This window comes from Hemiscyllium ocellatum, chromosome 2 (assembly GCF_020745735.1).
Source record: "Hemiscyllium ocellatum isolate sHemOce1 chromosome 2, sHemOce1.pat.X.cur, whole genome shotgun sequence".
Classification (NCBI taxonomy): domain Eukaryota; kingdom Metazoa; phylum Chordata; class Chondrichthyes; order Orectolobiformes; family Hemiscylliidae; genus Hemiscyllium; species Hemiscyllium ocellatum.
Genome location: NC_083402.1, coordinates 18,909,478 through 18,970,425, shown reverse-complemented (window position 1 = coordinate 18,970,425; position 60,948 = coordinate 18,909,478). Strand labels below are relative to the sequence as shown.

At 39.7% G+C, this 60,948-nt stretch overlaps 1 protein-coding gene across 2 annotated transcripts; it reads left to right on the top strand.

The window, feature by feature from the left end:
• The first annotated feature begins 217 nt into the window (after window positions 1-217).
• fbxo8 (F-box protein 8) lies at window positions 218-54,819 on the top strand. Of its 2 annotated transcripts, none has more exons than XM_060835036.1 (6): window positions 218-554; window positions 29,483-29,790; window positions 32,051-32,177; window positions 35,130-35,248; window positions 42,414-42,610; window positions 47,737-54,819. In XM_060835036.1, the coding sequence occupies exons 2-6, from the start codon at window positions 29,483-29,485 to the stop codon at window positions 47,922-47,924; spliced, it is 939 nt and encodes a 312-aa protein (XP_060691019.1). In that variant the 5' UTR covers window positions 218-554; the 3' UTR covers window positions 47,925-54,819. The 2 variants fall into 2 exon arrangements, with proteins under 2 accessions (XP_060691019.1, XP_060691020.1); XM_060835037.1 differs by lacking the exon at window positions 218-554 and adding an exon at window positions 655-713.
• The last annotated feature ends 6,129 nt before the right edge of the window (window positions 54,820-60,948 follow it).

Below are 60,948 nucleotides of genomic sequence, written 5' to 3'. Positions count from 1 at the left end.
AGGACCTGATGTGGACTGGGGTGGATGAATTCAGAAGTCACAAGACACCAAGTTATATTTCAACAGGTTTATTTGAAATCACAAGGACCTGAAGTTCAGGTTACTTCCCAGAGACCCTCCAGAGGGAGAACCACGCCGCCACCAGAACCACGTGACACTCCGCGGCCCCGCCCCAATAGCTGGCGAGTTATTACGTCACTTCCACCAGCAACAAACATCCGGCGTCATTGCGTCACTGGATCATGTCCACTCATGCAAGTGGCTTACGAGAGAGGGAAAACAAAGTTAATTAGACGGAGGAGGGGTTCAAAGTAGAAGCGTCGTGGCGCGTTTATTTTTTTCAAGTGATTTATTATGTTCCTTCCATCTCAATGCACCGCTCGAGGAAAACTCTGAGCGCAGACCTTCGTGAGCCGAATTAATTTTTGGTTGAACCAGTGCAAGCATCATCTGTTCGTTGCCTCCTCTCTCTCTCTCTCTCGATTTTTTTTCGCGTGAGGAGGACTGGGGCGCCTGCCGTGGACATTGGTTGGACCAAGTGTGGGCTCCGACAGGTAGGTGTGATGGGGCTCCCCCAAGCGGCACCGGCTGTGAGGCTCAACCAAAGCTGTGACTGCTGCCTGGACCCGCTGCTTTAGGGCCGATTGACAGCACACCTCAGCCAATCATCGTCCACGCCCAGTCAATGGGCGACCAATGGCCGACGCCAAAAGGTGGGGCATTGTTTCTGACCAATAGGTTTGCTTGCAGCGGGTGGCCTGTTGGGGAGAGGGTCTGTTTGGGTGAATGGGAGAAAGTGTTCAGTGAGGAGCAGTGCAGGGTACCCTTCCAAACTTCTTTCAAGGAGAATGCTGCTTGACATCAGCCCAGAATCACATTTGTGTGTGCATTTCTTTCTTAAAAACTCACAAAATGCACCCTTCTCTGCAACTATTCAGTTACAAGCTATGTTTGAAGTATTAGGAATCTGGAGGCTGCTTAACCAGTTTCTGCCCTGGGGCAATTCACCTGTAGGAGCAAAGGGTATATGTCCAGTGTATGAGGTAAAAACAATGACTGCAGATGCTGGAAACCAGATTCTGGATCATTGGTGCTGGAAGAGCACAGCAGTTCAGGCAGCATCCAATGAGCAGCGAAATCGACGTTTCGGGCAAAAGCCCTTCATCAGGAATAAATGGTACGCCACAGTGATGGGCAAATGTACATTGCTAGCATGGATTACTTTTTCTCCACCCCCTCCCTCCCATAATACTTTTCTAATACTTTTAGTAATTTAGTTTTTTTTCAGTTTAGATGCAGGTAAAATTCAAAAATGTAAATTCTTCTCTTTTTACACAGTTGATGGTATGAATTGTATTCATGATCCAAAATGGCATCCAATACACGTACATTGCTGTGAATTGCCATCTTAGTGAGGGTTTTGGAGCACATGAACAGTGTGGAAAGCAGCATGCTCAAGATATTGATCAATGTGCAATATCATTTTGAAGCCAGCAATAGCATTTTTGGAGCTCAAAGCTAGAATGAATTAATCAGTGAGGCATACCCTAGTGGTGCTATTTAAATTATTATCACTGATTTGTTGGGGCTGGTTGATTTATTTTGGATATTGGAATATATGTGCAAGTTTTTGGTTGTTTCTCTCCAGTTGTAAAGGTCTAGAGGGATTGAGTAAGGTGGTACTTTTTTGTGTTGAGACCTTTTCTGCACAAATTTCATGCTCTCAAAACGATTGCAATATTTGATCTTTCTCTTGGAATACAGCATGAATAAGTGTGCTTTGCAATTCAATGAAATGTTGAGATCGAATATGTACGTATAAGAAAGGCCAAATCGTTCGATGTCGTTCAGGAAATGATAAGTCCCTGTTTAAGGATGGTCTTGCTGCATGTACAAAACAGGGCAAGGACATTCTTTGGATGTGAAGTTGACCATGGGGATGTTTTTGTATGGATCCTTCATTAAACTAAAATTATGCTATGGAGGTGCCGATGTTGGACTGGGTTGGACAAAGTTACAAGTCACACAACGCTAGGTTATTGTCCAGCAAGTTTATTTTAAAGTACAAGCTTTCAGAGCGTGATTCCTTTGTCAGGTAGCTAGTTGGGCAGGATCATCGGACTCAGAATTTATAGTAAAAGATCAAAGTGCCATACAACTGATGTGATGTATTGAACAAACCTGGATTTTAATCTTTAATCACGTAGAATGAGGATGCAAGTTTTGATTGATTTTAATGTGTAAATCCCAGAACTTCTCTCAAGTCACAGCACCGAGATAACTTAATGTTTTATCAGTTTTTTTAAAAAAAGGACCACTCAGCTCAGACAATGCATTCAAGGTGTGAGATTAGAGTCTGTCTGTATCTCAACCTTGAGTCAGACTATTTCTATTACCAAAGTAAGAATTTATAAAATGTCAAATGGACTGACTGCTACAGATTGCAGATACATTTCACTTTGTTCAAAAATACACAAATAAAAATGTGCAAATGCAAATTCACCCATAGACTTGTGTATGCATGTGTGTGAGTGTGTATGTGAGAGAGACAGAGAGAGAGAGAGAGAGAGAGAAAAAAACCATGCAACAATTGCCAGACAGGGATGTTCCTTTCCAGCAGGGGAGCACTTATCTTCTGGATGACTGTCTTCCAAGGTGGACTTCAGGATATGCAACAATGCAGATTTGCTGAGCAGAGGCTGATAGTCAAATTAGGTACCCATGAGGACAGTCTCAACCGAGATCTTGGTGACTACAAATAACTCCACCACACTATGCACTCTCTTGCATACATACATGGTATCTAATGCAAAGTGGCACGTTGGATCCACAATTGGCTGTGGTCCAGGAAGCAGACTATGATGGTAGAGGGATATTTCTGTGTCTGAAAGTCTGTTTCCAGTGGGTTCCATAGCTTCACCATTAAGAACCTTGCTGTTTTGTGCTGTACGTGAATGATTTGGACTTAAGTGTTGGGGTATCATGAATGACCTGAAAATTGATAGCTTCCTCACTAATTTACCACACTATCTGGAAACTGCAGGAGGATATCATTGGTTTGATCAGGTGGTAGAGCAGTGGAAGATTACATTCAACACAGAAAAGTTTGAGATAAATGCATTTTCTCAGTGCTAACAAAGCAAGGGAACATGCTGTGAATGGTAGGACCCAGGAACGATTGATAGTCAAAGGGACTTTAGTCTGTAAATGCCCAGATCCCTGAAGGTAGCAGGGCAGGTTGATAAACAAGTTAAGGCAAATGAGATGCTTGCCTTCATGAGCCATGATGTTGAATACAAGAGCCTGGAAATTATGCTGGAACTGTAGATAATGCTCATTTGGAAACAACCATAGTATATGGCAATTCTGTTTACCACATCATAAGAAGGATGTGAATGCAATATAAATCTCCCCTGGACTGTATATCAAGATGCTGATTGGAGGGCCTAACTTAGGAGGAAGGATTTGGATAAGCTTTTCATGGAGCATCAAAGATTGAGAGTGAACCTGATAGAAATCTATACGTTAGGGGATAGATAAGGTGAATAAGAAAGCACTTTTTTCATTAGTAGAGCAGTCAGTAACCATGGGCATAGTTTTAAGATTGGAGATAGAAGGCTAAGAAGCAAGTTAAGCGGTTTTCACTCAGATGGGAGTCTGAAATTCCCTGCCTGAAAGAGTGCTTGAGTCAGAAAGTCTCATAACATTGAGCAGTATTTAGATATTCACTTGTGTCACTGTGGCTACCACGGCCTATGGGCAAAAAACTGAAAAATGGGATTAGTATAGTCTGATGTTTTGGGCCAGTGTGATTACAATGGTTTGAATTTACTCCTTCTGTCCTGTAAATGTCTGTGAGCCGATGAGATTGAGTCCCTACTTAGTCAAGAATCTAAGATTATCAGGGTACTCAGATGTGGGTTTGTTTTCACCATCAGATCAACAATGACCTTATTAAATTGCAAAGCAGAATAGAAGGTACTAAATGATTCTTCATATAGTTATATGCTATTGCCAGTGTCATTTTCAATGAATACAGTGATCAATGTGTTGTACCAGAGTGTAAAGACAGTAAATTTGATTGGTTGTAAGATGCATTCATTGTGGTTAAAAGTATCTTTGTATAATTAATTATTCACTAATCCTTGCCACGTAAATTTCATATAGATTGCTGATGTTACATTTTCATTTACGTTTCAAAATCATGGCCACCCATACCAATGCTTCACATTTTACATTTCACAAATAAGTCCACCCTCTTTGGAGGGCTCAATAGTTGACTTATCTACCACTATATGCTGTACTTTGTGCATTACCTCCTGGGCTAATCAAATATGTGGTTGTGACTGTTTCAGTTACAGAATCTCCTTTCCATAATCACTCGCTCCCATCAGCATTACTTCTTCTGTCTCAATTTACAGTAAATTTGGATTGAATCATTGATAGCAACCTGCTCTGGGATGACAGTGATTCCTTAGTTTATAGTTTTCACACCCCTTTTGCTCCCACTTTGGCAAATCCCTTCTGGTGCTATAACATAAAAAATCTTCACTTTGAAACATAAGCTAACACCTGTCTTATGTAATAATATGGTGGTTATGTGTTTCGCCACTCAATAAAATGTTAATAAAGACAATTAGCAAAAAAAAATTGAGGACTTTTATTTGTAAAGTGCATTGCCCTGATCTTTAATGCACAGTATGAAAGAGTGGGGAATTTTAATTCAATAGATGTTTTCAATGCAGAGGCAAATAAATGTGCTTGAAATCAAAAATGAAAATTCAGGGCATTTGGGGGCGGACAGGGGAATTGACTGCAAAATGAAATTGCTGACAGATACAATGGACTAACTGGAATACTGTGCCAGTTTTTTCCTTTTATATGTGACAGCTCCTTGGAAAATAATTTGCTAAAATGCTTCTCCTAACTCACATTTCTGCTGCCTTAGTAGCATGTTTGATGTGTATGCCTTGTAGGCTGAGGCAAGACTGGAATTTTGCTCCTGCAAGTTTTGTAATTCACTTGTACTTTTTGTGTCTCTGTCTCCTGTGAAGAACTCTGACAGATGTAATGCGTTTGCTGTACTAGAAAGTTGAAAATCGCACAACACCAGGTTATAGTCCAACAGGTTTAATTGGAAGCACTAGCTTTCAGAGCAACGCTCCTTCTTTAGGTGGTTGTGGAGGATACAATTGTAAGGCACAGAATTTATAGCAAACATTTACTGTGTGATGCAGCTGAAATTATATATTGGAAAATACCTTGATTGTCTGTCAAGTCTTTCATCTGTTCAAATACCATGATAGTTTCACTTCTTTCATGTGTAAATGACAAAACCTTTTTTAAAAGTTGCATTCTCAGGTTAACTGTAACAATTGGTGTTAGCGAGACAATATGTTGAATGTGTTAGCCCCCTGTGTTCTCTGTCTGTGCCATGATGTTTAGATTGTTATCTCACTTTTTAGATTAGAATCATAGTTTTACATGAATTCATAGTTTTTGAGCAAAGTACAATATATATGTATATGTGTGCATGTGGATCTGTGTGTCTGTCTGTCTGTCTGGTTTGGGGGATTGTGAGTATCAGAGTGTAGAACGTCTTAAGTCTGTGAGGGTGTCTATCTCTCTGTGTCTCTATTTCTATTTCTTTCTCTCTCTTTTTTTTCTCTCTCTGTCTCTCTCTCTCTCACTGTGTGAGAGAGAGTGTAAATGTATATGTGAGTGTAGAGTGGTCTAAGTCTCTGACAGCAATTTCCATAAAGTGCTGTGTTGTGAAACAGGAATAGATTCAGTGTTTGAATTGCCCTCAAAATTGTACCTCACCTTTAGGACAGAGGCTTGAATTCATTACTGATAGATAGGATTAAAGTTTTTGTTGCTGGCTGTAGTGATCTGCAGTGACTAGAACTCAGGCAGTATCAAGCCACTTCGTGGTAAAACTGGATTTGATTTGAGATAGATTGCTATTCACTGTGAATGACCACATGGTATTTGGTACACTAAGTAGAAGGTGCCACTCTGGCACATTAGGAATTATCCATCTGCAATCAGATCAGAATAAGTGAAGTTCCAATGTTCAATTGGACTTGACTTTGGTCATGTATTGTCAAAATAAAACAATTGTGTTTCATTTTTAGTTCCCCAACACATAAAGATAAGGAATGTTGAATTGAAGGGAATTGTTGTCTCATGGAGTTAACTTGGAAAGGCCACTTTAATTATTGACTGTTTTAAGTCCTCAGTAAGGTAGTGGCATTTTCCAAACTGTCAGTACAAAGAGGAAAACCAGCAATTTTATTTTTGCACAAATGTGCACAGAGTAAATTAGCCATCGGGGATTTGGAGGTTGGATAAGCAAAGCTGGTAGGTTAGATGAAAGTTGAATGTTGTAGTTTAGGTAGTGAATACATAAGGTGAACAACAGATGGAGAGGATTACAGAGCTTTAATCTGATTAAGGTGTTCAAATAATATTCCAAGATACAACACATTCTTTGCTTTGAGATTTGAATTACTGTACTGTTTACTATTTCTACCGATTTTAATATTTTTATAATTTGATTTTGTTAAAGCAATTCATAGTAATGAATGGATTTATACAGCACCTTGTATAAAAGCAGGAAAATATCTCTGTGCTCCTTTGAAGCACAATCAGAGAAAATCTGACATCAAGCCACTTAAGGAAATATTGCGGCAAGTGACCTAAGGCTTGGTCAAAGAGGTGAGTTTCAGGGTTACCTGAAAGGGGTGAAGGATGGAAAGCACAACGAGGTTTACAGAAAGAAATTCAGCTGAGAATCCACAGATAAAGCATGACTGCAAATGATATTGTGAAAAAATTGGAAATCTGTAAGAGACCATAGTTGGATGAATTAGGGAGTTTTGGAGAGTTGTGTGGATTGAGGTCTTTCAGAACTGGGGATGGGTTTGAAAATAAAAATTAGAATTTTAAAGTAGAAACATTGTCAGATGAAAGTTAATGTCATTTAGCAAGCACAATGGTGAAGGAGAGTGGATGTCATTGGGATAAGGTCAGCAGACATGCTGAAACATGCACAGGTTGCAAGGTGGGAGGTTAGTTCAAATTGTGTTAAAACAGTTGAGTCTAGAGGTAACAGATATGTGGATTAGGGTCTTTTTGATACAATGGGGATAAGTATTTCCTATCAACATCTCAATTTCTCTACTGTACCTTGCAATATATTTACAGAATGCCAAAATGCAAACAAAGGTTAACTTGGCAATATCAGAACATTTCATCGCTACTTAGACTGTGACTGTCAAAGAAGATTTGTTTTTCTTATTAGTTCAGGCTTGATTGTTTACCTTAGTGAAACTATGCACAGAAAAATGCAGATGTTTAATTGTACCACCAGAGAATTTATTTAATGAAGTAACTGAAATTAATGCGTGTAAGTTGAAAAAAAACTGAATTACTATCTTATAATAAATTGTAGATTATCACCTGTTAAACTTGCATTGATCATGTCACAATTTTTTGTAACTGAATAAACATTATCTCTTTTGAATTGTATTAAGGTCACTGATGATTTGAAGTGTAAGTTTATGATCGAATCTCACTGATCATCCTTATGGTCCTGCTGTATCACTGTGGTTGTTCTATTCAGATCTCAAATGACATCTTGCTTAACTACATCCATGATGCATTGCTCCTCTTTATTGTTCTAAATGTTTGACATCATCCTTTACCTCTATTCTCCATTGAAATGTGACTACTTTGCAATAGCACCCCTTTTGGCTATCCATTTGTAACCAGAGAATCTCGTTTGGCTTTTCTTCCAGCTCTTGTGCTGTTCCCTTCAGAAACCCCACCAAGATTGATCCTTGCCCTCTTCCTGTTTCTCGTTTACATGTTTCCTCTCAGTGACATTATCCAAAAACATGAGACTGAATCGTAATTCCCAAAAAATAAACAAAGAGAACTGGGTTCAGTCGAAATATATTTTTCAAACAAAACGTACCCCCCAGCTGCTGGCTTCTGGATTTTTCAGAGATGGATCAAGAAAGGTCACCCACACTCACCCAGGAGATAGCTTGCTCAGATCAATATTCTTGCAAGGCTGGTAGCCCTGATTTTCATTCACTGTCTGGGTCTAAATGACTGGTCAGGTTTCACAGACCTCGAGTGGTTAGCAAGTGTGGGAAGTCCAGATGAGCTTAGTATCAGATTTACGGTAAGCAGTCTCCCTCTCATCTCTTCATCCATCTACATCAACTGCAGTCTGTGGACCCCTCAATCCCTGAAATGCTCCACCCACCTTCTCAGGCTCTCCCAAGTGACAGCAAGCATCTTGCTCGACTGAATGTGGGGTGTTTGGTGTTTTTTGGATAGAAATGCCAACACGCCCCCAACCCCACACCCTTCAAAGGAATTGGGACTCAGTTGTGTCTTCAAGGGTGGTTCGCCATTAGCTTCTTGAGGGCAAAATGTGCTAGTTTTGCCAGCACTGCCAAAAGCCCATAAATGAATCAGAAGAAAGCCATTTCTCTGACATTCCACTGTCAAGCCACTGTTTTCTAAACTTGCAGTCCCCATTCTTCCACCAGTACCAAATCCAACCCCACCTGGCCACTATCTCACACTGAGATTGTGATTTGTGCTTTTCAATGTCCTATTTGATCCTGACCTGAGCTTCTGACCCCATGTTCTCTTAATCACAAAAAATGTTTAATTCCACTTCCAAAGTATCACTTGTCTCTACCTCAGCCCATTTGCTATTGAAACTCCCATCATGTTTTGGTCCTTTCGGATTTGACTACTCCTGGTGGCCTTCCATCTCCCATCCTCGTTTAAATATGAACTTAATTAAAATTCAGTTACTTAGATTAATTAGTGCAGGTTAGCATATATCACACCTTTTCTCACTGAGTTATCTTGGCTACCTGTCTATCAAAATTCTGATTTTAAAATCCTTATTCTCACAGCCTGGTCCCATCTACCTTTTAACCACCTATTGCCCTAATTCCTGTTTATACAGCCCATTTAATGTAATTAACTGTCCCAAAGTAATTCATAAGAGCATCATAACGCCAAGTCTGACACTAAGACTTTAGGTCATTGAAATTTTGTTAAATTCTAAATTTTCACGGGATCCAGGTGTTACTGGAAATGTCAATATTTATCGCCCATTCCGAATTACCCTTGAAGTTTGCAACAAATCATGTTTTTGAATGACCACAGATCTTTAAGGGTGTGTGAACTATCTATTGTGGATTTTGACCCAACGACAGTGAAGGAATGATCAGATAATTCCAAGTCAGGGTGGTGTATAGCTTGGAGCGGAACTTGCAGTATTTGAGGAGCAGGAGAATCGACGTTTTTAGCATAAGCTCTTCATCAGGAATGAGGCTGTATTTAACACTACAACTTGCATTTTACAACATTTTCCATAACAACAACACAAAGCCTCACTGTTGATGAAGGGCTTATGCTCGAAACACCGATTTTCCTGCTTCTCGGATGCTGCCTGACTGGCTGTGCTTTTCCAGCACCATACTCTTTGACTCTGATCTCCAACATCTGCCGTCATCAGTTTCACCTTGGAGCGGAACTTGTAGCTGATAATAATCCCGTGCATCTGTGACTTTAGTCCTTTTTAGGTGTAATCGTTATGGGTTTGGAAGATGCTGTCTAATGAGCCTTTAAGTTGTTGTAGTGCATCTTGTAGATGGTACAAACTGGGGTCACTATATATAAACGATGGCATTAATGTTTAGGTGGTTGAAGGGATGCTAGATAAGTGGTCTTTTTTTCTTCTGGTGGTATTGAGCTACTTGAATGTTCAAGCTGCAGTCAACCAGGCAGATGGAAAGCATTCCAACACACTCCTGACTTAAGCATTATAGGTGAGGGACAAGGCTTGCTCAAAGGAAGGTTTTAAAGGAAGACTGTGAGATAAAGATATGTAAAGAAGGAATGCCAAAGTTTGGGACGAGGTGACTTCAATCCATCGATAAGTCAGCCAGGAGGTGATGCTAACCACTTCTGTACGGAGCATCCAAGTCATGTTAAGATAATGCATGTTTGTACCTTTGTGAATGTTAGCACGCCCTCCCTGAGTTCATCATTAGACTCTTAGTGCCAGATTTTTTTTTTTGTTTATTAAATTCAAATTTCATGGTGGCATTTGAACCCAGGTCCCCAGAATATTAACAAAAACAGAAATCACTGGAAAATCTCAGCAGGTTTGACGACATCTGTGGAGAGAAATCAGAGATAGCTTTCCAGGTTCAGTGACCTTTCTTCAGAAACTCTAAAATGTTTCCTGGGTCTCTGGATTGATAGGTAAATTGGATGTGGATTCTGGAATGTAGAATGTCGACAAAGGACCATCTTGTGAATTGATTAAATGAATTATGTGCTCATCTTACTTAGTTTGTACGAAGTGGAATCTAAATTTTGATTCAGCTTTTATTTGCCTCTGTAAACAGCAGGAAGAACGTAAGATTGAGCTGCTTTTGGTGCTTTGTCGTTGCAAATTTTCAAAAGTGCTTCCTTGTACAGATGAACTTGTTCTGTCTGCATCCCATGATGTGACTTGTCACAGTATATCTTATTCACTTGACGATTTTTTAAAAAAAGAGCCACTTTTATTTTCTGAAATAATTTTGCATACCAGCATACTGATGAACTAACCTTAAAATAAAAAGCTAACGCATGTTGGAAGAAGACACGCAGATTATTATCCATAGTTTACGTTCTCCTTTGCTGCTGTACTGTTCCTTTCTATACTCGGGTTAGATGCGATCAAAACGTACAACCAGGTAGGTTGACTTGTAATGGTTCTGTACACACCTTCCAATGTGACAATGTAATGTAAACTCAGAGCTGCTGAGGTCTGGATATTGCCATCTGCATTCTATTAACACCAGATTCTTGCTCCGTTTCAGTACAATAAATCATACTGAGGGTCAGAAAATAACACCGCAGTAGAAGAAGGCCAAGTTTGATCTCCTAAAGCTGTAGTTTATTTTGTTCAATATTACCTGTGCAGAGTTCACCTCTTCCTACCCGCACCCCCCTCCTCAAAAAATACAATGAGAAGCATTTTGTCATGAAAACAATATTTTGCTATCTAAAATGCATTGGTCACTTCTGCCAGATTGAGCATTATTTGACTGTGTAAACCCATATTTTCCCATGCCTGTTAGGTGCAAAGTACTTGTTTCAACAGTAATTAAGAACAGCAAAAAGGAATGTGGTCTTTGTGTTGCTGTTATGAAAAATGTTGTAAAATGCAAGTTGTAGTGTTAAATACCACTAAACATGAAATCACTTTATGATATTGTGGACTTCTACATCAGTTTCTTAGGCATCCCAATTTTTATGAACTTTGATAGAAAGGTAATAAGTCTAGATAATTAAGTGCTAAATACTGCTATTCTTTTATTACTAGCATGTCCCATAATAATTGTTATAAGAAATCAATTTTTTAGGCTTTGACAATTACTGACACCCCAATGTTAACACTAAAGCAGTAGATGCGAGACCAGCTGGTGGGCAGTTTAGGCACTGCTTTAGATTTGCACTTGATATAGTGTGACTTCAGCCCTGAAGCAAAGGCAAATTGTAAAAAAGCAGTTCTCAAAGCATTACTTATTTTTCAGTTGTTTTAATGTTGGTACAGATTGAACAGTGCCACCCACACTGTCCTAATTTTAAACTTCACTGTCCTGATAGGAGAAGTAGGACATGCAAATGTAGGACACAGTTATTAAATAGTTTCCTGCCTAATTGGAAAGTGACATTGACATTGTCGTCTGCAAGGTGTTAGAAAGGATTCTGAGGGATAGGATTTATGACCATCTGGAAGAGCATGGCTTGATTAAATGCAGTCAGCATGGCTTTGTGAGGGTCAGGTCATGCCTCGAGTTCTTTGAGGATGTGACTAGAAAAGTTGATGAGGGTCGAGCTGTGGATGTGGTGTATGTGGACATCAGCAAGGCATTTGATAAGGTTCCCCATGGTAGGCTCATTCAGAAGGTCAGGAGGAATGGGATTCAGGGGAACATAGCTGTCTGGATACAGAATTGGCTGGCCAACAGAAGACAGCGAGTGGGAGTAGAAGGAAAATATTCTGCCTGGAAGTCTGTGGTGAGTGGTGTTCCACAGGGCTCTGTCCTTGGGCCTCTATTGTTTGTAATTTTTATTAATGACTTGGATGAGGGGATTGAAGGATGGGTCGGCAAGTTTGCAGATGACACAAAGGTTGGAAGTGTTGCTGACAGTACAGAGGGCTGTTGTAGGCTGCAGCGGGACATTGACAGAATGCAGAGATGGGCTGAGAGCTGGCAGATGGGGTTCAACCTGGATAAATGCGAGGTGATGCATTTTGGAAGGTCGAATTTGAAAGCTGAGTACAGGATTAAAGATAGGATTCTTGGCAGTGTGGAGAAACAGAGGGATCTTGGTGTGCAGGTACATAGATCCCTTAAAATGGCCACCCAAGTGGACAGTGTTGTTAAGAAAGCATATGGTGTTTTGGCTTTCATTAACAGGGGGGTTGGGTTTAAGAGTCGTGAGATCTTGTTGCAGCTCTATAAAACTTTGGTTAGACCGCACTTGGAATACAGCGTCCAGTTCTGGTCGCCCTATTATAAGAAAGATGTGGTTGCTTTGGAGAGGGTTCAGAGGAGGTTTACCAGGATGCTGCCTGGACTAGAGGGCTTATCTTATGAGGAGAGGTTGACTGAGCTAGCACTTTTTTCATAGGAGAAGAGGGGACCTAATTGAGGTGTACAAGATAATGAGAGGCATAGATAGAGTCGATAGCCAGAGACTATTTCCCAGGGCAGAAATGACCAACACGAGGGGTCATAGTTTTAAGCTGATTGGAGGAAAGTATAGAGGGGATATCAGAGGCGGGTTCTTTATGTAGAGAGTTGAGAGCATGGAATGCGTTGCCAGCAGCAGTTGTGGAGGCAGGGTCATTGGGAACATTTGGGAGACTCCTGGACATGCATATGGTCACAGAAATTTAAGGGTGCATACATGAGGATCAGTGGTCGGCACAACATCTTGGGCTGAAGGGCCTGTTCTGTGCTGTACTGTTCTATGTTCTACGTTCTATGTTCTACAATCTGCTGTACTGCTTTAGTGTGAATACAGCCTAACCTGATATTACAGGACGATGAGCATGCATGCACTGAATCCATTTAAATCTTGTCTTTCATTTTTGGTTTTATTTCATTCTTTCAAAATATGTATGTAAAGGTCCCTTTTAACCTATTCCAACTTATTTATCCAGTTTCCCCACACACCATTATATCATCCAAAAATTAAATGATTCAGTAATTTGATCCAGCTAGTATATTCATTATTTCATTTCAGTTGTGAAACATTCTTTGTGTGATAAGTAGAGTTCTGGCTTTGGTCTTGATTTTATTTAATCCTTATAATTTTCTTCATAAATTGAGGTAATGTAGGTTGGGAGGAGTTTTGTGTAGAGATTAAACACTGGTGTGGACCAGTGTTGCCAAATAGCCTTTCTCTGTTTTTTAAATTCTATGTAATTCAAAAATCTACACCTGCTGAATATAACTAGACCTATGTGTGTTTTTACATTTGCACAGAATTATCTTAATCTGGTAAAGTGATGGAAGGGAAATCAAATTCCCAGGACCATACAGCAGTTACACAACATTTACATTCATATTTGAACCAAAATAAACTGTTTGTCAGAATTCTTCTAGCCTTTTGAGTGCCTAGTATTTATCTTGTTTGTTCTTTTCACGCAAACATAGAGCATGTTGGAGAAATTCAGCAGGTCTGGCAGTACCTATGGAAAGAGGAGCAGTTAACATGTTGAGTCTGGTATGCCTGTTCGTCAGAACATAAAAGTTCTGAATCAAACAGGTACCATACATCATCATAGAGGATACAAGTTACAATCCAGAAATAACTATAGATTAGAGGATGGAATGGAGAAACTTAGCAATGCAATCACCACAGAGGCGTGGCACTAAGCAAATTGTTGAAGCTGTGGGCTGGCAAGTTGCAGGGTTCTGATGAACCTCACCCTGGTATCATAAAAGAAATGGCTCATTGTAACAGATGCATTGGTTTTAATTTTTGAAAACGCCCTACGTTTTGGGAAAGCTTTTTTATTAGTTTGAAGAATAGTAATTGCAAGTCCTTTATTCAAAAGAAACACGTCTGAAAGCAGGAAACTACATGCCAGTTTGCTTAACATCATCTAAGGAAGATATTAAAACCTGTTATAGCTGGGTACTTAGAAAAATTCATTGTAATCAAACAGCATTCCCATGGTTTTATTAAAGGGAAACCATTTAACCAATTTATTGGAGTTCTTTGGGAAAGTAAGCTGTGGATAAAGGCAAACCTATGGACCAACTGTACATGGATTTCCAGAAAGATTTGGTAAGATGCCATCTTGAAGATTATGCAGAAAATAAAATCTCAAGATAAAGGGTAGCATATTGTATGGAGGGAAGATTGGCTGGCTGACAAGAAACAGACTGGGCATCTATGGGTTGTTTTCTGATTGCCAATATACATGACAAGTAGTCTGCCACCGGGATCAGTGCTGGGGCCTCAACTTCTTACAATTCATGTAAGTAGGATGGATGAAAGCACTGCAGATACTGTTGCTAACTTTGATGACACAAAGCTAAGTAGGAAAGTAAGTTGTAAAGAGATTACACAGCCAATGAGATTGATAAATTTACAGTTAAATGAGTGGGTAAAGATCTGGCCACATCTGGAAAATGTAATATGGTCTATTGAGCAGGAAGATTTAAAAAAAAACATTATCGCAAGTGGAGTGTGAGATTGTAAAACTGAATCTCCTAGTGCATGAATCATCGTGTTGTTTGGCAGGTGCAACATGTAATTAGGAAAGCTAATAGAATGATATTGCTTATTGTATGAGGAGTTAAACACAAAATGAAGGTGACTATATTTAAATTATGTGGGACATTGGTGAGACCACATCTGGAATACTGTGCCCAGTATTGGTTTCCTACTTTACAGAAGGAAGTAACTGCATAGAAAGCAGTTCAGAGAAGGTTTACTAAACTAATAGAAACAGTGAACCTTATGAGGAAAATATCAGACAGACTAGTCTTGTACTCACTGGACTTAAATAGAAATTATTTGATTGAAAGACAAGCTCTTTCAAAGCCTTAACACAATCGATGTGGAAAGAATGTTTCCTCTTGTGGGAGAATTTAGAACTAGGAGTCACCATTTCAAAATAATTGCCCATTTAATTAAGCTGAGGAGAATTTTATTTTCTTTCGAAGTCACGAATCTTTGGCACACTTTTCCTCAAAAGCCAATGGAACAAGTGTTCTTCAATATTTCTAACCAACAGTAAAGAGATCTTTCACCTCTTTCCTCATCAACAAAGTGTGTGGAGTAATCTGATCCACTGTGATCTTATTGAATGGTGGAGTAGATTCAGGGACCAAGTGCCTACACCTGATTCTAATTCATTTGTTTGTATGCATATATTAAAATAATACTTTTTGAGAGTTTGTGGCGGATGCTCAGTGGTGTACATGATAGCAACACTTGAGATGCATATGTCAAAAAGTGCTGCATTGGCTTTGAGACTGGCAATAGAATCCAGGCAGGATCTTGGATCCGTTATTTGGACACTTGGGACAGTGTGACCAACTAATCTGAATTTTCCAGGATTGTTCCATAAAGCGATACAGTTAGTAAGTTTGCAGATGACACCAAAATTGGAGGTGTAGTGGACAGTGAATATATTGGGTATACCCAATATACCAGCCACTGCAGCGGACAGCAACTGACAACCGAAAGCGGCAGAGACAAGCCACTATAAATGCCGAAGGAAACATGACAGAAGCGCTTCACAGGAGGCTCCCAAGCACTGAAGATGTCACCTAGAATGGGGACGAAACGCTTGCAACAAAAGCTCCCAGCTCGGCGAACAGAACCACAACAACTTAATTGTAAGGTCCGAGGGAGTGTGGCTGAACAAAGAGACCTTGGAGTGCAGGTTCATAGCTCCTTGAAAGTGGAGTTGCAGGTAGATAGGATAATGAAGAAGGCGTTTGGTATGCTTTCTTTTATTGGTCAGAGTATTGAGTACAGGAGTTGGGAGGCCATGTTGCGGCTGTACAGGACATTGGTTAGGCCACTTTTGGAACATTTGTATGCGATTCTGGTCTCCTTCCTATCGGAAAGATGTTGTGAAACTTGAAAGGGTTCAGAAAAGGTTTACAGGGATGTTGCCAGGGTTGGAGGATTTGAGCTACAGGGAGAGGCTGAATAGGCTGGGGCTTTTTTCTCTGGAGCGTCGGAGGCTGAGGGGTGACCTTAGAGGTTTACAAAATTCTGAGGGGCATGGATAGGATAAATAGGCAAAGTCTTTTCCCTGGTGTGGGGGAGTCCAGAACTAGAGGGCATAGGTTTAGGGTGAGAGGGGAAAGATATAAAAGGGACCTAAGGGGCAACGTTTTCACGCAGAGGGTGGTACGTGTATGGAATGAGCTGCCAGAAGAAGTGGTGGAGGCTGGTATAATTGCAACATTTAAAAGGCATTTGGTTGGGAATATGAATAGCAAGGAATAGGAAGGATACGGGCTGGGTGCTGGCAGGTGGGTCTAGATTGGGTTGGGATATCTGGTTGGCATGGACGGGTTGGGCGGAAGGGTCTGTTTCCATGCTGTACATCTCTATGATTCTATTTGAGGCCTGTGTTCTGGGTTCAGTTTTGCCAGTGGAATTCCCACCCTCACCCCCAACTCTAACAGCTCCTGCATCACTCCCTACTTGCTCTGACAGGCACAGCTATTTCCACCACCACCCCTCAAACAAAAAAGAAAATTCCCACTTTTCCAATTCTAATAGGGAAACACCCCTCTCCACTGGTCAGATCTCCCTTAAATTCATTACCCAAGAGTTGGTCTCTCTTGGGATAGAAATTTGTCTAGGCCAGTCTTTGGTTGTGGAGAGACCTCTGCAACTTGTTTCGATAGACATTAGTTAATCTGCAAACCAAAATAAATTGCCATCCCCTCTTAGCCTTTCACTTCTCCAGTTCATTAAAAGCTACCTTGGATTCGATGGCCAAAAGTGTAGTTACTCATCCTGTTTGCTCAGCATTCTCCTTTATTTATTGGGTCTACTTTTAAAGGTTCTGTGTTAATGTAAATTATTTTTGATATTTGGTATGGATTATGAAATAAAACACTTAGATAACACAATAGATATATTGTGTGACAACAGCCTTTTGGGAATATTTCATGTGAACTAATACAAATTGCTGAACTTCCTTGGTCATTAGCCTCCGTATAGGTGGTCTTGCACGTTAGCTTCACTATAAAGTAAACTTGGGTGGTACCATTTTATTCCACAGGTATATTTGTGTCCTTTGTTTTTTATGTTTGAGTTGAATTATAGGAGCATTTCTAATGCTAATGAAATTAAATCCTACCTGCCTCCTACAAACTCTTCCTGCTGCAATCTTTGCCTTAATAATGATTTCTTTTGTAGGACTTTTGAAGCCAGGATTTCAGCTTCAGTTTCTATGAAGCCTTGAGGCTCTGAGACTGTTGCAGCCTATTAGTCCTATTTGTACTTTGAACTTGGTATTCAGCAAGGCCTGACATTCTCTAATTGGCTTCCTAGGCAGAACTTCACAATGATGATGAAGTGCTATGTGGAAATTCTTAGCAGATGGGGAGAGGTATACAAAGTTTTGAACTAACCTCAGCAGTAAGTTTGCAAGTTTAATTGAAACTAACTACTTATAACATCACATTTAAGCTATGGATTTTTATTGATTTGCAATGGGTAAACTATTGCAATTTTTAGTTTTCCAGCAATTTTTACTTTTCCAACAATTTCGATTTAATACTAACAATCGCTTCTTCAGTATCTATTTCTGTGCAGTTTCAGCTATTAAATGAACTTGTATGCCAGAAACTTAAGCTTTCAAGTAGCTGTTTCGCACTGTCCATGTAAGTAAGCCCTGATTACCATAGAGGGAACATTTGCAGCTTTGTCCCCAGATCATTGTCATGTTAATTGCTCTTGGTAAAAATAACAGACAAATCTCACCATTTTATATATGTTTGAAATGACTTAATTTCTCTGCCCCCACCAGCAACCCCACATCAAAGTACTAAATACAAATGCACAACCCTTCTGTTTAATTTCTTGTAAAAAGAGGTTTTCTCTTTAAAAATTCACCCTAATTATACAAGTTTCCTCTAGGATTGAATGGTGCTGTGATGTTTTGTAAGAGGCAGGCCTACTTTTGTAATTTAAGAAACAACAAGTTTCTGATGTCACTGTTAATTTAGGAAAAGATCCCAGTAGAAGGTGGGAAAATCTCATCAAATTAGATTTCACATTGACTTTAAAATCCAAACTCACCCCCTGAATGAAGTGTCTTAGTCTCTTGTAAATTCCAAGGTCTAACAGAAATCATCTAAACCAACAGTTCATTACAGTACTGAGTACTGTGCTGGTGGAAATACCATCTTTCAGCTGAGCTGTTACATCAAGCCTCCAGCCCCCACACGTGGCTATAAATGATCCCATGCCAGTACTTTATAGAGCTGAAGAATTCTTACTGTTTTTTGGTCAATATTCATCTCTCATACAATATTATTTGGTTATTAGAAATAATATTCCACCCATCTTTCTGTATCTCTTTGAATCCATTTATCTTACCCCTCTACGTTAGTCAGGTTAGTCATATCCAAATTTTCTGACTTGCATCTTCAGTTTCATTCTTAACCTTTGCAGATTTTCACTATTAGCTTTGATCTTCTGCCTTTTGAAAAATAAAGAGAACTATAAGTCTTTTATTCCACAATTTGAGCTGAACAAGAGTATTGACTGAAGAGCTTATGGCACATTGCCTGGACACAAAGCATAGATGAAAAACTCCAATATTAAGAAGATGAGGGATAAAGCCTTTTAATGCAATTGGCTACACTGTAAAATGGAAACAGGGGTTCCAGATATCTGAAGCACAAATTGCTTTTCTGATGTCAGAAATCAAACTTGAGAAACAATTATATTTGATACCATGAACTAAAGGTAGACATTAAATATTCCAAATATTAATTTGCATTAACTAAAAATTATAATGGATAAAGCTGAAAATCTGCTGATCTGTGGAATATTATGTAATGTTATACCTGTGATCAATCTGATCTATTAGGTAGTATCAATGTTTCAATATTGTAACTTATCATAAAGGTTAGAAATCCTGAACTTCTTTTCATTTATATATACTCATGTAAAAGTGAAATTTTTAGACTATTTTAAAGGATCGACTAATACACGGGCACTAGTTTGGAGGGGCTGAAATTCATGCTGCAGTTTGAAATACCGTATTATTAGCAGAAGTCGATTTGATCGCTCAACTAATCTCAGGTAAAGAAGAAAAACAATGACGTTAAAGGTAATTACCAGATAAAAGCAAGAGAAAAAAGAATGAATTGCAGTCGGTAAATTTTATTTATACATACCGGAATGAAAATTTAACATGTCAAAGAATCATTGAAATCCTGCAAAATCATGCTATTCAATATTGTCATAACCTGGTGTAATGGCACACTTAAAATGAAACATTTATTAAATTCCAAACATGTAACTGTCTTGAACTCTCCCGCCAAACTTTTCTGTTTCCCTTCCATTTACTCTTGTATGTTATGAACCTCAGTAGCATTAACAAATTTGTCAATGAATTAAAGGTTTACGTAGCTACTATATCTCATTTTTATTCGGGTATAATGGCACAATTAAAATGATTAACTTTTAACTTTTGGACGTATAGTGAACAAAGTGTGATAAATACCCATAGACTAAGTGCCAGTCTAAATGTACGAATGACTCAATCAATCAAAACCTGCTGTAGTAAACCAAGTGGGCTACCGGGAAGTGGAGTTATGAATGAATGAACAGAGATGCAGTATAGTAAACAAAGAGCGATGAGTAGAGTTACGGGTATGAATGAATAAATGTGATTGTGTTTAAGTGGGTTAATGGGAAGAGGTTTATAATGCGTCATAGTAGGGTTGACTTTGACACAATCTTGTATTTTCCATATTTTTTTTGTGACCAAAAATAAGGGTCGACTTTTACATGAGATCGATCTTTTACACGAGTACGTACAGTACTCCTACTGTAATTTTTGTATTCTGAAACATATTTCCTACAGTGTTGGCACACATTTAATGAATTCCTTAAACACAGCAGAATGCAAAGTTGAATTTGAGCACATTATGCCATCACTCTATTGTTCACCCCACAATTTATTTGTGTGCATGTATATAACACAATACACTGAGCAAGAGGCATCGACTGAGCTAGCACAACGATTCCACAGAGGAACTGCAAAACAATCAACAACAATTTTAATTAATCTGAAAGGTTTAAAGCCAAAGTAAGAACACTTTGAAGAAATGAGGCACAGGAGCTTTACATTGTTGAAGGATTTGTGCCCTTTCCAGATGTGCAGGATAATACAATTTTCTTGCCTCGTGGAACAAAATTGCCTGTGTATTAGCTGTAGTTCATACTTTTGATTCATGAAGAGGTAGTAATGAATTAATCAACTTGTGCTGCATTTTTATTTGATTGTAATTCAAGACAATTTTCCTTCTACTAGTTGAGATTCAACACAAAGAAAAATTGAGGGCACAGTTGTCAACAAGTGAATTTTGATGTCTAGAAAATTGAACCATTGCAGCAGAACTAATGTCTGAGGTGTTTTATTTCCGAGTCCCCAACTTCCCACTTTTTTTTTTAAAAAGGATAATCAGCTCGATTTGAGCCCCAATAGATCTATTACATGTTGGACATGCATACTGTTTGGTGTAGAAGAGGTGTTAGCAGCTCTGGACAGGTGAAGGTCTTGTTTCCAGCTTGTTATTGTGAATCTGATTTATTCAACCGCTTCAGAGACCCTGGAGAGGTTTCATATCGACTCTGCATCATTTGGGAAAATGGGCATACCAACATCCTTAGAGGCAGTAGCACCAACATGAAGACCATGATCATCCGAAACCAACTGTACCGGGCCACCTGTGTGCTTAGGATATCTGGGTTCCAATTGCCTAAGCAAATCTTCTTTGCTCAATTCACAAAGGCACTCAAATGACAGGAGGATCAAGGCTTATCTAAAATGAAGAAACTGACTTGAAGGAATTTCCTATGAAGAGATGCAATTCTTCAGGAATCCCTATTGGCAAGAGGATGTACAGAAAAGAATCTGAGAGAGGAATATCAGCAACCTTGAGTCAAAGGACTGGTTCCACCTCCCAAAAATACATGTCAAATGTATAGCTGGAGATGCAGTTGGAGGACCTGGCTCATCAACCACGCAAGGACCTGAAAACCCATGACCAGTGACCAGGCATTTCTTAGGTGGGCAGTCGTACTTGTTAGCAAGGGATTGCCAGTGAATCTATTCAGAGGACATGGTGCCGTTTTGATGAGACTTATTATATAGAGCAGTCCTGTGTGAGTTCTCTCCTGCTTCATGAGCATTGTTGAAATTCTTCAGTAAAATCTCTAATTGAGGAGAAATAGTCATGTATTTGTCGTTAGTCATACTCAGAAAATCAGAGTTTAGATTAGAGTGGTGCTGGAAAAGCACAGCAGGTCAGGCAGCATCCGAGGAGCAGGAAAATCGACATTTCAGGCAAAAGCCCTTCATCAGGAATGGAGGCAGGGAGGCTCCAGGTTGGAGAAATGGGGGGAAGGGGGTGGGTGGGAGGTGGGAGAAAGTAGCAAAGAGTACAATAGGTGAATGGGAGTGGGGATGTTAATTGCTATGCTGTTGGACTTTACCTGCAAGACTGAATGTGGCCAGCACCCTGGCTTGAGATTGGGCATTACTTTTTGACTGACTGTAGTGGCACCCTCTAACGAAATGTTGTCCCTCTTAATGGACGAAGAATTTCTCCCCTTAGACTTCCAAGCATCATTGTTTACTTAAGCACATGTAGTAGTTTGCCAAGCAGACTGTTGGCATATGCTGTCATGAGCTGTTGATGTAGCACAGTGCCATACACCAACAGTGTTCACCCCCTTTACTGATCAGTGCTGGCAACCATGACAAGCAGTCTAGATTAGAGTAGTGCTGGAAAAGCACAGTATGTCAGGCAGCATACGAGAATCTCACTTTTGCCTAGTTGATTTTAACCTTACTGCAAATCATCTTGCAAGGATGCCTACCTTGAAGAAGTTCTCCCCTCTCCACAAAAATCTCGTTGTCTCTCTCTCTCTCTCTCTCTCTCTCTCTCTCTCTCTCTCTCTCTCTCTCTCTCTCGCGCTCTCTCGCTCTCTCTCTCGCTCTCTCTCTCGCTCTCTCTCTCTCTCTCTCTCACTGAAACCTCACAATGAAACATCTCCTCTGCCCTGAAGCTCTTCAACCATGTACTGAAACAGACCCACGACACAGTCACATCTGCTTCCTCAGTGCTTGCCTCCGCAGCCAACTGATCCCACGTGGACTCCAGACTACATTCAAACCAGCACAGTTTGGACCCAAACATCCTCGGATGCTGTCTAACCTGCTGTGCTTTTCCAGTACCACTCTAAGCTAGACTCTGGTTTCCAGCATTGGCAGTCCTCACTTTTACCAACCATGACAAGCAACTTAGTTTTCTGCGTGTAAAACAGCAAGGGAAGGTTGAGGTGTGACATGTGGTTCAAGTAATTGCAAACTACAGGAAAACTAAGGATACAAGCTGACAGCTCAGCGATGTAATTGTTCTCTCCAAGATAGGAGAAAGCATGCCTGTCAGCAGCAGTGCAATGTAAAGTGCCATTGAGCTCCAAAAGGCAGTTTTGAAGTGCTGATTATATTAGTTTGTCCAAGATGTACCACGATGGTGTGGTGAGACTGGTATTTTGATACTGACCTTGATGTTTGGAGGTTGCAGATGGTCACTCCCCATGGAATATGCTGTGTGATGTGAGGGAATGAAGTGCCAGATGGAGGCCGTGAGAAGGTACTAGTAAATCACACTGCTAGATAGTTCTTCTGGTGACTTGGCAGTTGTCACTGCCCAGTTTCTCACCAGTATCTGGGAGGAGCAATCTGTATACAAATAAGGCAAGATTGCATTATTTACCAATGTTGATACATGCAAAATGGCCTTTAAGCTTATTAGCAAGATTCTCATCTAGGCTTTGAAACCTTAAAGGAAAGTTTGGACGTTTTTATTTTCTGTTGAAAATATCATTCTTCTTTACTCTATATCCTATCTTTCTTGCCATTGCACACTGTTGAGATGCTAGGAAAACCCAATCCATGGAACCTTTTACATTTGTAGTCCCCACTTAAAAAATATCCAGTAATATCAGGGTTAGGTACCATTTAAGATAAACAAAAAGCATAGCTTACTCTTTTTTTTCAGCCCCAGTCTGAGAAAAATCATCCCAACTACTACTATTTCCTACGCCAATGTCATTTTTTTTTTAGAAGTATGTGAACACTATTTTGTTTCTTTTTGGTTTGTCCCCTCACTCTCTGTGCTAGAACAAAACATGGTTTTGTGCAATCCAGAGTTGTTATATTTGCTTGAAATTGGCTCAATGGATATGTGCACCACTTTCATGTGTGAGAGGTTGTGACCTGTAATTTTAATTAGTGTCATTTCTAGTTCTGCGGTTGCAATGTTACCTCAGGCAGAAAGTTGAAATTTGGACCCTACTCCAAATAGGTAAGCACAAAATCCGGTGCTACACTGTTATAATTTGTCACACTCAAGATGTTCAGTAGAGGACCCCACACTCTCATTCACATTCACACTCACACTTGCCCTTTTCCATGAACCTGTTTCAGCAAGAGGCAGTGGAGTTGTCCCGTGTGCTCTGGTCAGTATTATCCCTTGTGGTCTGTATGTATCCCTCAACAAACTTCCATAAAACGGATGATCTAGTCAAAGTTGCAATGCTGGTTTGCATCTTGTGTACAAATTGGCTGCTGCAAATCCTGCATAACTATAGAATTGCTTAAAAAATATTGAATTTGCTGTAAAGCACTTTGCAACATCCTGACACTGAAAGGCACTGTACAAATGCATGTTATCCTTCATTTTCCTGTTCCATATGTCCAGTGCTTGAAAGACCTCCTCATTAAATGGCAGTTGCGATATTGAGCATGAATATAAATTCCAGCATGACAGTTTATAGGTGAGTTCACTAACTCCGCTAACACCAGGAAAATGCCATTTAAAGCTTACTAGCTTGTCATACAAACTCAACTCTGTTTCTTTCCAGCAAAGGGGCCTGCTATTCCTTTATGCTTTTGCCCACACAATCCTCTAGCTTCAAAATATGATATTGACTTTTCTGAAACTAGTAAAACATTCTGTTGAAAAAGAAAATTCAAGCAAGCTGCTAATATCAGCTCTCACATCTAGGCAATGACAAGAAATGCAGCTTTTGCAGAATTGTCCACAAGAACCAATTTAGAAGAAGAATGGTCACATGGACAAGATATTAGGGCACTGCCCCCATAGGTCTAACTCTATCCAAAAAGAGGAATCAGCGGAGAAAAATGAAAAATCAGGGCAAAGCAACAAGATCCAAGGCAATATATATTCTTGGAACTGAATTTGTAATATTTTATGAGTGAAGTTACGTTAAAGTTTGCATGAATTGTTTGAGATTATAACAACTTAAGTAAGAATGATTTTCAGCAAAAAGTTACTCTAGACATTCATGTGCAGCAACTGGGGCAAATTGACCTTTTTTCTTTTCCTGTACAGTGGTGTTATCTTCTATTCTGTTTCCATCAAGAAAACAGCAATCTCTTTCAGGTGTCACCCTGAAGAGAGAGAGTCATACTACACACTCAATTCAACATGTCCATTCCATGCACTGTAGTGCGCAGACATCCCCCTCTTTCTGTGCATGCTCTCCATTTAGTTTCCTACATGTTTCTTGTCTTCTTTCATGTCTTCCACCACATATATGTTAATCCAAGTTCTTACTGAATAAAGATGGCAATATCTGCCTCCTCCCAACACCCCGGCCTTTGTACCTTTTGCTAGCATGTTAGTGATGTTAACTCTTCTAATTTCCGTTACAATCAAAAACATTAGATATTGTTGTTACAATAAAGTTTGCAATCTCTGACTCCTCTTCCTTTTTAACTATTCAGTAGTCTTCTCTTTCAGGATGTATAGTCTTATACCTTTATTTATGGCTTCTAGCCCACCACTGTCATGAACCTGTGTGGTTGCAAATGTATCATTATGCTTGACTTGCCTTTTATATAGAAATAGACATCAAACCTTTGGCACTAGGACTGCATGCAGAATGTGTTGCCATTACCAATGTAAACCCACACTATTCCCTGTTTATTAGCATGTTCAAAGTGAACTTTAATTGTGACAGATTCTGTATTGCTGTCAATACAGCAATATGTCACAGAATTCTAGAATTTTAACTAAAATCACGCCATTGTAATCTACTAAAACAGTGCTCCCCAAACCTTTTCCCATAATACCCCACTTGAAAACTTGAACATTATCGCTGCCCCTTAGTTTTCACAAGGGGGTTGTGGGGGCAGTGAATATATGAGAGTTGGGAGGAAATGGTCATGGTGCACTGAAAGCGTTTGCTACTTCAAAACAGCAAAATGTCAGCACTTAATTCCACTTGAGATTCTAGGCCTCACTTTGGAAAGCCTTGCACTAGAATTCAAAGTAAACCCATGTAGAATATTGGTTAGACAAGAACTAAGTCTACTGTAGGACCAAGTTACTGCAGATGCTGGCATCTACTGAAAACAACAAATGTTGGATTCAAAAAAACATTAGCTTGCTCTCTTTCCAGTGTTCTCCAGCATTTGCTGTTTTCACTGACTAACATGATCAGTTCTGGACCTTCATGTTACAAAAAGGCATTGTAAACACTAGATTAGATTACTTAGTATGGAAACAGGTCCTTCGGCCCAACAAGTCCACACCGACCCACCGAAGCGCAACCCACCCATACCCCTACATTTACCCCTTACCTAACACTACAGGCAATTTAGCATGGCTAATTCACCTAACCATCTTTGGACTGTGGCAGGAAACCAGAGCTCCCAGAGGAAACCCACGCAGACACAGAGAGAACGTGCAAACTCCACACAGTCAGTCACCTGAGGCGGGAATTGAACCCGGGTCTCAGTCGCTGTGAGGCAGCAGTGCTAACCACTGTGCCGCCCACTAGAGAAGTAGCAAAACAATTTGCCAAAAAGGTACCAGAACTGAAGTTATAACAATCAAAGGATTCGTAGGGTAGATGCAGAGATGATATTTAGAATGTGTCTAAAACTAGGTATTATGTATACAATGGTTTCAATTTAAAAGAAAAGTTTCTTTATGGGGAGTGTGCTGAGAACATTGAACTTGCTGTACTGTGGAATGGGTGATGTGAGCATATTACAGGGTAGACATAGTTATTGTCGAGAGGAATACTGGGGTGGGTAACAAGAATGATGCCTTATATAATTGCAGCTTTGAGGAAGAATTGGATAGGCTAAGGTTACAATAGAAGGGACTGAGGAGTGACTTAATTAAGGTTTACAAATTAACAAGGGGCTCGTAATGAGTCAACAGGCAATATCTATTTCCTCTAATTAACAAGAGGCACAGAGGATTAGTGGGGTCATGAAAAAATATTTTTTTCATCCAGAGAATGTTGGGGAACTGGAATTCACTGCCCAGTTTGGGGTTGAGGTGGAAATCCTCACTCATGTAAAAGGAACATACACAACTATAGACATGTGCTGGAACGTGCAATTGGAATGGCTTATTCTGCCAATCAGATTTGGCCTAATTGCTGAATTGCTACTTTCTATGCTCTAACTTTTCTATACATGATTTATAATTTATAGATTTGTTTGAGAAGGTCCATTAGTACATGAAGGAGAAAGGGAATAGAAGAATATGTTGGTATTTTGTAATTTGAAATGAGTCTCATATGAAACATTAACACTGGCTTGAGCCAAGTGACCTATTTTTGTTTAGTAAATAATCCTCACATTTTCTGATCAAGATGAGAAGTCCTAATAAATAAATGACCCACTTGCCTTCCTCCAAATTTTTCCGAGTAATCCTCTAATTGAGGTTTCATCATGTCTGACCCTGCAGGATTTCTCCTAAGGAGCAATATAAGACAATATATACAGTAAGCACACATCCCTTTTATGGCAAAGGCTGCTGAATGTATTTAGATTAGATTTAGTGTGGAAACAGGCCCTTCGGCCCCACAAGTCCACACCGACCCTCCATAGAGCAATCCACCCAGACCCATTCCCCTACATCTAACACTACAGGCAATTAGCATGGCCAGTTCACCTAACCTTCACACTTTTGGACTGTGGGAGGAAACTGGAGCACCTGGAGGAATGTGCAAACTCCACACAGACAGCTGCCTGAGGCAGGAATTGAACCTGGGTCTCTGGCACTGTGAGGCAGCAGTGCTAACCACTGTGCCATTGTGCCATATTAGGATGAGTGTGTGCATGGATGAATGGGTGAATATATAGGTTGGGTGAAATAAGTGGGTAAAGAGGAAGGGTAATGGGATGATTTTGGGTGTCTTGGTAAGTAAAAAGGTGAGGTTGGGTTAGGTCAGGAGATTGGGGAAGTGTTGTAGATGTTAATGCGGAGTCGGTGAGGTGTCACGTTTGGTCTTGTTACCCAGGAAATTTCGACCGATCTAACATTTCTTGGGTTACAAACCAGGTAAGTAAAATGGGAAATATCTGAGAAGTCCACCTTCTCGGGTACCACACTGGTTAATGGCCCAGTGACAGTTTAAACATCCCAAGGAATCCACATATATTGATTGTGTCAGGACCTCAGAGGTCTTGATGTGTATATTGGGGACCTCATCCAGTCTCCGGTTATACAAATTTGAAACTAGTAGCTGCCAGTTTTCATCCAAAATTCTCTTCATATCCATAAATGCTCATTGTACAATTCTAAAATGCATAAAAGAACACGCCTTAGGGACTTTAAATATAATTTACTGTAGCTCATCCAGTCAAAGAAATTGCAATTTTGACCATTCATATTTTTACTTTATATTTTTCTGAGGGTGCACTGGTGCAAAATCACATGATGTTTTAGAAACTAATAAATGTTCTTTTATTCTTTTTTATGCTCTAAGACTGTGTATTTCTCTTTTGTGTACAATAATAACCATGGTGGGGTTAAACAGTTTAAGGAGTGAATAGCAGAATTTTATTGGTGGTGACAGTGTCTTTTAGATGGAACTATAAAACATGTTCCTATCTCTCCTTTTGAATGTACATAAAGATCTCACGGCAATATCACAACATCTAGCATGGAGATGATCCCTGAACTGAAGTTACGAAAGCGCATCTGATCATTTGTCATTTGATTCTGAAGGAGCTTGCTGTACGCAAGTTAGTTGCAATGTTGATTGCACTTCACAAAGTATGTGATTGGCTTTGAACTTGGGGCATGTTGAGCTAATGGAAAGCAGTATACAATTGTCTGGGACTCTTGTGACAAAGTGGTAGTATCCCAGCTCTCAGCCAGGATGCCCAGTTCGAGAATCACCTGCTCCACAGGTATATAATAACATTTCTGAACAGGTAGTTTACAAAATATCAAAACTGTAAACAAACGCAGGCCGTTAGGCCCATCAAATCTGCTCCACCGTTCTAGTGAAATCATGGCTAATGTGATAATCCTTAATTCCACATAAGGGTCTTGTGTGGCACAGTGATAGTGTCCCTACCTTTGAACCAGGAGACCAGGGTTCAAGTCCCATCAGTTCCAGAGGCATGTTGCCACATTTCTGGGAAGGTTGGTTTAAATAGTTGGTTGATTGTTCATAGCTGACCCTATCATTTTCCAAATGTTCCAGGAAACATCAATGGATAACTTGAAAAAGTTAGCATATGTTGATGATTTGTTTTTCTCCCAACCACCAATCCCCCCCCGCCCCCCGCACCCAGCACAGCTCATGGAGAATGCAAGTTCAAACCAAGAATTTTGTTTTGTGGTTGCAGTAATGTTCTGTGTGGTTCATTTATCTATCAAGCTATAGAGGAAGCTCTTGTTTCAGTTTATTTACTTTAATCGATAAATTTCAGTCACTCGTGCCGGGGAAGTTTTTGTTTTTAAGTGAAATGTACAATGGAACACAACATCTGATTATAATATGAATTCCTTAATAAGTTTATGATGATTTTCAAAGTGAAAACATATGTTGTAAACAAATGACAGCCAGCACCTCATTTGAACTCATTCTGATGGTTCAGATTTATTGTTGCAACAATGTTTTGGTCTGATAATTATCAAGCTTAAGCTGTGCTCCAGAGCAAACAGTATGTAACAGTTACACCTCCAATTAAATTACTTGAATACTACACTTTCTCCCCCAACCTGTGGTGCAACTGAGGCAGTTTCTTGTCTGTCGACCACTATTTGCTTTCATTTGTGCTGTTTGTGTTTTACTTTTACAGATGGGTCAGGGGCTGTGGAGAGTTGTAAGGAATCAGCAGCTGCAACACAGAAGATACAGGGAGGAAGGTTATTATCATGGGGGACATGACCGGAAACTCGCTGCAAGCCGCAAGCAGGCCCAGATTGGTATTGACATCTACCACATTCTGAGAGTTGGCAGATCGAAAGAAGAGCACGGATTTCCAGACCTGGAGCTATTACCCCCAGAGCTTAGTTTAACCATTCTATCATACTTGAATGCAACTGATCTTTGTCTAGCGTCATGTGTCTGGCAAGATTTGGCTAATGATGATGTCCTTTGGCAAGGGTAAGCACCATTTTTATTGTTACTCATCTGTAGCTCGAGCCATATGAAAATTTAAAGCTTTGTTGCCAAAAAGTGAACACTGTGTGAAGTGCTGTACAGCAGATTAGAGTCTGCTTAATGCTTATAGTCCAAACAAGGTAAAATCTAGAAAATATCTTTGTAAACCAAGAACAAAAGGTTTCTTTTTAAATTCTGAGGAGTCCTTAACAGTAAGTAACATTGATTGCTGAGTTGTAATTGAAGGATCCTAACTACCTTATATACCAAGTCTACACAACAATTTTACAACTCATAAAAATAATTAGATCATCCCAGTCATTTTAGAGGAATTTTAGCTTAAGAATTGTAGTCTCATAATGTGCCAATTGCAATGTTATATCTGCCACTTAACTGTATCTCTTGCTATTTCAGATTAATCTTTCTCATATTTAGTGAAACTGTCTTCTGTCGAAAGGGTTAGCAGTATAAACAGACACATTATAATTGAATGTAATAGAATGCTACTTTCTCAAACTGTTCCTACAGTTGCTATAGAAATTATTAAAAATAGAAATGATGAAAAGGGTTATTTCCTCAGTCCAAAGATTCATTAATTGCAAACAGAAGTGCAACAGATGGTTCATGCCTAATCAGATTTAAGCTCCACAGTGCCAGAACGTTTGCAGTTGTCCATCTGATATACTCAATTTAATATTTATATCAAACAGGTAGTCACAACATCTATAAAGCATTCAGGTTTCTACAATATCTAAATAGATCTCACTGCCCCTGAATCACTCCGGTATCTACCCTGAGTCTGAACACACAGATTTCTTCGTAGAATGTATCTTTCTGGTTATTGAAGAAGGACAGGATTACAATCTGAGACAAAAACCCCAAAAGGCTCCAGAGATTGAATCTTTGGTCTGAAAGTGGAAAGTAATACAAAGTACCAGAGGGAAGCAATCCTTTTCTTTTTAAAACAACAACACAGCACAACTAATTCTAGAATATTTTAATTCAATATTTAACTTAAAACAATAAGATAGAGGAGCAGAATTTGACCATTCAGCCCATCGTGACTGCTCCACCATTCAATCAAGGCTGATTATGTTTCTCAACCCTATTCTTCTGCTTTATCCCTGTAATCCTTGATCCCTATACTAATCAGGAACCTACCTTTCTCTCTGTCTTAAATACACTCAATGACTTGGTCTTCTCAGCAGCATTTCCCATGGCTAATCCACCCAAACTACACATTCCTGGATGCTATTGACGATTTTTAGCACGGCCGGTTTACCTAACCTGCACATCGTTGGACTGTGGGAGGAAACTGGAGTACCCAGAAGAAACCCACGCAAACACATGAAGATTGGGCAAACTCCCCACAGTTGCCCAAAGTTGGAATCAAACCCAGGTCACTGGCACTTGTGAGACTGCAGTGCTGACCACTATTCCAGTAACTAATTATCACTCTAATCTTAACCTCATGCTCTGATATCTGCTATTGGAATAAAAGGCTTTGGATACATGGTGGGTTGGATCATATTACACGTATTTCACTTTTTACATGTTCCTGACATATGCCATGGAGGCAATAATATCAAGGCCATTTGTTTGCATGCTAACCCATTCAAAACCTATCCTCTGTTGCAGAATTAAAATTGGACGCAGTCTGTTCTGGCTTCAGTGAAGTGGTCCAAAACTGATTTCATTGTTCTGCTGTTTACCATGCTATTAAAATTTTAAAAGTTCATGTTACTGAACGTGTGATGTAAAGTTTCACACTTTGAGCATTTTCTTCAATAATTTGAAATGCACAAATTAAAATTCATGAATTGAAAATTAAGCATTTCAAACAATCTATTTGGTTTAGACTGCACTTTTGATATTCACAATTAAGGCAAATAATTTTGTACATACAGATAACTTAAAATCTCACTCACGTTTTTATTTTGGCACATTACATTTGTAGTATTCCTAAAATGATACAACCAGAATTGTTATCTTTCCATTTTTAATCCAAAATAGCTTTAAGCAGAATTCAGTGGTTTGTATGTCAAATATTATGCATTGTGGTTATGAAAAAGTTTTCATGAAACCTATGAATATTACATGGATCTTCATTAAAATTTGACAAATCTATTAAATTGTTGTTTCTATATATTAGCATTTAACCTGTGCAAATTATGAGAGAACTGTTTCATAAAACAAAATAATAATGATTACTGAAAGTCAAGTGTTGATAAACTATCAACAGATGGCATGGATTTTGTTTCAGGTTGTGTAAATCCACCTGGGGTCACTGTTCCATTTATTATAGAGACCATCCTTCAAATTTTAGCTACAGGAAACTCTACATGCAACTTGATGAAGGCAGCCTTACGTTCAATGCTAATCCTCATGAGGTAATTTTAATGTTGCATGCGTTTGTTGCAAGATAATGTAAAACTTCAACTGTGTTATTTGTAAAGATATCTATCTTTAGTTGTGGACACGATGAGCCATCAGGATTTACTGGTTCCCAGCTAACCTGTTATCTAAGCATTAAATAGCTGCAGACATGCATTTCCTGTCATCCAAAAAATCTTGCCCAGGATCTGCATGTGTTCTGACAAGTGGTCTGTGGACCCTTCTGGTGGTTGGCATCAAAAGGTAGTGAATTGGTAAGTGAAGCCAGGGGATGCGTGAATACTCCTCCTTTAATTCATTGCAGTGTGAAATATTGTTCTGCTGCACTCCCACTCAACCCCATCTCATTCAGGTATTCTGATTGTGCCCCTGAAATGCATTTAAGCTCTTGTAAAAATATACAAATATTCCCCAATTATGCAGTTTAGAGCTTAAAATTCTCATTTCTTCAAATGAGGAATGGAGCAAAATTGTGTTCTTGGGATTTAAGAAGCATTTATTAACACCATATGGAACTTTCAGATATTCATAATATTTAACCTCAGGAATAGTGAAAAATAGAATTGTTATAACGCATTACATATCTGGATAAATTGAACTGATTGGCCAAAAGGTAAAAGATGTTGGAATTTTGGTGCGTCCTGTCTGTGCTGTATATGTATTGCTCCCTCTATAGGTGAGAAGCATGCATTTAGTGCCATAACCCTCAGTAAACTTGTGCTCGTGAGGATGCTTGTGGTACAGCAGTAGTGTCCCTACCTCTGAGTTAGAAGACCCAGGTTCAAGTCTCACCTGCTCCAAGGTGTGTTATAATATCCCTGTACAGGCTAATTTAAAAATACGTAGACAAGAGCACGTCTCAGTTTGAAATCAGTGTTGACTAAACAATAGCTTGCTTTAGGCCTACAAGCCATAGTCAGTACTTCACCATCAGCTGCAGTTTTGCACCTTATTTCCATCACACTCTCAAATGTGAAGCAAAAGCAGCTCTTTCAGATTAGGCAAAGTACTAAATAAATAAACATCGAGAATGGTGGACATAATCTGGCCATGTCAGTGGAGAGCAAAACAACAGTTAATGTATCAAGTCCGGATGACTCCCCTTCAAAACAAAATAAAGAAAATCATGTTGAGGTCTACCAAACCCAATAATTTCCACCCTTTCTCAAACACTACCTGCAAACCACACCACCTCATGACAAAAGATCAAACATGTGAAAATTGAAACAGTTGGAAGCACTGCAATTATAGCCAGTTCAACCACTAGTTGGAGCTTCACGTGCGCGTTCTTTAAATTGGCATCTCAACTCCCATCCTGTAGCTGTTTTGCGTCAGCTTTGAACTCACCAAAATCATTCTACAGTCATATAATTTGGCTGATCCCTGTATTGACCAGACATAAAGAAAGGTGGGTTTTTCATCAGGGCACTTGTGGCACAGTAGTAGTGTCCCTACCTCTGGGTCAGGAAGCTCATGATAATCCGAACAGTTGCAATGAGTGACTCGACTATGTGGGAATCGGGCAGAGGGGTGGTGAAGAGTCAGGATACTCTCCATTGGTTAGACTCCTCCCAACACAAAGAAAGATGGTTATGTTTGTTGGAGGTCAATTTGTTTCAAAAGCAGAATATAGCTCAATTACGTTACGATCACTGAATCTCCCACTACGAAATCCTGGAAGTTATCACTGCTAGAAACTGAAATGGAGAAAAATTAATTCAGCAGACAAAGTTATAAAAATTGCCTATTCAACTGTTTCATCAAGAGGAACAGTGGAATAATGGCAAACTCCAGAAATTCTGGAATAGCATAAGTAATGATGTTACTAACTCCATAACTTACTTCGACTTTCTAATCCGGTCTTTTGAAGTTGGAGGTCAGTGCAACGTTAGTGGTGCAAATTTCTAATCCACAACTATAAGATGCTTTTAGTAAGCCCTATGTCTGCAACTGCATAGGGCGGATAGATTACAAAAACTATTTATAAAGCTAGCACCATGTCTCCAACAAATTTCCTTGGCTGTGAATTTGGGATTTTCCAGGGCATCGACATTGCTGTACAAGTTTCCCATCAATGGGAAAAACTTTGAGCTGGGTAAAAGGGTGCAGAAACAGGCTCATTTCACCTTGGTTAATTTCTGTCCAGCTACACCTGGCTCCCACTGCTGCCATAGGAAGTAACTTCTAGAGCTAGAAAATAATGCATTGTGCTAATTAATCAGGAAGAATTTAAACTTATCCAATTAGACTGATGAGCCACTTGAATGTGGGTAAATGCCATTTCCAAAGTGTGGTTGTTGTGACACTGAGGTTTGAGGTTTACTAAATACTATTGAATTAGATTTTCTACACGTTCCTTATTGCAGTTGTTGATGTAGTAGAGAGCTTTGAACCTAGACTTTCTGGTTTTATTGCTACCACTGCATCAGGTTAAGAGCAGCAAGAAAATTTGTTGTTTTGACCAAGTCAGAATTTTATTGTGTGATCTTATACTAATTTATATTTCGCATTTCTGACTTGGTCTTCCTTAAGAATTATATTTTCATCACTCCCACAACTTAAAAGCCATCATGGTCCACAGAGAATTTGATAATCTTCTTCATTCATGCATCTGTTTCTGCACTGTTAAATCTACCAGTGATAATAAATGAACATATGAAAGGCTTTTCTTGGGGTTAACTCCAAGGCAACTTGAGAGCTTTCCATAATCTTCTTGATCTGAACATGGAACCTAAAGATAATCAGTATTAAAGTTCCAGTATATGAGCAAACAGCCATGAGTACATAAACTTGCTGATCCCACCTATGCACTTTGCTATTTAAATTTGATTTATAGACATTGCAAAAGCAGTGAATTATTTTTCAGCAGAGTATTTATTGATCATCTTAAGAGAAATATATTTTTATAACGTTTAAATGCATATCACAAAATATCTATTTCCTTATAGGGAATGGACTACGTTTTTCACAAAGGCATACTGGACAATGTTCCGAAGGAAATTGCAAAGTTTATTTTCTACACAAGAACACTAAATTGGAAGAAACTTCGAATTTATTTAGATGACAGGTAACATGATTGTAAATATATCTGATCCCAAACCAGAATTAGGAACAATAACTCAAGTTTATACAATGCTTTTTACATAATGAAACGTCTCGAGGAACATTATAAAAAGTAGTATGTCAGTGAGCCACACAAGGAGATCTTAGTTCAGATGATGAAAAGCTTGGTCAAAGAACTAGAATTTAAGGAAGAAAGCAAGCAGATTGAGAGATGTCAGGAAAGTATTCCAGAACTAAAATTCTAGGCAGCTGAATACATGACCAACAATGGTCGGGCAATTATACTTGGGAATGCATGAAAGGCCACAATTTGAAGAGCATTGGTGGGGCTAGGAGATGTCATGGTGATAGGAAGGGGCAAGACCATTTAGGGATTTGAAAACAAGGCTGACTGCTAAAGTCAAAAGCGAGCTGACATATTTAAAGAACACAGGGTGATGGCAAAATAAGACTGGCTGCAGGTTAAGCCATGGACGACAATGTTTTTGTACGACCTATAATTTGCAACAATTCAATGTAGGAGAATTGCTGGGAGTACATTGGAATTGTGGAGTTTAGAAATGATAATTGCAGAATTGATCATTTTAGCAGCTGAGGAGCAGCAAAATTGGACCATGCACCAGTGGATACAGGTGTAATTAACAATGTAATGAGGAATGGGATTTGCATTTGATCAGGATATATATATGACTCTTTTACCAGACTGTTGGCTGTTACCAGCTGTCTGAAATGCCCTAACAAGTCATCCAGTCATAGCCAGCTACTGCATTGGTTCAAAATCGAGGCCTCTCGCCACATTCTCAGCAATTTGTGGTGAGCAACAAATGGGAGCCTTGCAATTTGGGAGTCACGTCCCACAACTAAATCTGTAAAAAGACAAATTGAAGCAGAGCTAATTTTAGAAAATGGAATTATGAGGGAAAAACTGAGAAAGATATGCTGGTCATCCTTCACAGCATTTACAAGACCAAGGCGGTGCGATGAATGGCAGTGATAGGAAGGGAGAAAAGTCGCAGATATAGTCACATAATGCTTTAACTGTAGGAAAGGTAAGAGAAGTAGGCAGGCAGTGCAGGAGTTTTCTGTGGCTATCCCCATTTCAAACAAGTATGTTGTTTTGGAATATGTAGGGGGTGATGGATTCTCAGGGGGATATAGCGCAATCAGTTGCGTTAGGGGACTGTCTAGTCCAGATGTTTCTGTGGCCAGCAGCAAAAAAAATCAGAATGATGTGTTGCCTCCCTGGTGCAGAATGTTCTCAGTGGCGTGGGGGGGGCGCAGCAGGAAGTCATTGTACATATTGGAACCAACAGCATAGGAAGTGAAAAAGATGAGATTCTGAAGGGAGAATATAGAGAGTTAGGCAGGAATTTAAAAAGGAGGTCCTCAACATTAGTTTACCGCTAATGGAGTCAGGTGTTACTAGGGGACATAGCTTTAAATTAAGGGGTGGTAGGTATAGGACAGATGTTAGGGGTAGATTCTTCACACAGCGGGTTGTGAGTTCATGGAATGCCCTGCCCGTATCAGTGGTGAACTCTCCTTCTTTATGTTCATTTAAGCGGGCATTGGATAGGCATTTGGAAGTTATTGGGCTAGTATAGGTTAGGTAGGACTCGGTCGGCGCAACATCGAGGGCCGAAGGGCCTGTACTGCGCTGTATCCTTCTATGTTCTATGTTCTATGTAACAGTAGTAATATCTGAATTACTGCTAGTGCTACGGGCTAGTGAGGGTGGGAACAGGAGGATAGAGCAGCTGAATGCATGGTTGAGGAGCTGGTGTATGGGAGAAGGATTCACATTTTTGGATCATTGGAATCTGTTCTGGGTAAAAGTGACCTTGTATAAGATGGATGGATTGCACCTGAACTGGACATGATTTGGAGATGTCGGTGTTGGACTGGAGTGTACAAAGTTAAAAATCTCACAACACCAGGTTATAGTCCAACAGGTTTAATTGGAAGCACTAGTTTACGGAGTGCTGCTCCTTCACATCTACCTGATGAAGGGCAGCGCTCAGAAAGCTAGTGCTTCCAACTGAGCCTGTTGGACTATAGCCTGGTGTTGTCTGACATTTTTTAACCTGAATTGAAAGGGGACTAATATACTGGCAGGGAGATTTGCTCGAGCTGCTCTAGTGGAATTAGACTAGTAAGGTGGTTGGAGGGTTGGGGGGAGGTGGTGTGGCGCCTGGGAGATGGTGATAATAGAGATCGCTCTGAAACTGGTGCATTTGAGAAAAGAAGCGAGTCAAACAGTCGGGGCAGGCAGGGACAAAGCAGAGAACAAGGTAGGACTGATAAATTAAACTGCATTTATTTCAATACAAGAGGACGAACAGGGAAGGCAGATGAACTCAGGGCATGGTTAGGAATATGGGACAGGAATATCATAGAAATTACAGAAACGTTATTCAGGGATGGACAGGACTGGCAGCTTAATGTTCCAGGATACAAATGCGACCAGAGGAAAGAAAGAAAGGTTGGGGAAGGGGGGGCGGGTGGCGTTTTTTTCTAAGGGATAGCATTACAGCTGTACTGAGGGAGGATATTCCCAGAAATACATCCAGGGAAAGGTGAATAAAAAATCGAGATAACTGCAAATGCTGTAAGTCAAGAACTGAAATTGCTAGAAAATCTCAGCAGATCTGGCAGCATCTGTGGAGAGAAATCAGTTAACGTTTCAGGTTGAGTGACTCTTTTCAGAAAAAAAAATAAATCTAAGTATTATGGATGTTTGGATTTGCATTTGCTAAACCAGTCTGAATCACTGTGAGCCAGGTAGCAATCCGAAAACATTTAAATTTATGTGTAAGGTCAGGATAAATAGAATTCTAAGCTGCAAATGTGTTGAACTATTTCCAGGCCATGGCTTTCGGACATCCATTAATGAGCTGTCCACATGTGTCCATTCGATCATGTTTTCTGAAGCTCTGATTAAATTGAAAAAAAATCAAAGCAATAGAAACTGAGGCATAACATAAACAGAGCTTAGTACCGAAGCTGGGCATTTATAATTGTGTTTTAAAAGTGCAGGAAAACATGCACGATCTATTTATTTAACTCCCCTTTTATAGGCCATTTAAAGATAAATTAATCTGTACAATTGCATTAGCTGACTTAGATCATGAAAATCTCATTTAATTATTGTTTATATCAATTGTTGAAGAAAATATCTTCCATTGACAACTTTCTTGCAAATGATTTCCTGCAATTTCTTCTGAAAATCTACAAGATCTTTTAGCTTTAATCCAATCCTGTTATTGATTTGACCTAGATTTCTCTATTATTATTATTCAGCTTTCTGGACAAACATTCCATCTTTGTTCCATCTCACCAGTTTCTTCACCCACATTTCTTCCCCACTGTTGGCTTTGCTGAGTGTTTATTTCAATGATTTCGAATTCAATATTTTATCCTAGAATTCTTGTCTAAATGTTATTTTTTAGATTAGATTCCCTACGGTGTGGAAACAGGCCCTTCGGCCCAACAAGTCCACACCGACCCACCCAGACCCATTTCCCTCTGACTAATGCATCTAACACTATGGGCAATTTAGCACAGCCAATTCACCTAATCTGCACATCTTTGGACTGTGGGAGGAAACCCACACAGACAGTTGCCTAAGGCAGGAATTGAACCTGGGTCCCTGGCACTGTGAGGCAGCAGTACTAACCACTGAGCCACTGTTGATAGTGAATTGGAAATAGTGTCATTACCCTCAGAGACACTGCATAAAATTTGATTCTATTCTTGCCAGTCATACGTGTGTGCAGTTTAACTTAGTTAATTGAACACCAAAAGGGAGAAGCAATTCTGATTGGTTTCCAAACTGGACTCTGAGGCGCTTTTGTCACATCCCAACCACTGGCTATCTCTGCACACGGGACTGAATGTGGAAACTTCTTGTATGGTACAGTACTTAACTAGGTAAACTAATTGGAACTTCCATTGGTGTTAAATGAACTGGTAAGATATACTCTGGGAAGTTATTTGTCTTGCCACTTTTTTTTTAGATTTTCAGCTTATTGTATAATGTTGCTACGCTCATTATAATAAAAGTATTCTCAATTGAATTAAGAAATGATAGGTACGAAGATCGAAGTTGAATAAGTAGCAGTTCCTTTAGTGCGTTTTGTGCTTAAGTTAAATATTACAGGAATACTGAACATCATTGCCACTTCCACAAATGAGTTTCCCATTATTACTGTTCCATTCAAATATTTCCATATAAAATTTCATAATTTCAGGCTTTAGCCTCCTACATTATCTTTTCCAACTAAGACCCAGCCTCCTGAAAATATTAGTGCTTCGCCATTATAACAACATGGACTATCATTTCACAATTAATTTAGCACTGCTGCTGAATGCTCATCATTCAATCCAACAATATTGATAATTGTCTGGTTTTAGCTGATTTCCAGAAGCTTCCTCCTGGTTCTATTCCATAATCATTGTCTCGCTCAAAACACCATATTGAAGAGTTCATTGACATTAGCTTCATTAAGCATCCTTTCATGTGGTTTTCACTCTGGAAAATGATTTTCACAATTTGTAAATAAACAACAATAATCAAAGCACGTTAATCTCTTTTCTTTTTTCCTATGCCAGGTTATGCAACCTCTTTTAGTGCCTTCATCACCTTGCCATCATCATCCACTCTTTTTAGTAACCCTTCATTCTTCTGTTATTTAGTGTGTTCTGAAAGTATTTTGTATTTTCTGAGACCCTTAAAATGTTCTTGTCTTCCTTTTACACCTTTAGTCTCTCAGCTTTCCATGTTCATGAGACAGTCCTTCCAATATTACCCTGGAACTGTTTCGTCTTCCCCTTTTCAATCATTGAGATTTTTTGTTTCAGTTAGTTCTTCCGTCATAACAAATCTTTGTTCCCTGAGAAATTAGAACTTTGACTTGGTCAGCTCCAATACAAAGTTTGGTGACATCGGCTTTTTGCCTCACACTAAAGCATTCCTATAAGATTTGCCAACAGTCCATTGACTTTGAATTTCTTTCTTCTGATACTTTTTATCTCTGTGACCATCAGCATGTCAACACTGTGTCTTCCTTGCTCGGCAGTAAATGTCTTCCCAGGCACCTTAATTGTTCATTATTTCTGAAATTCTTATTGCACTGCATATGATGGAGTTATTTCCAACCAGGCTCCAAACCTGCACAATGTTTTTGCAAAATGTTCTAATGAGACTGAGGGACTCTCTAGCACTACAGCTTCCGAAAGAGAAGCTGTTCCCTCTCCTAGACAAGTCCAGCACGTGAAAGTACAATCTTTAAATTAAAGCTACGCTGTTTGGGGCTGATCTCAGAAAGCACGTCTGCATGCTTATGAAACAGAGGTAAGGATGAACCAGGGAACTGTAGACCAGTGAGCCTGACGTCGGTAGTAGGTAAGTTGTTGGAGGGAATCCTGAGGGACGGGATGTACATGTATTTGGAAAGGCAAGGACTGATTAGGGACAGTCAGCATGGTTTTGTGTGGGAAATCATGTCTCACAAACTTGATTGAGTTTTTTGAAGATGGAACAAAGAGGACTGATGAGGGCACAGCAGTAGATGTGATCTATATGGACTTTGTTAAGGTGTTCGACAAAGTTCCCCATGGGAGACTGGTTAGCAAGATTAGATCTCAGTGAATACAGGGAAAACTAGCCATTTGGATATAGAACTGGCTCAAAGGTAGAAGACAGAGGATGGTGGAAGGTGTATTGTCAGACTGGAGGCCGTGACCAGTGGAGTGCCACAAGGATTGGTGCTGGGTCCACTATTTTTCATCATTTACATAAATGATTTGGATGTGAGCATAAAAGGTACAGTTAGTAAGTTTGCAGATGACACCAAAATTGGAGGTGTAGTGCACAGCGAAGAGGGTTACCTCAGATTACAACAGGATCTGGACTAGATGGGCCAATGGGCTGAGAAGTGGCAGATGGAGTTTAATTTGGATAATGTGAGGTGTTGTATTTTGCAAATCTTAGCAGAACTTATACACTTAATGGTAAGGTCCTCTGGAGTGTTGCTGAACACAGAGACCATGGAATGCAGGTTCATTGCTCCTTGAAAGTGGAGTCACTGTTTGATAGGAGAGTGAAGAAGGTGTTTGGTATACTTTCTTTTATTGGTCAGAGTATTGAGTACAGAAGTTGAGAGGTCATGTTGTGGCTGTGCAGGAAATTGTTGGATTATTGCATGCAATTCTGGAGTCCTTCTTAGCGGAAAGATGTTGTGAAACTTGAAAGGGTTCAGAAAAGATTGACAAGGATGTTGCCAGGGATGAGAGGATTTGAGCTATCGGGAGAGGTTGAATATGTTAGGGCTGTTTTCCCTGGAGCATCGGAGGATGAGGAGTGACCTTGATAAAAGTTAGGATAGAATAAATAGACAAAGTCTTTTTCCCTGGGGTGGGGGAGTCCAGAACTAGAGGGCATAGGTTTAGGGTGAGAGGGGCAAGATATAAAATGGACCTAAGGAACAACTTTTTCACGCAGAGGGCGGTATGTGTATGGAATGAGCTGCCAGAGGAAATAGTGGAGGCTAGTACAATTGTAACATTTTAAAAGCATCTTGATGGGTATACGAAGAGTTTGGAGGGATATGGGCAGGGTGCTGGCAGGTGAGACTAGATTGGGTTGGGATAGCTGGTCGGCATGGACGAGTTGGACTGAAGGGTCTGTTTCTGTGCTGTACATCTTTATGACTCTATGCCATAACAGGTAATTGAAATCTGGAACTCCCTCCTTCACAACCTGTTGAGGTTTGGCAGATAAAAATTTTCCAACTGACAGATTCTTGGTCACAAGAGTATTAAGGGTTGTGAAACCTCAGCAGGTCGTTAGAGCTAAAATTCAGCCCAGCCATGATCAAATTGAATAGTATAATAAGCTCAAAAAACTGAGCTTACCTCTTCATGATCTTGCCTTCAGCTACTTCAATAATAAATATGCGCATACTTTTCCTTTCTTCTCTGTTTCTGCCTCTTCTACTTCTTCGAACTTCTCTTTCCTCACAGCGCATCCTTGTTTTTTAGTTTGCTAACTCACCAGCTCACTGCAGTCCTAGTGCTCGTGATGGTCTGACCTGATGGAAATAGGAGTTACTTTTGACCCTAAAAGATATAAGTGTTTCTCTTACAGCTCAAACCTTTACTTTCTCTAGGAGGGACGTGTTAGATGAGCTTGTGACACTGCACAATTTCAGCAACCAGTTCCTACCTAATGCACTCAGAGAGTTCTTTCGGCACATCCATGCTCCTGAAGAACGTGGCGAGTACTTGGAGACTCTAATTACCAAATTTTCGCAACGATTCTGTACTTGTAACCCGGTCGTTACCAGAGACCTTGGCCTAAGCCCAGGTAATAACCTTTTTTGACCTTTCACAACTTTATTTTGTAGAGCTACACCAGACTTTGCAAAGGCCAGAACCCAAGAATTTGACTTGAATTCCTGCAGAGGTTATGTAAACATGATCTCTTCGGCTCTTTGCAGCTGCCGAATGTTTATGGAATTTGGACCATTAGTGATTAGATTAGATTCCCTACAGTGTAGAAACAGGCCCTTTGGCCCAACAAGTCCACACCGACCCTCCAGAGATTAACCCACCTGGACCCATTTCCTTCTGACTAATGCACCTAACACTATGGGCAATTTAGTATGGCCAATTCACCTGACCTGCATATCTTTGGACTGTGGGAGGAAACCGGAGCACCCGGAGGAAAACCATGCAGAACAGTTGCCCGAGGCTGGAATCAAACCTGCGACCCTGGTGCTGTGAGGCTAACCACTGAGCCACTGTGCCGCCTGAAAGAAAAGAATGCGCAAGAGTTCAGGATGCAGATGACATTTTCCAATTTCACAATCAAAGAAAAGGCAACTGAGCTTGCTGTCTTAGTCTATTAAGCTTTACCCAATTGGAGAAATTGGGCGGCACGGTGGCATAGTGGTTAGCACTGATCCAGGTTCAGATGCCACCTCAGGCAACTGTCTGTGTGGAGTTTGCACATTCTCCCGTGTCTGCGTGGGTTTCCTCCAGATGCTCCAGTTTCCTCCCACATGTGTAGGTTAGGTGAATTGGCAATGCTAAATTGGCCATAGTGTTAGGTGAAGGAGTAAATGTAGGGGGATAGGTCTGGGTGAGTTGCTCTTTGGAGGGTCATTGTGGACTTGCTGAGCCGAAGGGCCTGTTTCCATGACAGAATTAGAAAGAATAAGCCAGTTAATCAGCATTCATTGAAATACAAGGATGTAGGGTGAATCGAGTTGTATTGTATTGTATGGATGTATTATTGTACCAATAACTGCATAACTCTTACTTAACCAGCCATACAGGCAACTCAAATATGTAGCTTGAGGGAAATCAGGGATAATATTAGATCCAACAAAGGAGTATAAAAACTGTTGGGAAACAACAACAGACTTGAGGCTTGAGAGTAGATTAGATTTGAGCAAAGGAGGGCAAAGGGATTGATTTAAGAAAAGAAAAACAGAATACGGGAGTAGGCTAGCAAGGAACATACCAGCTGATTGTAAAAGCTTCTCTAGATACGTGAAGGGAACAAGATTAGTGAAGGCAAATGTAGGTCCTTTGCAGTTAGAAACCAGTGGAAATAAAGAGATGGCGGATGAATAAGTTGGACTGTCTTCTCCAAGGAGGACACAAATAACATGCCAAAATTGTTCAGGAAAGCTTGGTGTAGTGAGAGGAAGGAAGGAATATCTTCAGGTTTACTCAAAGTAGTTGGGGCATGGAACGCACTGTCTGCAACAGTTGTGGACTCACCAACTTTGCTGGCATTTAAATGGTCATTGCATGGGCATATGGACGAGAATGGAATGGGGTAGGTTAGATGGGCTTCAGATTGGTTTCACAGGGCGGTACAACATACGGTCGAAGGGTCTGTACTGCACTGTAATATTCTATGTTCTAACTGAAAGAAATCAAGTATTAGTAGGGAAATGGTATAAAGGAAATTGATTGGATTAAAGACCAACAAATGGCCAGGATCTGATTAATCTACGTCCCAGAGTACTTTAGGAAGCGGTCCTAGAAATAGTGGATGCATTAGTGGTCGTCTTTCAAAATTCCATAGACTCTGGAACAGTTCCCTTGGATTAGGAAACAAAATCAGAAATTGCTCAAACACCAACTAGCCACGAAACAACACAACCAGCTATCTTTAGTAGCCACACACGCAGATGACAAGCAACATGAATTCGACTGGGACAACACTATTATAGGACAAGCCAAACCGAGAACAGCCAGGGAATTCCTAGTGGCATGACACTCATTCACAGATTCAATCAATAAGCACATCGACCTGGACCCAATATACCGACCACTGCAACGGACAGCTGGAACTGACAATCGGAAGCGGCAGATTCAAACCACTATAAATGCCGGAGGAAACATCACAGGAGGCTTCCAAGCACTGAGGATGTCACCTAGACAGGGGGCGAAACGTCTGCAACACAAATTCCCAGCTCGGTGAACAGAACCACAACAACGAGCACCCAAGCTACAAATCTTCTCACAAACTTTGAGTATATTAGTAATTTAGATAAAGGAACTAAACATAATATCTTCAAGTTTACAAACTAATCAAGATTGATTGGAATAATGAACTGGACAAGTGACTGAGTGAGCAAACGTATGGCAGATGAAATATAATGTAGATAAGTGTGAAGGGATCCACTTGGTAGCAAAATAGGAAGGCAGATTAGTATCTGTATTGCAGTCAACTGGGAAATGGATATCCTTGTACACCAGTCACTAAAAGTAAGCGTATAGGTGCCATGAGCAATGAAGAAGGCAAGAAGGTGTGTTGGCTTCCATAGCCAGAGGATTTGAATGCAGGAGCAAAGATGCCTTGCTGTATTCACACACAGCCTTAGTGAAGAATGATGTTCTAGCTTTTGAGGGAGTGTACAGAAAATTTACCAGACTAATTTGTGGGATGGCAGGACGCTTGTATGAGGAAAAGTTGAATAGATTAAGATTATGCCTGTATCACTGGAGTTAAGAATAATGAGGGGTGACCTCAGTGAAACCTGTAAAATTCTAACAGGACTAGACAGATGCACAAAGGATGTTCCTGATGAACAGGGAGACCGGACCTGGAGTCACAATCTTAGGATATGGGGTGCACTATTTAGGACTAAGATGAGGAGAAATTTCTTAACCCAGAGTGTTAAGCTTGTGGAATTCTCTGTCCCAGAAAGTAGCACTGATGTAGTTAAGAGCAGGGTACTGTTTAGGATGACCATATTGAGCGACCAAGTAAACCTGGAGGGTCAAATGGCATAATCCTGCTCCTTTTTGCTGTTTCTGTGCAGAGTCTGATTAGACCCCATTATTGCCAAAATTGCTTTGCACTCTGTATTCCGCCATCCAGCACGCTTCTGTACCTTTATTGTGTTGAGAACAGTCCAATTTGGGAGGAAATCTTCCCCTAGATAAATATTTCATAGTTTGAGTGCAGTTGATACAGGATATTTTGTTTTTAAACAAAGTCTGAAGTGAATTTATTAAGTGCTTGTGAAAGTGCACAACAATTGCACAGTATCACACCGTATTGATTTAAATTCTAGCACTGCTGCCTCACATCGCCAGGGACCCAAGTTTGATTCCAGCCTTGGGCAAATATGTGGAGTTTGCACATTCTCCCCCATGTCTGCTTGCTACAATACAAAGATGGGCAGGTTAAGTGAATTGTCCATGCTAAATTGCCCATAGTGTTCAGGGATGTGTAGGTTAGTTGCATTAGTCAGGGAAAATGTAAAGTAATAGTGTAGGGGAATGAGTCTGGGTGGGATACTCTTCAGAGGGTTGGTGTAGACTTGTTGGGCCAAATGGCCTGTTTCCACACTGCAGGGATTCTAGATTCTAACTCGTACGAACGTTTTCACGCTGTGTGGTTGAAGTATATTCTGAAACTAGCCAGAATTCCTTCTCATCAGGACAATGTGTCAGTAGCATATTAGGTTGTTTATTATTAATTAATAATAATTAAAGAAAGAGCAGATTAATTAAAGAAATAGCATTTTGATACAAGTGTGCTTCATCAGTTTAAGGAGTAAGTATCATTGATCAGTTAAATTCATAGGGATCTACGGAATTTTCTGCAGTCCAGACCACCAGCAGAATTCCTCATCATATGGGTGGCTTAACAGGGAAGTGAGAGCAAAATCCATAGAAAATTCAACACATATGACAATACCTTGTATTATTTCATTTTCAGAATATCTCAAACCACCTGATATCGTGAATTAATGAATGTACCATATAATGCATATCATACAATGTATTCGGTAATTTTTCTTCTAAGGTTTTGATGAGAGAAATATTTAGTGTTTTGAGGGGCATGTTCAGAGGAGAGTGACCAATAGGCTTGGCTGTTTCAAGGATCTGAGATAAGACCAGAATGTATGTATGTTTTGCAATATGATTCTATGCTGCTGAATTTGAATAAGCTAACTCCCTTCAGATTTGTAGATGTGTGAGGACGTTCAACACTAAATTCCCCCATGCTGGCATGGAACAGAGCTCATAAGGAGTGCATCCCAGAAATTAAACTAACATCATGTTAAGAATCTTTGATTTTCTACATTTCCCTTCTTATGAGCATTAACATTGAACTTTTAATGTAGCACTTGTTTTAGCCCCTTTATCGCACTTTGGAATGTTGTGTTCCGATAGTTGCTCAGTCTTAGGTTTTAGATCTTCCCCCTAAATTTATCCATCTCTTGTGCTTTCCTTGAAATCTAGCTTTTGGCTATTCATTTGGTCACTTGTTGTAGTTTTCAAGGCTCCTTGTTGAATTGTGTTTGACAGTCCTTTTACGAAATGCCTTCGGACTGCATTAAAGCTGATGATGATTTAAATGGTGGTTACTGTGCAATGTACATTAGGATAGAATGCTTTCCTTTTGGATCATTTCTCCCAGAAAATTGCATGATTTGTAACTGATATAAGCAGTGTATTTTTTGTCATGCTCAAGACGTTTCAGTTGTGTGTGACAGGCTACATGGACCAGACATTTTGCCTTCTATATGATGCATTTGTTTTTTAGCCCAGTCAAAAGCAGCTTCATTTTTGAAGGCAATCGGAGTCACATCCACTACTGTATCTAGCAGTGCATTCCAGAGGTCACAAATCCCTGGGAACTGCCTGACATCTAGTCTGGCTCTCGCATAATTTATATAAAAGTGGTGGAAGTTTTTTTTTGAAGATCAATAGGAAGTTAGTCTTTTTAATTAAATGGTGTTAGTAAGATGCATAACTGGAATCTAACTTCCATTGCCAAAGTTATCAGGGATCATCTGTTGGTAAAATGGAAAAATCAGCTTTTGTGTAAACTGCTGCTATAGTGATACTACTGCCCAACATTGTCATTAGCAAGATAACAGTTCAGTACAATTTAGACATCTCACTTAATGCTGGATTTTACATAAATTAACAACAAGTTCTGTTTCTATTGTACAGATGCTGTGTATGTTCTTTGCTATTCATTGATCCTGCTTTCCATCGATTTGAATAGTCCACATGTAAAGAACAAGATGTCCAAGCGGGAGTTCATCAGGAACACTCGTCGGGCTGCCCACAATATTAGTGAGGATTTTGTAGGACATTTGTATGACAATATCTATCTTGTTGGTCATGTGGCTGCCTAAATGCACCATTAACAAAACCTACAGAACATGAAGGTCAAACCTATAAAGTCGCACAATGATGTATTTGACCTTTTGTAAACACGAGGATTATTTTAGTGCTGGCCATTGTAACCTCTGTGTACAATCAGCTCCTTTTGTGTTTTTCATCCTGCGATTGTTAGCACTTTGGTAACTGACTACCCGTTTGTGTTTAATATTATTTTAGTTATCATGAGTTGGATATTATAGTGCCAATGTCTGATGCAACAATTTAGAAGTTAAAATAATCTATAACTGGCATAAGATATGTAAATTATGGATGGGTTTACAGATTAAGTGGGGCAATGAAATCCCCATCCCTTTTTTTCCTTTTTTTTTATGCATGTGGTGTGTATAAATGCAAAATGAGAGATTTATAATTATTTTATTGTGAAATGTTTTAACTAAAAGATTTTCCTCTGTACAAATAAGGTGACTATTTTTTCTCTTTATTGAATTAGAATTTTTATGTTACAGAAGCAGGAAAAAAGCACTTTGTTTTGCATTTTTGACATATGAAATAGTTAGAACACAAATGTTCTTTTTCCTATGGGTTGATCTCCTGCCCAGCTTATACTTACGGAAGATGTTTTTTCATTTAGTATCCAGTCTTCAAGAACACTATTTAAACTGTTGTCAAAAAAATCATTGAAACTATATCAAGTTAAGTGTGCTGGTTTAAAGGAATGCTTGAGTGATTACTAACTTCTATGAAATCCTAGTTAAATTTTCTCAAAACACCTCTTTCCTCTGTTTTCTTTTTAAGCATATTCTTTCATTTATCTTCGTGCTACTTTAGTAGAAAGATATTTTAAGTATTAACTTGCATGCTAGAAAGTAGGAATTTTATTCAAATCGCTCTTGTGATGCTCAAGCCAGTTATTATTCGAGCCGGTTCTTCTTGGATGCAAGATAATCACCACGTTCAATGAGTAGCCTTTACAGGAGTATAGAAGGTTTGACATTAGGTGAATGGTTTGTGCTTGGGTAACTGTTCTCAGCCATTATGTGAGTGAGAGTATTTAAAGTTGGCAAGGAAACAATTATCTAGAGTTTCCATTACTTGTGTCCAGAAACTCTTGAATTATGTGCACTTGAATGCAAGGATAGAGACAGGCTTGATTGTGATGCACCATGTTGTTAAATAGCCCTTTGTGCCAGCCAATCGCAAGCCTGCTATGTAAATAATGGCTTCGTGGACAGGGCATCAGCAAGTACCCTACCTTCCCAAAGCCCATACTTGTATGTGGCATCAAACTAAGGTGAGGAGAGACTTGTTTGAAAAAATATAAAACCTGATGTCTAAAAATATTTTTGATTGAAAAACTTGGATCATATTTTATGCAGCAGAAACAAATCTATATGCCAGCACATCTATTGCTGCTGCATCAGTCTTAATGTGTATTCCGATAGTCACCAAATGGAGGAAAGCAAGAAGTAATTTAGAATTGTACTACCTACATCATCGGGAGGACCTATGTCACTGGCAAATATTCCATCAAGGAGTTATTTATGTAGTGCAGGGCCATTTGATTTAAGAAAAACACATAAGCTTGGTGGGATTAGGGTGCAATATGGTAGTATTTTAATTGCTTCTCTATGATGCACTGAAGTAGTCTGGTTTTTTTTCCATGTGATATGTTTCCAGTTCCATAATGTGAATATAATACCATTCAAGCATTCCAATGATCTCTGAACATTTAACATTAGTACACTTTATAGATTAAAGTAGATAAGTTTCATTCAGGTGCATGAAAGGCAGTGCACCAACAAACGAATGAAAAAATAATATTTAAGTTTGGTATCTTAGGCAAAGACCTACCATACTTTCTCTGGAACTTCAGTTTCTACTTTTCCCAATCCCATGTATTGCAAGTATTTTGTTTGGATGAAAGACTTCTGTATAAAGTAGATTTTGGCAGCCTCATCCTTGCACCTTAGTGAGTGCAGTTCATAATCCTACAGTACAAAATAGCTGAAACTTGCCCCACATTAGGCAATAGCCTAATAATAAACCCACTTATAAGATTTACTCACTTGCAATGTTAGAGAAACAGTTCATCTGGTCTTATTGAGCCATACAGCATGGAAATAGACCCTTTAGTCCAACCAGTCCATGCCAACCATGTTCCAAAACTAAACTAGTGCCACTTGCCTGTGGTTGGCCCATATCCCTCCAAACTTTTCATATTCATGTATTTTTCTAAATGTCTTTAAAGTTTTGTAACTGTACCTGCAAGCACCACTTCCTCTGGCAGTTCATTCCACACACGAAACACTCTGTTTTTAAAAAGGACATGAGGTCAACCTCTGTTTTTAAAAAAAAACTTCTCCTCTCACCTTAAAAATATGCCCCCTAGTTTTGAACACCCCCCCCCCCCCCCCAAAAGACCCTTGCTATTCACCTTATCTCTGCCCCTCATGATTCTGAGCTAAGAGGCCTAACTTTTCTCTCAGTCTTTAGAATCCCAATGTTTGGACAAATGGTTGTCCCAAACCTTCATCCGTCAGCAACAGGACAAGATCAGGAATTTTACCAGAGACCACTGGTTTGCTCTCCATTTGAAGATGGATGGCTAGCTGTGAAGTTTAGGCAGATCATGGAGTGGGCTCTGCTTGGGCCGGTCAGGGACTGTGACGGTGCTTCTACTTGCAACTAATTGTAATCCCTCAAAGCTGAGCCTCACCAGATACATGACGGGATTAGTGGGACCACCATTTCCATTTATAAACTCAGCATATTACTTGGAATCTCCGAGTTTTCTCCAACCCCTCACCCTGGCCCTCAAAGTTGCAGCAGCAGTCTTTACATGCAGTGAAGTACAGTTCAACCATTGGCACTGTGCCAACAAAGATGCAAGATGCCCTTAATCAGGGCATTGATTATATATATGTTAGTTGCCTAGTAGGTGGAAAGCCAATCTTTCAAGGCCACACCAGGGAAAGATCCCCATCAGTGGATCTTCATTTAGTTATCAAATTACCATCATAAACAACTCCCCACCTTTCCAACATTAGAGGAGGAACATCCTGTCTGCATTGCATTTAGCAAACATTGCAGGAGAACTATTAGTGCCCTCACCATCATTTTTCCTGTAATTTTCAAAATTTGTTGCACACTTTCCCTGAGCTTCTGATTGCAGCACATGATAATCCTATCCATGTAAGGGCTGAATTAAAAAGGGAAATGGTAGAATATGTCAAGTGACAGTATTATCATCTTACAAAGTAGTGGCAGTAGATGGTTTCTATTTCGTAAGGCCAGCTTTCCTACATAAAAGCAATTTATCTGAGATTCCTCTGTATGAGCCATGAGAATAGGACTTTGAGGTGAATGGCTGACTGACTAAAGAAATCTCTAGCAATTGAAAATTCATTGTGAATGGTTTTGCTATGCTGCAAAATTGTAGAACCAAAACAAAAATCAAATCCTAACAGAAAATGTTTGTTAAATACGCTTTTCAAATTTCAGGTTGCTGTAACTGAAATGCATTTTGAATTGTGAGTTGGTAAATGCTCTTTTGCACAGGTGTTTATTGTAGAATTAAATGAATATTTTATATAAATTTTCTAATCCACATTCATCTGTTGACAATTGCTGCTGTCATGTTTTATAGATGGCAACCTTCTGTAAATCTAGCCCCTGGTTGTGAAATAAAATGGTGAGGGGAAAATCGCTTTTTAGATGAATTTTAAAATACAATTGTAGTTGGCGGTGAATGAATTTTTTTTTTACATGATTTTTGTCAATAGATTGTACATACTAGCCTTACATAAGTCTGGTTTTATATCAGAACATAGGAATTACTAGACAATAGAGAAGCAGGGTCCATCTATTTCTTCTTCTTCAATCCTGATAGCTGTATAATTTAGTGATGAAGAGGTTCTTGACTAATCATTTGCAACCAATCTCTATTAATTAGTCTACAGCATACTGCAAAATGAGGTGGGAAGAACCTTACTGATTAGCTTTGAAAACATTGGACCAAAGTCACCTTGCTTCCATCCAAGCATACTCTTTCACTCAAATGTCAAAATAGTGTTTTGGAGATGATATTGGCCAAAGATAATCACTCTCTGTTTAGTCAACTTCTGATTTTTCCATCCATTTGAACAATTCTGAGTACAATTATAGCTTGGTAAAGACAACCTTTTATGTGCTAAATGTGTAATGAAGTAATAATATGCTTATGAAGAATGCATTCTATATTACTAATGTAACAAATGCGAGTCCTCAAAGTGAAGTGATTGCCTTTGCTGAGTTTAAAGTGACTAGTCTGCCACTTAGTCTGTATTCAGTAGTTGTCACATTTTGTTTCTCTCCACAAGTATAAACAGTAAGTAGTTCGTACTTAAGCCCAGCCGTGGAGGTTGACTGTGCAAGAGCCCTGACTTGTCCTGAACCTGTTTAGCGAGGGTCATTTTCACAAGAATGTGTTTACAGTTTTTTTTACAGGCCACATACACAGAAAATCTTCCCTGCACCATTTTGATTTCATGCAGTTGGCTGTAATAAAATTTGAAAGACACTGACCGATTTATGGGTTTCATTTTGTCAATAATGTAAACAGTGTTTTGCTCTAGTCCAGTGGTCCAGTTAAGACTGTAACTGCACTTTGTGCCACACCTTGGAGAAATTTAGCTATTTTGAAATTTGACAAAAAGACACTAGAATTAACTTCCAGTAAGTAAAGTTGAAGATTAGGCGCCCCCTAATTCAAAACTGCTGGGGAGCTGACACACCCAAAGATTACATGCAGTTATTTCATTGATCCCAAAATACTGAGCAAGATATTTACCAGGGAGCCCCATCCATTATTACTGATTCCGTCCTGCCTGCAGTTTGAATAGAAACATTGTGATATACCCTAATGCTGCATGTCCTGGTACCGTATGGCCCAATAGAAATAATAAACTCATTCACTTCACCACAATTCGAGTATGGAGTTGAATTTCCTATTTTACAGCTTTGTTTTGCTGCTTAATGCAAGGTTCAGTGATACTGACTACAGTGTGGGGAATGTTCTTTTTTTAACAAGCTTATAAATCCAAGTATACCCATCTCTAATCCTCATTTGAAATGTATTACATCTTGGAGAAAAGATTTGAGAAGCAAACTAAATATCCTGAAAAGATCTACATTAATTTAGTTGCATCTGGACCCAATGTTTTATAATTGCAATAAGATTCCTCAATGTAAAAAAAAGTGTTCCCTCTTTGTAATAGTATTTTATTTGCAGGGTTTTTTAAAAAATTACATAACCAATCTGATGTTTCATGGTTTTACTGAAAATTACGGTAAGAAAAATAGTTTCAAAATGCATCCAGCTGCACGAGAAATCTGATGTTCTGGCACTGGTGAAGTTTACAGATTTTACTGTGGTTCACAGTAAAGGGGTAGTGCTGAAAAACAAAAATTGGCTGTATCTGAGGTGGTGCAACAAAATCATTTTTAATATCATAAGTATTGCTATGGAACACTACTTCTTGAACAATCTTCTATAAATTGAAAGCTATGTATAATACCATTCAAAAATCTACTTTTTGAAAAATTTGGTTTTATTAAAAAATACAAAGCTACACAGATTTTCATTACTAATTAGTCTTTTGTATAAACAATTTTATGCTGTATCGTAGTTGTGCAGCAATAAACCATGATTTTTAAAATATTTGATTGGAGGAAATTATTGCATTACAATGATTAGTCATGTGCACTTAGTCACATTGCAAGCCCTTTTGTATGCTTCGAGTAATTTTATTTATACCCTTTTGCAGTTGACATATGAACTAAACAGTTCTGAGGAGGATTTCCTCTGTGCACTGTAATGCAGCATCGTAGACATTTTATATGCTATGACTTTAGTTACATGCTCACATCCCAGAGAAAACTTTCCTCTAAAGTGGAATATTTTACATCTGTTTTCAACACTCCACTTTTCTGCATTTTAAAAGCTGCAATTTTATGGCAGCGAGGAGTGAAGTTGTCCCACCCCTGAAGTATCTTCAAATGTGTATTTTCAGTGTAAATCTATTTGTCTCGACTTGCAGACTAACAATCTTTTGAGGTGAAACATTTCATGTATAGGATTCTGTTTTAAATGACTGGAAGGATGTATGGTTTAATGGCACTGAATAGTTATCATTTTTTACACTTGTTAATGACAAATACTTTGAGGTTTATACCTTTTCTTAAAAACAACTTGTCAAATTGGTATTGTTTTTTGTGCGGTATTTTAACAAATCTTACGTTCAGTCGAAAGTCAATTTATGTACCGACTTTACAGTTTTAATTCAGAATGTTTACAAAGGAATTTTAATTAATTTGAACTTGTTTGGCAAATTATTCTGCAGCTCATGCTTTGATTTTGTCAGTTGTACAATAAATGTCGAGGCGAAAGTGAGTACTGCAGATGCTGGAGATTAGAGTCACCACAGTCTTGACTCTAGTAAATGCCTTGTTCCATGCTTTGTAGAAATTTTTTTTTAAATCCCTAAAAGCATGAAGAAGTGATACAGAATTAAATCGTATTATATTCAATTTTATATTTAAACTTGCACATTTTAAATAATTTTAAGATATGCATTTAAAGTTTACTAGAAAAATACATTTAAATTTAGTGCCTCTCCATGCACTTCCTTCAACTAAAAATTAGCACACTAGTGAATAATCTTGATAGAAGGAAAATAATTCATTGTTAAAAGGCAATGCACTGTTAAAATAATTGTCATTGAATTTTGGGAATTATGCATGCTACCCACCTACTTATGGTTTTCACAGGGTAACAGCAGTGAAGATGCTTTCTAGTTTCTTGGGTCACGTTTTGTACAGAGCACAATTTGTCAAGTTGTACATAATTAAAGTTGATCTTAAAGTGTTTTCCTTGTGTGTGCTTTTTGCTGATAGGATGTTTGCACTCAATTAATTTGATTATAATAAATAAAAAGAACATCATTGAAGAACAGGATACCAAATTATTCAAGAGTTATTCAGAAAAAGATCTTCAGTGTAAAGTTGTTTACTGCCTGACATCCAAATGTATTTACACTCTCAAAATGGTCAGTTAGTGAATTTTCTTAAAACTGCGCTAGGGAATTAAAAGCTGTTCTTGGTGCCTTTTAACTCCTTTTAATAGGGAGACCAATTTAGTTTCTGTCTGGAGCAGGGCTATCTGATCTGTGACCCTAACCTTTGGTAATTCAGCCCTCCCATTCAACTTTTCCTATTTACATTTGCATTATTTTCTGATTTTTCAAGAGCAAGGAACTTTGGAAAGGGTAACACACACCGTTAATCTTCAACCTATGGTAGACACCCAGGTAACTCTTGAATAGTAAAAGTCTGAGCACTCTAATTAAAAGTGTGTCACAGATTTAAAGCTTACCAGGGGAATTGCTTCATTTTACAGGAATAATACCATACCATTTCCAATTTTATTTTACAGTGTGTCTAGATTATCTGAATTGAAAAGTGCAATTTTCATACTTTGCAACCAATATGCTGTGTGTTATGACTTTTTATCTGGGCGGGGTGGGGGGGGGGGTGAGATGGCGGGTAGTGTGTATTTTTAGTTTGTCGAATTAAAAAAGCCACTTCTTGGATACAATCTTAACTTAGTGATCTATTTAAATTAGACTAAAATGCAGGAGCTTCCTGGCAGGTAGGCATACTGCACCCAGTAATTGTAGTAAAACTTTCATTTCGTACTGATTTGTCATTGATTCATAATGCCTTCATTTAACGTGACTTTATTTCATAAAACTTAAGCAGAAGAGAATATGGAAATCAGAATTGTCTTTGCTTGGGGGAAAGAGTGTTTGGGCCAAAGTTATGCATGTCTACAATTTTACTTTATTACATTCCAGCATATAATGAGACTGGTAACAAAAAAATGGGTATAGTGAGCAGGTATCAACTTAAACAGATTCGACAAACTCTGAAATTGTATGTCTTCAATGTGAAAATTAATAGGTCATCGCTCATACATTTGGATACAGTGAGGTTGTTTCTGCTTTTTGTTAGTGATGGTTGCATTCATGCAGATCTGGATCATTTGCTGTATAGAATCATACTGTACGGGAGAGGCCTTTCAGTCTATTGAGTCTATACTGCCAAAAATACATTACTACACATATCAGTCACACTTGCTTGCACTGGGCTCTTAGCCTTGAATGTTGGTATTTCAAATATTCATATACATTTTTTAAAAAGATTGTGAGACTTCCTTACCCACCTCAACTGTTGGATTTTATGTGGATTCGCTTAAGCTTTACATCTGTCAGGGAAAAAACTGTTGAGCAACGCAGTTTTACTTCGAAATCAGTCACGATGTCAGAGCATTGCTATACCAATGGCAGTTCCCTTAGAACTTAGCACCACCCCATAACAGCTTAATGGGGGTAGGCGAGAATGTAGAACAGATATGCCATAATCTTATCGAATGGTACAACAGGCTTGAGGGGCTGAGTGGTCTACTCCTACTAATTCGTTGGTTTGTATGGAAATACTATCTTTCACCTCTCTTCCACCCCTGCCAACCTTATCTATGCATGGCAGTAAATTGAGGGGCGTGTGGGTTAGGTTGATCTTAGATTAAGATCAGCAAAACATCGTGGGCCGAAGGGTCTGCACTCTTCTGTGTTCCATGCTGACAATTCTCAGGCTGTCTCTTGCCAGTATTTACTGATCCCACCCAACATTGTTCAGTCACACATTCCAAATCCCTCAGCAGTGCCGTAGAGTATTCGGTACATTTTGTCTGCTTTTCCTTGCCATTCTGTATTGATTCCTGAAGAAGGGCTCATGCCCGAAACCTCGATTCTCCTGCTCCTTGGATGCTGCCTGACCTGCTGCGCTTTTCCAGCAACACATTTTCATTCTGTATTGAACCAGCCTCCACAACATACAGTCTTTTGCACATCCCAAAGGCTGAGAATGCTTCTCCTCTCCTACGTCTGTTGCTCCTGTTACCAATTAGTTTAAAGTCCTTAAATTCCTAGTTCTTTCAACATTGGGAACAAATCTTCCCTATTTTTCTGTCAATACCACTCATGATTTTGAATATTTTAACAATTTTGTTTTTGCAAGGAATACTATCCCAGACTCTCGAATCTACCTTGATAACTTCAGTTCCTCGGCCCTGGGGCCGTTTTCAGGAATCTTCTCCATTCTGATATCATTCACTTATTTTCCAAACTGTCAAATCCAGAACCGAACATAACTTTGCAGCAAGACATAACCACCTTACTCTTACACTGTATGTGCCCAACAAAAAGCCCAGGATACTGTACACTATTAACTACTCTCAGCCTGTCCTGTAGCCCTCAGCGGAGCCAGGAGAGTCAGAGGCTGAGAGGTGACCTTATAGAGGTTCATAAAATCATGAGGGGCACGGATAGGGTGAATAGACCAGGTATTTTCCTTGAAGTGGGGAGTTCAGAATTAGAGAGCACAGGTTTAGGGGAAAGATCTGAAAGGGACCCAAGAGGCAACTCTTTCACGTAGAGGATGGTGTGTGAATGGAATGAGCTGCCAGAGGCTGGTACAATTACAGCATGTAAACGGCATCTGGATGGACAGATGTAGAGGAAGAGTTTAGAGGGGCATGGGCCACGTGTTGGCACATGGAGCTGGATTAATTTAGAATATCTGGTCGGCACAGAAGAGTTGAACCGAAGGGTCTGTTTCAATGTTCATTTATCTGACAGCTTGTTTCTCCCAAGTCGCCTGTGTCGTTTGGAAATTCCACACTACCCTCCTCGCCATTTATCATGCTTCCGGGTTTGGTATGGTCTGCAATTTTTAAATTCTGAAACGCCTGACTGCCGCCCAAAGGAAGTCCGGAAATTGAGTATTTGTAGTGCGGTGGAATTAGTAAAGTGTGAGCTTCGTACTGGGGTGAGACGTTCTGACCGCTCTCTGGGTTTCAGGGAGAGCATTGTTCGGAATGAGTATTTGGAATGAGAGGGCTCTGAGGTGAAGGGTGAGCCAGGATTTGGAGGTGCCGGTGTTGGATTGGGATGGACAATATTAAAAATCACACAACACCAGGTTATAGCCAACAGGTTTATTAGGAGGCACTAGCTTTCAAAGTGCTGTTCCTTCATCGGGTGGTTGTGGATGAAAGAGTGGCGCTCCGAAAGCTAGTGCTTCTAAATAAACCTGTTGGACTATAACCTGGTGTTGGGGTGAGCCAGGAGGATGTGTGTTAGTGAATATTGTCAGGAGATGGCTGGAGAGGAGGGATTGTAGTGGGCAGAGGCAGTGGAGAGTTCCCTGGACTCAAATATGAGGAGACAATGACTGAATCAAATTGGAATATGCGCAGCCTGCGAGGCGGAACTTTCATCAGGAGCTAGGGTCCCATACAGTACAAGAACGCCCTGCCTTCCTGCTTGATGAATGGTGCTGGAAGAGCACAGCAGTTCAGGCAGCATCCAAAGCTAGCCTATCTCTCCACGCTTCAGGCTCACTGCCTTTATTCCTGATGAAGGGCTTTTGCCCGAAACGTCGATTTCGCTGCACTTTGGATGCTGCCTGAACTGCTGTGCTCTTCCAGCATCACTAATCCAGAATCTGGTTTCCAGCATCTGCAGTCATTGTTTTTACCCTCCTGCTTGATGAATTTGATCGGGCGTCGCCTGAACACGTATGAATGCGCCTGTTCCTCCTATCGGAGAATCTTTGGAATGATGCTGAAAATGTGTTGCTGGTTAAAGCACAGCAGGTCAGGCAGCATCCAAGGAACGGGAAATTCGATGTTTCGGGCCAGAGCCCTTCATCAGGCCCGAAACGTCGAATTTCCTATTCCTTGGATGCTGCCTGACCTGCTGCGCTTTAACCAGCAACACATTTTCAGCTCTGATCTCCAGCATCTGCAGACCTCACTTTTTACTCGAATCTTTGGAATGATGCCGAGACTAAATCGTTAGCAGAAAGACCGAGCACAGATTTAATTTCCAGGACAATCCGTCATCCAATTACTCCAGTTCCAGACCCTATCCTCCCAATAGATGTGATAAGAGGCTTTGAGCAGTGTTTATCAGTGAGCGTCCAGGTGCATTGTGTAAATCCCTCCAGTTTTGTAGCATCTGAACGGCAAACCTAACTTGTATCACCGCTCATGGCTCTGAGTTGTTCCGGGTACCGGCCCGTTCCTGTGCCGCAATGTAGTTCAGGAAGATGTTCCCAGTTTCCATTTTACCCTAAAATGCCGCTGAGCGTTTGTGAACGAGAGATGATCGCCGCGAGTGCGCTATTTACGAACGGCCCCATGACAAAGCAAAGCGCAGTCCACACTGCAGGAGGTGTGCCCGATTGCACATCGCTAGAATCGGGGCATAATGCAAAGCTTTACAAGGTGAAGAAACGCCCTTCAATTCAACTTCATGTAGGAACACAGGGGGAGGAGTAAGCCATTCAGCCCCTCGCGTATGTTTCATCATTCAATGAGATCATGGCTGATCTGTGGCCTGATGAAAATTCCCTATTCCTGAGATGCTGCCTAACCTGCTGTGCTTTAACCAACAACACATTTTCAGTTGTGGCCTATATACCTTAATAGTTTTACTTCACAAAAACTCAGATTTAAAACCAGCAACTGATCTAACATCTACTGTCTTTTGTGGAAGTGTTCCAAATATTTACCATGGTGTGTAGAAGGCTTCCTAACATTTATTCTGAAGAGTCGGGCCCTAATTTTCAGACTGCGCCCCCCTCCCACCCCATCTTTAGATTAGATTACTTACAGTGTGGAAACAGGCAACAAGTCCACACCGACCCGCCGAAGCACAACCCACCCATACCCCTACATTTACCCCTTACCTAACACTACGGGCAATTTAGCATGGCCAATTCACCTGACCCGCACATCTTTGGACTGTGGGAGGAAACCACGCAGACACAAGGAGAATGTGCAAACTCCACACAGTCGGGAATTGAACCCGGGTCTCAGGCGCTGTGAGACAGCAGTGCTAACCATTCCGTTCTAGAATCCCCAACCTATGGAAATAGCTTATTTACTTGTCTTTTCCTGTTAATATCTTGAAGACTTTGATCGGGGGTCGCCCCATAACTTTCTAAATTCTCGTGAAAACAGGCCTAAATTGTATAAACTCTCCCCATAATTTAACCCTGAAGTCCAGGCTTCATGTGTGGAAGTAATCTGATTTTTAAAACATTCCATTCTTCCCGAAACCTGTTGTGATTCTTTCAGTTTAATAACAGCAAAATGCTGCGAATGCTGGAAACCTGAAATCCCCAGGGAGAAAGCTGGAGAAACTCAACAGGTCTGGCAGAATTGGTAGAGGGAGGAAAGCAAAGTGAAGGTTTGACTCCGCTATTCATGATTTGGAGATGCCGATGATGGGCTGGGGTGTACAAAGTTAAAAATCACACAACACCAGGTTTAATTGGAAGCACACTAGCTTTCGGATCGTCGCACCTTCTTCATCACCTGACAAAGCTTTGATCAAGGGTCAGTTAGACTCCAACCGTAAGCTCTTTTCTCTCTTTACGGATGCTGCCAGACCTGCTGAGATTTTCCAGCATTTTATCTTATGATTTCTTCAGAAGTGTCGGACCGGATTGGAAACCTTAACTCTGTTTCTCTCTCCCCGGATTTTGCCAGACCTTCTGAGTTTCTCCAGCATTCTTCTGTGTTTGCTGTTTCAATTTAAATTTCAGATTCTACGTCTTCATATTGGCTGCCTGATTGCAGGGGGAAAAATTGAATTGAACACTATCGCAATCGCCAACTTCCACCTTATAGACAGTGGGACAATATCGGGAATAGAAAGGTAACATCGGATGCATTTCAATCTACTTTTCACTCTGCTCTTTAAATCACATCACTGGGAGGCTTTGAAACAATTCATCTCAGCCAGACTCTTAAATAACAAAGCGTTAAATGCGTTCTCATTGTGATTTTGTTTTGATTTGAACAAAACACGATACCTCTGCATCGTTGGTTTTAATAATAGGTCGACTGACCTTGGCAATAATTACCTC

Bases quoted from the DNA above. Each gene is read 5' to 3' on its own strand.
- fbxo8 (XM_060835036.1), top strand. From the start codon at position 29,483: ATGGGTCAGGGGCTGTGGAGAGTTGTAAGGAATCAGCAGCTGCAACAC. The intron at 32,178-35,129 runs GTAATTTTAATG...ATTTCCTTATAG, and splicing joins TCAATGCTAATCCTCATGAG to GGAATGGACTACGTTTTTCA. The intron at 35,249-42,413 runs GTAACATGATTG...TACTTTCTCTAG, and splicing joins CGAATTTATTTAGATGACAG to GAGGGACGTGTTAGATGAGC.